At 45.8% G+C, this 70,921-nt stretch overlaps 2 protein-coding genes across 3 annotated transcripts in view; one reads left to right on the top strand and one right to left on the bottom strand.

The window, feature by feature from the left end:
• Positions 1-19,552, top strand: part of LOC122170695 (sodium- and chloride-dependent GABA transporter 1-like) — a 42,133-nt gene extending 22,581 nt beyond the window's left edge. Inside the window, exons 5-15 of one of the 2 annotated variants that reach the window (XM_042837810.1) lie at positions 788-897; positions 1,252-1,384; positions 2,581-2,715; positions 3,235-3,338; positions 3,648-3,772; positions 4,879-4,991; positions 9,035-9,166; positions 9,874-9,976; positions 10,389-10,489; positions 11,248-11,415; positions 19,407-19,552. In XM_042837810.1, coding sequence (XP_042693744.1) covers positions 788-897; positions 1,252-1,384; positions 2,581-2,715; positions 3,235-3,338; positions 3,648-3,772; positions 4,879-4,991; positions 9,035-9,166; positions 9,874-9,976; positions 10,389-10,489; positions 11,248-11,415; positions 19,407-19,418 — 1,236 coding nt within the window. In that variant the 3' untranslated portion in view covers positions 19,419-19,552. Of the gene's footprint in view, positions 1-787; positions 898-1,251; positions 1,385-2,580; positions 2,716-3,234; positions 3,339-3,647; positions 3,773-4,878; positions 4,992-9,034; positions 9,167-9,873; positions 9,977-10,388; positions 10,490-11,247; positions 11,416-13,551; positions 14,699-19,406 lie in introns of those variants that run through there. The other variant, XM_042837809.1, reaches the window with a different exon arrangement.
• A 6,085-nt stretch (positions 19,553-25,637) lies between these two features.
• IQSEC3 (IQ motif and Sec7 domain ArfGEF 3) lies at positions 25,638-60,804 on the bottom strand. The gene is made up of 13 exons (XM_042837891.1): positions 60,738-60,804; positions 53,265-54,358; positions 48,400-48,561; positions 36,404-36,526; positions 35,613-35,779; positions 33,496-33,635; positions 32,681-32,806; positions 31,461-31,560; positions 29,243-29,404; positions 28,368-28,471; positions 27,922-27,960; positions 27,759-27,838; positions 25,638-25,706 (listed from the first exon to the last, which is right to left on the bottom strand). The coding sequence occupies exons 2-12, from the start codon at positions 54,350-54,352 to the stop codon at positions 27,764-27,766; spliced, it is 2,286 nt and encodes a 761-aa protein (XP_042693825.1). The 5' UTR covers positions 54,353-54,358; positions 60,738-60,804; the 3' UTR covers positions 25,638-25,706; positions 27,759-27,763.
• Positions 60,805-70,921: the final 10,117 nt, after the last annotated feature.

Raw genomic sequence — 70,921 nt, 5'->3', positions numbered from 1 at the left:
CTGTGCTCAGGAAACAAGACTGCTGCGTGCAGGGATGTATCTGAACTGTTTATGCATGGCATGACGGGGCACGGGTGAGCTGCCTGTGTGCTCATACAGCCCATGATGCTGCAGCTTCATTGCTTGCAGCTCCAGAGCTGACAGTGTTCAATCTGCAGCAACGCACTACTACCATGCTGTTAGCCACTGCATCAAAATATCCAGGAACTCCTCTGTAATGCTTAAAATCGGGGGAGGAGATGACGTGAAATAGCTACTGTGCTTCATATTTACTCCCAAGCTTATGTTACAATAATTTGTTCATATAGACAGACTTTTAGCCTCCGATTTGCAATGCTACATTGCTTTTCATATGTTGGGGCTCGGTATGAATGGGAGATAAGGAATGAATCAGTGTTTGTTCTTTGTGTAGAAAACTCCAACCACTTGTTTTGTGAAACTAGCCAAAAGCCATATTGATTCTAAACACAATATCCCTTGGTAGCTATTTTAATTAGTAGCTATTAATTACCAACAGTTAATTGGAAATAGCTTACTATCCGGGGAATTGCTACATTTTATTAGAGCTATGACATTGCCCTAATCATGTTCTTGATATAATTTCCTGGAAAAGTCTGCTTCACACTTAACTATTATTTTGGAAAACTGTTTAATGCCTTTTGCTGCAAAGCTTCTGCCCATCCAGATGAGCTGCCCACCCCCTTTGCAAAAACAACCTGTGTCTGTAGTTTAAAGAAAGACAGGTTTCACTCCTTGCTGGAGATGCTAACAACAGCTGTGCCCCCAGGACCTGCCGTGGCAGAGCTGCGGGAATGCCTGGAACACCGACCGCTGCTTCTCCAACTACTCCCTGGATGACACCACCAACCTCACCAGTGCCGTCACCGAGTTCTGGGAGTACGTCACAGCCTGCCTACACCAGGTTTCTCCCCACTGCAACCATCCTACCTGTCTGCCAGGGCTGCTGCCCTCCCTGTCAACTCCAGACCTTGGAGAACTGGCTGCTAACAGGGGCAGGCACAGGGTGGGGAGCACTGTGCGGTTGCATGTCAGATGAATGGAGAGTAATGGCCTCACTGCATCTATCCTTCTTCTCTTAGCCCCTCACCATGTGCCGCAGGTCCCTCTAGGTCTTGTGGGCTCTCATGCATGTCTGCATCTGGCCCTTCGCTCTCCAGGCACCACTGAGATCTCCAATCGTCACACCCCCAAGGGTCAGAATTTCCCTTAACACAGCCTCTTCCACCCTAGGAGAAACATGCACCAGATGTCCGGCGGCTTGGGGGAGCCTGGATCCATCCGCTGGCCTCTGGCTGGCACACTGGCCCTGGCCTGGCTGCTGGTTTACTTCTCCATCTGGAAGGGTGTGGAGTGGACAGGCAAGGTATGGTGTGAGGAATGGGTGGTTCGGTGCTGTCAAAATGTCCTCCAGACTCAATTTAGTCTGAGCGTCTGTAACTAATGTTACGGTGCTTCAAGGCTGAATTGCAGTAGATGCTATTAAATTCTTGACATTTACCTTGCACGGCTGTAAAAATTGCTATGTTCATGGTAACTTTCAATCTAAGTGTAGAGAATGATTCTTCCCCACAAAGTCGCAGGTAAACGTTCTCAGTCTCTCTGAAGATTTGGGAAAGAGATTTTCAGAGATGACTACTGTTAACCCGCATCAGGACAGTTCTCCAAGATGATGATGTCTATTCTAGGTTCCACCCTACAATAATAGCGTCTCTTGAAATGCTGTGGACTGAAAAGCACTCACCATCTCTTTAGAAAATCTTTCTGCTGCCGTTTAGGTATTGGTGAGATACCTATGGATCAGAAGTATATGATTATTCACTGTGTAGCATTTCAGACCAGGACAGTTGAGAGGTAATTGCTTAGTTTATTGAAATGGGAATGCTGAGATACTGAGGTGTGTTATTTAGAGCACAGCATGATGTTAGAGGGACAGCATTGTGAAAGGGATAATCTACAGTGAAGATCAGAAAGAAGCACTTCAGAGGGAGGTCACCTCAACTGCTGACACCCCTAGGGGTTCTCAGATGGGGTTTTGCTACACAGTCACAGCAAAGGCCCAGTGACTGCCATTACCTGTTGAGTGATGGCATATGCTTGCAATTCTCTGAAGAGTTGGAGTCAAGAGAGCTAATGTTTCTTGATGCATTGGACTAGTGGAATGCTGGCTTTAGCTCTGCAAAATAAGGATGCGATGATTTAAAGGGATTACTTCTGTGGACTAAATTTATCCTTCTGCAATCCTCTTGTCTTTGGGCAATCCATCTAGAATTTCGCCTGCTACTTTTGCGATTAGTGCATCCTTGCTTGTCTTTGGCACAGAGAAACAGCCAGAAATGTTACTTGCCTAGGAGTGTGAGGTGGAAAATACCAGGAGGATATCAATCAATTTCTTCTCTTTGGGGGCTGTGCAGGCTGCTCTCTCCGTGATTACAGGCTCAGCCTTGAACAGCAGTGCTTGGGGACCTTATCCCCCTCAAAGATGGTGGGGGATACACAGTGATGCAGTGCCACCATGGACAGGAATTACTGACAGTATCTATCCCATGGTATCTCCTGTAGGTGGTGTATTTCTCAGCCACCTACCCCTACTTCATGCTGTTCATCCTCTTCTTCCGGGGAGTCACTCTGCCCGGGGCCAAGGAGGGCATCCTCTTCTACCTCACACCTGACTTCAGGAAGCTCTCCGACTCTGAGGTTGGTTGCCTGGCTGTAAATGTCTTGCTGGTAGTTCTAATGCCCAGCTATCTTCACATCAGTGTTTCCTTCAATATTTTAAGAGAGAACTAAAACTGAAAAGGAATATCTCCCTACTTGGGTAGTCATTACCCTCACAGTTTGAGACAAAATTCAGGTTGTTAATGGGTGGAATGCCATGCAGCATCTCTGTTGTAATCAGGTGATATTGTCCATGAGGGATGAGAAATTACCCCAGCAAAGGAACCTCCCCTCTGGATTGGGAATGCCTCATTGGGGGTTGGACTCAATGATCTCTGGAGGTCCTTTCCAACCCCTACAATTCTGTGATTCTGTGATTCTGTGATTTCCTGACTGGCCCAGTGCTGGATAGCCTGCAGCCCACACTAACCCTGTGTAGCAGGTCATCAGTCTCTGCAGGGAGAAAGAGATGGACCAGAGACTGGTTAACGGCGAGCAGAGTCCACCAAGTTGACTGCATGGTGGAGGACAGACACAAAGCTTGTTCCCTTTCTGCAGGTCTGGATGGATGCAGCCACACAGATCTTCTTCTCCTATGGCCTGGGGCTGGGGTCCCTGATTGCACTGGGGAGCTACAACACTTTTCACAACAACGTCTACAGGTCTGTTGGGTTTTCCTGGCTCTGTTGGGTTTTGGTGGTGGAAGCAGCAGAGAATCATGCATTGTGACCATCGTCAAATGGCCAGCAAAGCCCCCCTCTGCTACTGCTCTGAGTGCTTGCAGGGATAGAGGCATCACAGCAAGTCTGGGTGCCTGGCCTCTGCTGTCTCCCTCTGTCACTAAGCAGCTAAGGGGCACATTGCCTCCTCCCTAGTGGGGAAGGCTTAGTCTTCTCTTTGCCCACCCTTTGTTCCTCATCTATTCGGTAGGGACCTGAAAATGGCTTCTTTTCTTCCTTTCTCTTTTCCAGAGACTCCATTATTGTTTGCTGTATAAACTCCACCACGAGCGTATTTGCTGGATTTGTTATTTTCTCTATCGTTGGCTTCATGTCGCACATCACAAAGAAGTCAATTTCAGAACTGGCCTCCTCAGGTGAGCAAACGTGGCAGCAGTGCCAATAACACCCGGAATATCTTTTCCTTCCCTGACCCCCCAACATCACCTCTTAAGGTTTGTATCTCTCTGCATTGTTATTTAGGAGTTGTTCTTTAGTTAAAATGCAGGACTCAGATCTTAGTATTTTCCTGGGAAACCTTTATATGTTGTGCATGTGTAAAGGGCCAGATTCTCTGTCACTGGTATAATGATGGTTTGTGTATTGGTGTAGCCAATACCACTTCACACACTTGAAGATCCACCATGGAAAGTTTCCACAAGTCACCCAAAATAGCAAACCCAGGTACAAATGCAACAGCAGCATTTTTAGAGAAATTTGTCCATGCGTGTGGGATGCTCCCAGGTCTTTCTTCTCCATGACCAAGCACACAGCCATCTTTGTATGTTTTCTGCCCAAGACCAGTCTGAATCACCAGACATTCACTGCACACCAATTCCTGCTGCAGGGACCATTCCTGACTCCTTTTAATGTCCACCTGCTTTCAGTGGTGAGGTTTTGTGAGCTTTAGCTGCAGTGAAATATTTTGTCTGTTTGCTTTCTGAAACCTTTCTTGGAGAACATTTGCTTCCTCACATACTGCCTATGTTCTCAGTAGATGTGATCAAAGCTTGGTGTCCTTTTTCCATGCAAGATTTTGAAATCGTGATCTCTGAATAATTTTTTAAAAATGTAGATGAGACTGTGTCTTTTTGCCCAAAGATGTATTTTGAAATTGCTGTCTTTCCAGAAAAACCTTTTATCTCAAGTAACAGCATTATGTGATGGGGGGAAAAAAAAGACACCAGCTCCAAATTTCTTTTTTTTTTTTTTCTAGCAAAGTGCTCCAGCTCCATTTGGTAGCAGTGATTTGATGACTCTCACTGGCAGGAGGAGAAAAGGCAAAGCATCTCCCCAGTCACTGCTGCCTCCCATCCCACCCCTGTGCACCCAACGTGGTTGGTGTGTCATGGGTAACACCTCTTGTAGTAACTTCCCGCAGTTTCTGCCTGTCATCACTGTTTCTCTTCACTGTTGCTCATCACTATGACTTTCCATCAAACACTTTATAAATGTGAACTCATCTCTCATTTCACTTCTGCAGGCCCTGGACTGGCTTTCCTCGCCTATCCGCAGGTTGTCACCCAACTGCCCCTGTCCCCACTCTGGTCGATCCTCTTCTTCTCTATGCTGATGATGCTGGGCCTGGATAGTCAGGTGAGGCAGCCCAGAGACAAAATGGGGTAAAATACAAAGATATTTTTGGACCTCATGGTGGTTTTCCCTTCTGCACGTTGAGTCAGTGTTTTTTCACAGATTCTTTCACATGAAAAAAACTCTCTTTTGTGGTCATCACCCTTGCACTCTTCTCATATGCTGCAAGTGGGGTGGTATCGGAGCACCTTCACCAACCTGGATTTCCTGTGAGGCACAGTAAGAGAATGCCATTACTTTGGCTTACTGTTGCAGGCTGGAGTAGAAAGTCCCCAGCACATACCAGTCTCCCACTAGACCATATCTCTCTGCCATGGCATTGGCAGGTTGCACTGACAAAAGCAGAGATGCAGCATCTGAAGCAGTGGGAATAGTGGTTTGGTGCAGTGTTTTGGCACTGTTTTTAATAACTAGCATAGTCCTGAGCAGAGGTGAAGTGCTCTGCTTCTTGAGCTCCCAGGCTGGCTTCGTAACGAGCAGGTGGAAAGAAGCCATGCCTTGGGAAAATATTGCAAAACAAAATAGTATGGGCTCTGTATTTTTTTTTAACAAGTAATGATACGTTTTTAATCTGATAATTTTGCATAAATGTTGCTATCTGGTGAGGCACTCCCTCTGGAGGAGAGGGTGCAACCGAAGCCTTCAAAAGTGTGTGCCTGCCTGGGTCTGTCACATCCTTCCCTGTAACAGCATGGTCTTTCTTGCTGTGCAAAGCCTTGGAACAAAATGGACTCTCTCCTGGGTTGCACATAGCCTTCATAAAACCAAATCTAATTCCTGATCAGACTCCCTGACCTGTCATACTTTGTTTCCACGAAAAATACAATCAACCATACCTGCTTTTCAGTTACAGCACGCTTCCACAAAAACACATCCTGGAGCTCTCAGCTGCATTACCACAGACATTATTTGGCAAATAATTTCAAATAATGACTAAACGTTTCGAAAGAAGCTCCATTTACAGAAAAAAAAAACCAAAACCAAAAACCACCGCTCTCCATGGATTATTCACTCAGCTCCAGTAAATAGTTTCAGACATGACAATAAGCCCTCAAAGCACTGTGTGGAATTTATTTGCTGCATTTGCTTCTCAAATACCACTTGAAATTCTCCAGGTCCCTCCACCAGCCGGTCTTGGAGGGCGGTCGGTCTGTGAGGGGCTATCAGTGCCTGGAGGAGGAGCGGGGAAAGGAGGCACCAAATGGAAAACAAGTTTTTAAAGAAGGGCAGATAAATAGATGGGAAGGAGCTTTCTGCATGCATGGTGGCACTCTGAGTCAATCACACGATTTACAGAACGGCAGCTTAGCCGTATAAAACAACACAGGCTGCAATTACACATGCATTTTGAAGTATCCATTTCAAAAATGGCAGTTTTGATATGTGCTTGTTTTAAATAGTGTTTGTGGTACTTGCAGATGAGGAGCAGCTGCTTTCATTAGGGCACAGCAGGGACCCTCACCACCCTCCAGGCATGGGGCCAGAGGGGTATGGGAGCCTGGCCAGCAAGGGAAGGTCAGGCTGAGGTCTGTGTGATGCAGCGATGAGACCCATCCCCTCAGCAGTGCTGCAAGGTGGTTCACTTGTGTCCTTGAGGCTCAGCAAAGAGCTCAGCAGTGCAGCTCCATCTGCCTCTCTGCCATCATGCTCATCTCTTCCACAGTGCCTTGAATGCAAGCAGTGACCTACATTGATGTGTGCACCTCCCTCCTATGCCCCCACTTGCTGCTTGTGGTCCTTAATATTTGCTCTGCCTCTGATCCACTCCGGCTTTAGCTCTCTTGCGTCTAGACCCTCTTGCATAACATGCTAATGCTTTCTTTTAACCTACCAGTTTCCAGGTCAGGCGTTTTACTCCCCAAGGGAGCTGACAAGCCTTGTGACTGCAAGCCTGCATCTGCCCTTTGCGAGACCTGCCTCTTGCAGGTTATGCATGAGGATTTATGGCTGAGAATAGTAAAAGCCATGCTGCACATCTGGCAGCTGTGGTTAACCTTCTCACAGGTCCTGGTCCCAGTCCCGGTCCTGCTCAGGCCACAATTCTCCTTCTGGTTATTGCTGAAGAGAAATAGCACATCCTCAGCACTGTGAGGATGGGGGAGAGACTGCCAAGTCCAGGTCATTCAACCCAGCAGCTCGTGATGGTGATCATGCACCAAAATGGGAAAAAAGAGAGAAGTGACTGGAAATAAAACCTTGAGGTGAAAAATGTTATTGTGGCCCCCAAATCAGCAGGCTGTCCTCACTCTTGAAAGCAGCACGCTTTCCCCCAGCTGCCTGCTTATCCTGGGGATAAGGTTAGGTATGTGGGCTGGGAAAGTAAGACCCTAGGCCACACATGGGCCTGCAGTCCCAAGGCTGTAAGTAGAGTCCCTCCAGCTCCTGTAGCTCCCTGCAGTCTGAGACTGACAGAAGGTCATTTCCAATGAACGGTAAGAAGTTCTGTTTTAGGGCTAGAAAAACCAGCATGGCACTGCTTGGTTCCCCATTTTACCTATTACATGCTGGAATCCCTTCATGCCCACTCTCTCCCCCAGTCCCTCCCAGCCCTTGTCCATCCCTGCCTTGCCCAGTGCCAGATTCTGGCCATGCATCCATGCAGAAGGAATAGCTTTCGACAGGGTTGGTTTCGTCATGCTGATGCTTCACACTGTGGTACCAGCTCTGTCCTGACTCTTGTAGACAGTGAGCAGGTGGGACAGGGTGAAGAGCTCGCTGACAATGAGTATACAGACAGATTAACCCATGCTCTAATGGCAAGGGATACTTTAATGGACATTTAAAGGGATGCTTTATGTTGGACACAAGTCCTACATAAAAGGCTGAGCTCATTACAAATTCCAAACAAAGCAATTGAGCTTGGGCTCTCTGGGATGCAGCTTTCCGTACTGCAGCATGTGGAGATAAAACCCCAGGCAGGAATATTGCTCTTTGCCTCTCTCTGTGTCCCAGAAGCCAATGGGATGTCAGCTCCTCTACCATCCCTGCACAGCAGTAGGAGTTACTCAGATCTCTGGCTTTGCTTCCATAGATTTTTTCCAGTGTTCTGCTGCTCTTTTTGTCTGTGTATTTCTACCTCCATCTCTATTGATTGTCTTCTTTCTTGTCTCAAATCTGAACCTAAAAATGCCCCCACTTTCTACAGCACTCTCCTGGGGGACAGAGAAGTCTCTGATATCCATCTGTCACTGCCACTGCACTGGTTTGTATGTTCACTGAGGGTGACCGGGGAAACCAGGAGCTTGTTGCCCTCATCAACTTCCCAGTGGTTTTGCAATGGGCAAGATGTGCTCTCTGAGAGCTGTATGTTACCTGTGGTTCCTAGGAGCAAGACCTGAAAGTGAATCTCATAATTTAAGAGGAAATAGGAGAGAAGGATGTGCTTCACACATACACAACTTGCTATAGGGCAGATCATGGTACAGACAGCATTAACTCACTGTGTCTAGTACAGCACAGCTCTAGAAAGACCACATGCTGTGAGGATGGTCTTTGAATGTACTACATGCATTTTAATGCAGCGCTTGAAAAAAGGGAAATAAACTCAAGGAACAGGTAGTCAGAGATGTTGTTGTTAACACTTGCATGTGGGACTGGACAGTGGGTGATACAGCAACATGATGAGTGCTTTAGATCACTAAACAGCACAAGCACTGCTGCAATATGCTGAGAAGAGCACACCAGGGAAAAGACGAGCATATGTGCCAGCAGCAGAGCTGTTGCTGTGATGGAGAGGTGGCAGAGCTGTGGAGCAGGACAGCAGTGGGGTGGCCCTCGAGAGTTTGAGGGGAGGCAAAGGTGGAGATGCATCTCAGCTAATTTTAGGCATCTAAGCTCAGTGTTTTTAATTCCCTGTATAATCAGTGAAGAGAGAGGGGTACTTTCAGGACGTGATTCAGGGCAGCTCTGTGCAGAGCCTTCTTTTCTACTGTCTGCAGATGACACTTAAAGTAATGAGGCTGTCAACACTGGGGTTAAATGTAGGTGGGGGTGATGTCAGGCTAAGATACTTACAAATGTTTCCTTGGTGTTGTCTTTTGCTGCAGTTCTGCACTGTAGAGGGGTTCGTTACTGCCCTGATGGATGAATATCCTCATATCCTAAGAGCCAGGAAGAAGATCTTCATAGCAATAGTCTGTTTCATCTCTTATCTCGTTGGATTCTCCAATATCACCCAGGTACAGACAGCCATGCTTGTACGTCCATTCCTGGCACCTGCCCAGTCACCCACGGATTTCACAGGAGCACCAAAAGCTTTAGGAGAAGTGACAGCATCTGTAGGAGCCATCCCAATTCTGGACATATGGGCTTATCATTGCTGTCACATCTCAAGTGATGCCTCCATAATTGCTGCGGTCATCCTGTAGTCAGCCTAGTGTGTTCTCTTGCTATTTGCAATAAGGGCTCAGGCCAGCAAAGCCCATGCTGAAGGAACACTTGGTGCAGAGGGTTAAGATAACATAAAGACCAGTCTCTTGGAGCCCTGAAACCTCTGGGGCTGAAGCCAAGGTTTATGTGTGTGAATATAGGACTGAGTGGTCTGTAGATTTGTGAGGTGCAAAGCAACAAAACTCCTGGGAGGGGCAGAGTGAACTAATTAAGTGACTCCAACTAAAACAGGGATAAGTAAGAAAGCCTCACGAATCCCCATTTTTTCTACTTGCCGTTGGCCATACCTGAACAAGCTGGCTAATTGCCTTCAAGAGCACACCAGTTTTTCTGCTGGGAACCTGATTCCAGTGGAAACATTTCAGCGCCTACTCTCCTGTCTGGAGAAATTAACATTAAAGCCAGCAGATGTAGTTAGTAGCAATTGAAGCAGCTGGCTGATATTGTCAAACATAATCCATAACTAAACTCCTTGACCCTGGCTTTGTCTCCTCAGGGTGGCATTTATGTTTTCAAGCTGTTTGATTACTACTCAGCCAGTGGCATGTGTCTTCTCTTTCTTGTCTTCTTTGAGACCATCTCAATTTCTTGGTGTTATGGTAAGCAGAAAAAGACCTTGTTTCTTTCTTGTCTCTACGGGCAAAGGGTGATTTTTTTCAAAAGCATCCAACAGTGAAGGCAATAAAAGATTTGCAACTGAAAATAGTTGAGGCTGATAATGCCAGAAAATCAGGAGCAGGAGGCTATCATCTCTCTTCCACAGAACACCACAAAGACTTGTGCACTAACTGGCAGATGCCTATGGTCCTGCCTTCAGCTCCTCCTAAGACACCTGCAGTGTGCAAGATGACCCTGTGTTTGTGTCCCCATCCTTGGGCCCCACAGATAATGGCTCTTACACCACAGCGTTGTCACCTTCTTGCTGTGGCTGACCTTTGCTCTCTCATGAGAAGAGGTGAAGCCTATGGGGCACAGAGATGGGATGCTCTTCTCAACAGCCTTTTCTTTTAGGTGTGAACAGATTTTACAGGAACATTGAAGAAATGATCGGCTACAAACCTTGCATCTGGTGGAAAATCTGTTGGGCATTTTTCACTCCTCTTGTCTGCCTGGTAAGAACAGAAGGGTCATATCTGCAGGAGTGAATCCAGAAGGGCTCTTAGTTTGGAAGGGCTGTAGGGGATACACTACATTTTAATTCCACTAACGGTCTGTCCATAACTGCAAGGTACCTGGGATAGGCAAAGTACAGCTGGAAATAGCGAGTAAGAAAGTCTTCAGAGTTAATTACTTAATCTAAAAGATGCTCTCAGTTCTTCTATCTGAGACGTCAAGAGACAAGCAAATAATTTACTGTATTTAAAAGCTGTTATTGGTAGAAGAGAAGGTTCTCAGCCACTGCGGCTCCTGCACTGGTGCCTAATAGGCTTGTCAGAGCAAAAGACGCCAGCAAATACAGTACAGCTGATGGTGGAGCAATTTTGCTTTTGCTGGTTCTCACATTTCCAGCAGTGGTAGAACAAAGAATGGTGTGAGAAGGCCAATGATAGGAAGTTAAAGGCTCCTGAGGCCAGCTGTAAAGATGCTGTCAACTTGGTTAGGAACTGCTTGCAAGGGCACTGCTTATGTGAGCAGTCTGGTGAAGAAGGAAATCAGGGTTATTCTAGTTCTAGCTTTCAGCATAGGGTAGTCAGGGGGGAAATGATAGAAAATTAAGAGATGATGGGCTGAAAGCTTCTATAATAATTTAAGGAGCTGTTGGATTGCCGTAAGACTGTTTGGCACTAAGAGAGTGATGAAGGGAGAAATTAATGGATGTTTCTCTGATCTTGCACACCCTCACTTGCGATGGCTGGTGTTCTTTTCCCAGGGTGTGTTCTTATTCAGTGTGGTGGAAATGACCCCTCTGACGCTGGGCAAATACATCTATCCTGCATGGGGACAAGGTATTGGTTGGCTCATGGCGCTGTCCTCCATGGTACTGATCCCAGGATACATGCTGTACAGCTTCTTCACCTCAACAGGGACTCTCCGGCAGGTATGTATGACTTTGCCACTCCTTTTCTATGAAGAAGAAATCCTTAAGATTTTGTAACACAGAGAAATCCCATTCCCAGCGGTCCCTGGCTGTGAGCAGTTACCTGGCACTTTTCAGCAGAGACATCAGCATCCTCCAAGCATGAAGCTTGAGATAACTCAGGGCTAAGACCTGCTAGTGATGGAGACAGCTTTGCAAACAGCAGTCAGTGTATGAGGGGGATAAGAAGCAAGGCGGAAATCTGTACAGAACCCAAAATACCTGCAACTCTTTGATCTTGCTTAAAATATATTTTTTTAATTCTTGATTTGAGCGAGGTTATATGCAGCAGTGAATCACGAATCTCTGTATGTCATACATGGTAATTGCTGTTGAGATCTTATTTACAGTGTTGACGTTCAATCTTGAGAGCGCTGTGCATAAAGTCCCCGTCTCGATGCTGTCTGCTGTGAGCTACAGGTGCGAGCAGTCACTGCAGGGGTGCTGCTGATTTATGACTTTCCCAGCCTGCCTTCAACAGCCAGCTGGCGCCATCTAAGCCCCGCCAGTTTAGTTCGTGGATGTCATAGTTTGAGTAATGTTTAAGTCCACATGCTTTGGCTAGAGCTGCTGGGTTGAAATCAGCTTCAGGCCCTCTGCATCTGAGGTCAGGTTGCAGGTGGATTTGACTTTCCTTCCTCCCAGCTCTCTATTTAGATGAGATCTGCTACAGGATCTGCCTGGGTCTGATGTCTCAGATGAGCTTTCAGTTTCTGGTCTCTCATTTGAGTTCAGTTTCTGATTCTTACTGTTTGTATTGGGAGCAGCTTTGAGGTTCTGCAGCACTCAGACCTATGTAATGCCAAGCCAATAGGATGATGCTGGGTTGAGGGCCAGCTGCGGTTCCACTAGGAAAGTCTTACTCAGATTTCTAGAGGGCTTCTTAACCCCTCATAATAGGAGCTGGAAAAGGGGGAAAAGGGAATTCTGGCAAACAAACAGATATGTTTTCAATCCTGTTCCCATTAGGGATGTGACAACACATCTTGGCATCTGGGGGAGCCAAGCCAGCCTGTGGCTCTCCTGGAGTAGCTGCACTGCTGGCTGAGGGCTTCTGCTCCTGGTGCTCATAGATCCAAAGAGAATCAGCAGATGGCAGCAGGAGGGAGGCAGGTTTTTGTGTGTGTGTGTGCGTGTTCCAGAGAGATGGAGAGAATTTTTGGCCTCTTATATGCACAGATCCTGGATTAGTTTGTAATAGAGCTGAAGCTGTAGGGAAATTAGATGCCAATGCTGAATAAAGTGGTTTTGACAGACAGGGAAGATTACAAGTCATTTTGATCCTACTGAGCACGAATGTGAGGGGAAAAGAAAAGACCATGAATGGCAGAAGCAGCTCAGTGATCGTTTCAGGGAATTCACCCAGCAACAGCCACTTCAGCTGAGCTGGAGAGTTGGAGCTTGTTTCCCTTTGCTGCAAAGAGCTTCTTCCTGGCTTAGTGATGCCTATTCAGGTCGTGCTCTATTTTCCTCTGCCTTCTCTTTTGCTGCACCAGTCCCACTCTGGCAGACAAAGTGACTCATAAGCATTCATCACTCCCGATGCTCAGTCTGCACGCTTCCAGTAATGACTTGCCCCTCTGTATCTTCCTGGGTTCTGGCTTCATTTTATTGCTCTTTACAGTTTTCATTTGATCAGTTTATGGCGGTGGGAATCACTGCTGGTGCAAAGGTTTGTGCAGCTGGACTGGTCTGATCCACATTAGAGTCACAGACCGTGACCTGTCAGCATGCTGCAGTTGGTTAATGACATTTCACAGGAAACCCTAGCTGCAAAAACGGGGAAGCTTGGAAAATGGCTTTGCTCTGAAGTCTGTGCCATTACAGCTCTCCCTTGCTCCCATTAGCAGCAGGTACTGCCTGGTGGCTGTTTCCCCATGTTATAAAGGTGATCCTGCACTTCAAGTAGAAGTGCTCTGCACAGAACCAAAGCAGGGGGCTCACATGGCCTGGCAACAGAGATAGATAGAGTGGTGCTGCAAGGGCATCCCCTGCCACGTTACCATCCCCTCACGCTGGCAATAGGGCCACCCCGAGGTTGGGGGCTGGGGATCCCAGTCTTCAGCTGACACCCTCTCTCCCCTTGTTCCCGAGCAGCGTTTCCAGCAGATGACGCAGCCCCAGCCAGATGTGCAGGTGCAGAAGAATGGCCTCCAGCCGAAGACGTCTCTGAATGGCAGGGGATCAGACGCTGCCGTCTAGGAGGAGAGCCGGAGCTCCTCGCCCTGCCCCATAGCTGCCCACACCATGCCATCCCTCCAGTCCCTCTGGCACAGCCCGCTGCCCCCGGCTCTGCAATGGCTTTGCATGAGAGGACCCAGCAGAGGAACTCCAGCACCTCTGTTCCCTCAGCAGACCCCGTGTCACATCACTGACTGTCTCCATCGTGCAACACTCTGGCCCAGGCTCTCAGAGAGGAGCAGCCTGTAGCCTCTCGACCAGAGGTGGTATTTCTAGAGAGCTTAATACTGACGGTTCACTGTTTCTCCCTTCATTTTGCATTTCCATGTGATCCTACACAGCATGCCCCATAGTACGCAGCCTTGCTTCACCCCAGAGAGCCACGTGCCACCAGGTTCAAATCTCAGATGGTGATCAAATGATGTAGCATAAAACAGTGCTAGCAAATGCAACTCTGGAAGGGTTGTGGCAGATCAAGCAATTCCAGTGAGGAGCCCTGCATGTTGGTAGCAATAGGACATAGCTCAAACTGAAGAAAGGCATCGGGAGAGGATGCAATACTTTTAGGTACCATGTTTCAGCCCTGCACATCTCCAACCATTACCACCTACCCAGCAGGTTGGCCCATGAGCCACAGTCAGGTGCAGAAGACAGCCCCTCTCTTCTGGAGAGCCTTGCCCTTTGCAGCTCTGTACAGCAGCCACACCTTGACCTGAAGATCTGAATGTACAGGCTGGATCTTGTAAAGCTGAAAGCCAAACACTAAGAGCTGCAATCACAATTAATCTCAGCTAGTTACAGAAGTATCATTCTTCCTTATCCTGTAATTTTATGCACTATAGTGTATCTGAAAATTTGTATTCCACTTTCACCCATGTTTATAAACTGGGCAATAAAGGAGCCCACTCATATCCTTTGAGAGGACATCTCTGCTGAGGGCACTTAATAGAATCATAGAATCATTGCTGTTCGTCTTTGGTCTTTGCATGAATGACCTTTACTACAAATCCTGCTTTCACCTGTGATTCCCAGTCACATCACCTCCCTCCCCTTAAAGGCCAAGAACTTCAGAAGTGGGTAATGGGCAAAAAAGTCAGTGCTTGAATGAGGCCCTAAAACTGTGAAAGATCTTCATTTTCTAAGGGTATTGGGGCAACCCCAGCCTCAGGTAGAGGAAGCTGGAGTCAGCAGTCCTTTTGGAAACTCTTGGCCAAGAGCTCCCTTGCACATGCAGGGCTTCGCTCCTGGGGCAGCAACGGTGTTACCCTACGCTGGTGTTCTCAGGGTAACAATATTCAGTGAGAAATAGCCATCCACTCAGCTTCCTCCCCATCATTTTCTCTCTGTCTCTTTCTTTTGTCTTGCTTCCTTTCATTCTCTTGCCACGTTTCTTCCCAACTCCCATCCACCCAGTGGAAATGAACTGCTTCAATGAGCTTTGTCCTCCTTTTTTGCTGGTACTACCACAAATTGCAGCTCTCCCTTCTCTTCCTTCTATTTCTATCTGTGTTTCCAGCCTGATTTCTCTCCTCCTCTCACATCTCCTCCTACCACCCTTGTCACTTTTCCCTGCCTGTCTGTGGCTCAGCTGTGAGCTCACTCAGCCCTTTACCCCTGGCTGCCCAATCCCTAAAGTCCTACACCCATCCCAATATCACAGTTATAACCTGTTATAGCTGTCTTTTCCCTCCTTAGATCAGAGTGAGCTGTGCCAAGCAATATTATTGCTTGGCATTACAAAGAGAAGGCTCTCAAACCTCACTCCACCAGTTTCTGCAGAGTTGTGCCTGCTCTGAAAGACTTTGCAGCATTTCCTGATTTTGCACTATCCCACATCCACCACCAGATATTTGGATCTGCCAAGCCTGGTGTCTGTGGCTGTGCAGGGAGGATCTCGCCCTTTGTCAGCTCTGCCCTAGCGGCCAATTCCCTTCTTTAGCACTTCAGCTCTCTCACCTCCATTGCAGTCAGTCTTCCTGCTCAATGGTAATGCAGGGATGGGGCTGGATCCGTTAGCTCACCCCACGTCCCAGAATGCTACCCATGTGCAGACACGGTGAAGCAGCCACATGCACTTGGTGACTTCTTGGCTGTAGATTTTGGACACCAGCTGAAGAGCTTGTGACTCCCATAGCCTCAGGTCTCCTGTCCTCCTGCTTCCCCACGGCACCCAACACCTGCTGGTGCTTGGCATAATCCACCCGAAACCCCTTAATTCTAAGGAGCTATTTAGGGAGCTGTGCTCAAATCCCTTCAAAATCCTCTTTTTCCTGAGGGCTGCATAAAAAATGAATGTCTTTACCCCCATGCCCTGTGCAGCAGCAGCAGGAGCTGTGGGTGATGTAGAAGGCCTTAGGATGGCTTTGATGCTGCTCAAGCACCACAACCCTGGAGATGCAGGGTCGATCCTCCCCAGGACAGGGGAGTTCATCCTCCTGCCGCCCCAGTGTGCTCCAGCAGCTGGTCATGAATGTGTGAACGTGTGTGTAAGATGTGCAGTACCACACAGACACTGAGTGGCACCGCCACGTTTTGTCCAGGTGATCGCTGCTCGTAGTCTCTTCACTTTTCTATTAAATGATGCATTGGACGCTGCCATGAAAGTGATGCAAGGTCTGTTCCACTCCTAACACACCTTTCAGGCCTTTGGGAAAGGGAAGATGGGAGACTTTGATTGATGGCTGAAAAGTGAGGACTCCCATGGGGGCTAGCTGCCAGCACCCCTCTGCCTGCTTGGCCTGTGCAGCAGCCCCTGGGTCAGTCCCTGCCACTCCTTCCTGCCCTCTTTGCCCCTTCCTCTTCTCTGTTTGGCATCCTCTCAATCTCCTGTCTCACCTTCTCCCTTCAGGGAGAAGTATACGCATTTTAACAACTTTCCTCTTCTTTCTGCATCTCTAATGGCACATTCAAGTGATGCTCGTGGTCAGAGGTGCAGGCAGACTGTGACATTCACATTGTCACAGTGGCACAAGCATCACCACCCCTGGCTCCCACTCAGAGCAACTCTGGCACTGGTTTCAGTCCCTGCCATGCCCCTGGAGACTGCATCTCGGTAGGGATGGGACAAAAGAAGGAGAGGGATGAGTGCTCTTGGTGGGAGGTAGACACATCACCCTCCACCCCTGCCTGCCCTCCTGATGGCACCACCATACCCACAGCTGTGTCCCCTGCAGTACAAACACCTCAATGCATTTCGATCCCATAGGATGGAGAGAAAGAGAGCTGACATCTCTGTCCCGTCTGCACTTTTTGTCAATGAAGGGATTAGAAATTATAATCTCAGATTTGCATTTTAAAGTGGATTTTCAGCTCTGTGTGGAGCCTCAGCCCAACTTCACCAAGGACCTCAGTGGCACAGCCGCTGTCACAGCCCCAACAGCCACTGTCACAGCCAGGGGTGCATAGTTGCACTGTCCCTATGGCCACATCTGCAACACTTGCCCCCAGTCTATGGCCCTAGGCCTCAGAACAACTCCTGCTGCAGGGGCTTCTCCGCAGAGCAGAGCCCAGGATCATGTGGTGCCCGAGGGCCCCATGGCTGGAGCTGCTCCCAGGACACTGTCTGCTAAATCGTACTGGTCCCCATCAGCCCATAGCCCCTGGAGGCTCCCACTCCTTTCTGCAGCCCCACCCCTCTCTAAGCAGTACATGCTCCCTTCCCTGCGCTTTTCCCCAGGCTCCTTCCTTCACCATATTGGCTTCAGACCCATGTGAAATGTTAGCAAGCTGCTGTTTGCTTCTTTTCCTTGGCATCTCTACTGCCTTTCCTTCTGCTAATTGCTGCAGCAGTGCCACTTCTAGGGCAGGCTGACAGATGGCCAGGATTTATCTTTGAACAAGCCATTTAATAAGTGCTCCTGCTTTTCCCTTGCACATTTCTTTCCCAGCCACATGTCCTGGGCTGCTGCTCAGGCTGTCCTTTTCACTGGGGATGCCAGGAGATATGGCAGAGGCTTAGGGCTGACGTCAGATCCCAGGGGTCACCAGGCTGAAGAGCTGGGAGGCAGAGAGAGGCTGTGGTCCCCCACTGGCTCTTTGTGGCAATGTCCAAGAAAATTTGCTGATGATACTAAACTGGGAGGTTCTGCACCAGAGGGCTGAGGACACGGAACAGGCTACCCAGGGCAGTGAGCACAGCCCCAAGCTGCTGGAGTTCAAGAGGCTTTTGGACACTGTTCTCAGGCAGAGTGGGTTGGATTTTGGGTTGTACTGTCTGGAGCCAGGAGTTGAACTAGATGGTCCTTATGGGTCCCTTCCAATTCAGAAGGTTCTGTTGGGGATGAGTGGCAGCAGGATGGTGGACACAGGGAATGAACATGGCGATGCAAGAGGTGGGCGCAGAGCAGGGAGAAAGCCCTACATGGCAAGCAGGAGATGGGGCATTCATCCTTCCTGTGGCTGGCACTGTCTGAATCCCATCTGGTCAGCTCTGCAAGCACTCAGTCTGAGGTTGTGAGCATTTGAGATAGTGGAGAGCTGAAGCCTTCTGCAACGGGTGGGAGTAGAAATGTGTATGTCTACTATCAGGATAGACACATCTTAGAGAGACACTTGAAGTGTTTTTACCACTAGTTTCGTCCCTTGAGTCCTGTGGACAAAGAGCTTTTACACTCTCTTTCCACTCCCTTTTGTTGAAATGAAGTTGGTACTGGCTGGGAGGATCTTCCCTCAGGAGCAGAAGGGCTGAGAGAGACAGAAGGGCTGGAGCACAGCATCACACAGCTTAAGGCCCCACTCCACATGCTTGAGAAGAAGTCCAGCTCGTGGGGTGTATGGATTAAGGCAAAATCCACAGCTTTTAACCTCAGCTGCACTCATTAGTTGCAGGAAAGATGCTCCAAGATCACCCAAGTGTGATAGAGCTCCTGAACTGACAGAATCACACAGTCCTGATTGCCAAGTTGGCTTCATTCTTGAGGAAGCATCTTGTATCCAGCTGTCTTAGGTAGGGCAGCAGGGTGAGCACGGCTCTTGCTGCACTCAAGATCTCGCAGTGACTCTACAGAGCGACACCTCTCCCTTGGCAGCTGTGATGACAAGAAATCTGAACCTTCAGGGAACTGTGGAGATGACTGGAGGTGACCAGCTGTCCCCAGATTCCCTGAAACCCCAGCACAACTTTCCAGAGTGTCCCAGGCATTGTAGAAAGGGGCCTATCATGTCCTGTATGCAACAGTTGTACTACAGCCTCTGTCCCTGATAAGAGACTGTGATGTGGCAGTTTTGGACTTAGGGTAAGGCTCCTGCTGCATACTGATCCTGCAGGGCCCCAGAGTCTGTGTTGGCCTTGGGATGAGACTCTGATCCAGGGCAGGACACAGCAGGGCAATGCTGAGGTCAGTGGCACCTCTCCTAACACCTCACTTGACGCGGCAGGGTGGGACCTGCTTATAGGAAGCACGTGAGGGATGTGTTTAATTTAAAGTCCATCTTGAAAGGATCAGAGAAAAGCGCTTCTCTGAATCCTCTGTGGAAAAGAGTGGCATATACTGATGAGCTCTGAATGCACTAGGGCTTTGTTATTTGTCGACTATGTAGACAATATAACATATATTGCCTATATAGCTGTATAGATGCAGTAAGGCAGTTGTGGTGTATGCTTTTTGGGTTGTAAACTCTTTGTATTGGCACTGCCTATATGTGCCTACACACTATCCATGGCAAAGAGTCTGGCCATCTTCTTATTAACAATAGCTAGTATATGTGCAGCAGAGTAAGGCAGGAGTATAACACATATAGACAATCTGTTTTTATTGCTTTCATCTTTACAGCCAGGTGTGTGATCTAAACATCAGGCAGAAACTTCTACAGATAATTTCCTGTTTCAAAACATCTTAGAAAGTGGATGTGTTTGGGATAATACATCTGTGGCACACAAAAACAGAAATGGAAGCCTCTGAATCCCTGCGAATTCCTATCCGTGTCTCAGGCATTTCTGCCCTCTCAAGTGTTTCACCAAAGGCCTGTGGATCTGAGGGATTCTTTGAAGCCAGCAAAGAATGTGCAGCCTACAGACTGCTTCCTCAGCAGGTGCAGTCCAACCCCAGCTGCAAAAATGTGGGCTGCTGTCCTCCACCCGCTGCAGAAGAGAGCTTCTTCACGTGCACGTGTTTGTCTCTGATCATCTCTCATCCCTGTGCACAGCTTCACAGAGGTTGGTTTCATTAACCCCGGGGTGATGCTTTGTGTAAATATGCATGCATATCTGATTTGCATGGAAAATGTCATTTTCCCAACATGTCCCTCATCCAAATGTTAGTCGAGCCTGAGCCTCTGCAACTCACAAAGTGTGCTGTGATGGTAACTGGAGCCCACACAGCTGTCCTGCTCAGGCAGAGCATGGCTGCACACGTCTGACAAAATGTACGGCGTGTTCAGCCGCATGGGTAGCAGAGGTGTCTACACATGATCTGCCATATAGTCTTACATGTTGGCAGATGGTGTGTGCATTAACGCGCGGTGTGTGCTGATGTCTCTGGGTGAATGAGTTTCTCTGCAGCCAGCTGGCGTACCACACATGCACTGGCACACTCGGCGCGCTAAGTTGCTCTCCTTGCTGCAGCATGCACACACAGCAGCATGCGCTTGGCACGGCGTGCACTGTGGGCAGGGAGACTGGGACCAGCCCTGCTGCATGCCAGCAAGGTGCAAGGGAAGGAGCTGCAGTGTGTAGGGCTTGGCCTTTCACCGTCCTGCTTTCCTCTCTGCCTCACCACACGGGTGAACTGCACATTGGACAAGATTATTTCTCCCTGGTTTCTTCCTGATCTGGTCCTTTGGGGGCCCCAAGCATGGAGCTAACTGATGAAAACTCGGCAGTGGCCACACAGGGCTGTCCCCGAGGCCAGCAGGAAGCCTTGATGCTCAGCAGCCCTTGGGAGCACAGCCGTGGTGTGTCAGCCATGCACCTGCACACACCGACAAAGCCCGGGGACACGGGAGGGGGCCGAGGCAAAGAAGACATTGGCGCACAAGTGACAGATCTCAATATAATTTCTAAAACTCTATTATAATCGAACAGATAAAATACCTCTGATCTATTTCTGTTGGTTTGTTACAAAATAGCCATTTGGACTCTTAGCTAGGTGTGACCACACCACTTTCCCCAAAGGAAGCTTTTCTCAGTGATATTTACAGCAGAAAACACGTACAGACAGACAGGTGCTTTTCAACAGCCTACACACAGGAAACACGTCTGTTAACTTGTTTTTTTTTTAAAAGACACATTCAGATGGGGTGGTGATTAGTGCTGAAGAGCTGGGTGACTCTGAAGCTGGTGTCCCCAGCACGGCTGTGGGGAGCAGGCAGGACGCGGACAGCTTGAGCTCACAAACACAGTCCCGGAGCCCATGTGGGCACAGTGAGGCAGCGGTGAGGGGAGGCAAGACCTGCTCAGCAGCTCTCATTTCAAAGCAGAGACTCTCCCAAGCAGCAGCTTGCTGGATACAAGACTCAAATTTGTTTCAGAAACCTCACCAACACATGCAGGTAGTTACAGGTTAAGCCTTCTGAATACAACAAAACTCTTCCAGCTCAGAGGCCCTCGAACACTTCCAAATCTGGCAGTACTTTTTGTGAAGAATGAGTGTCGGTGAAAAGCTGCTTGTGGACCATGCTCACAACTTTCATCTACAGCAATGTGTGAAAACATAAGCAGTGCTTTGCAGGTCTTGCAGAAAACACTAACTCCTGCTACCACAGTGGCCCAGTCAATAGCATTAAAAGCACAACAGCAGCAGACAAACACTGCATTAAACCCAGATTGTTTGTGCTAAGCCTGATCCTACTGCCAGATTTTTCCCACCCCTTTGTTTGTGTTATAAACAAATCAATTTCACTGGACCTGCACCAGCATGAGCAAAAGAATCATGACAGTGATGGTTTGCATAACACAGCTGTCAGACCTCCCTAACACCTTGCTCTGTTCCACCTTCCAGCAGAGCCACCTTCCTGCCTGGCCACTGAGCACCAGACTCTTGCTGCAGAATGTTCTATATTGGCTTTCTCCCTTCTCCTCCCCTCTTTTTTTTTTTTTTTAATATAGAAGGATAAGAACCCAGCAGCAAAAAGCCATCATTCTTTAGGGTTGATCTAATCTCTGCAGCGGCTTCTTTCCTGATCCCATCACCTGAAGTGTTGTGCCAGCTTCACCATCAGGATCACTGCAGCCAACAGCTGGTGGCTTTTCTTTGGTGAGTAGCAGTGCACGTTTTGTCCTTCATGAAGCTGTCACTGACAGGCTCGTTCTTGCCTGTGCCCCATCAGCAGTTAGTTTGTGTGCAAGGGTGTCTACTCACAGCACTACAGCTACACTGCATTTGTGTCTTGCACTTGCACGTGGGAGGGCTGTGGAAGCAGACAACACAATAGATCAGATGAGGTGCTGACATGCTTTAAAGTGCTTGTCGTCCTTCTAGACCAACCTTCAAAGGAAAAACAATCTGTATTTTGAAGTGAAGTCCGAAGGGCTCAGCTACACAGTAGAACTTACAGCAACCTATTTTACCTGACCCTGAAATGAAGTGTTTTGGTATCTCTGTGGCCAATCCCAACAGAAGATGCGAGAAGACAGCAAAGGTTATCTCTGCTTCTCTGCCCAAAGCTGGAGGCCAGCAGTAGCCTTTGCAGAGTCAGGAAAGTGGATCCGTCTTGCCCTGAGAGACGGTTGTGCCACAGGTATTTTGGCACTTCAGTTAATTCACATCTGCCCTTCACCCAGCATTACGGAGGGAGTCTCATGGAAGCTTCCTTCCTTCTTTTTTTTTACATTCTTTTTGCTTTCCCAATCAATTATTAAAGCAGCAAATCTCTCTTGTAGGAACTTCATTGATGTGATAAATATTTTATCCCAAAAAATTATTTCATCAAGTACCTTACGGTTTTTGTTGTTGTCACTTCGTGTTAAATGTCAAGTAAAGCCTAATTTATTTAACACACACATGCACGCACACATACAGACCTGCAGTGGTTCATTGCACTCTGGGAAAAAAATGAACTGAGTGCTGCTATTCCTCTCAGGCAAGCAACTGCTGGGAGGACAGAGCAGAGCCGCTGCCTCTTGGATACCCCCTTGCACCTCAGCAGGAAGCAGAATACGGCAGCCACACACTGTGTTGGCCAGCCAGGGACAAATGCCACACATAATGACCTTAGTGGTCTTTCCCAGCATCTGTGATTCTATGATTTGGTGATTCTATAAGCTTTCCCATGAAGCTGCAGGTGGGTTGGGTGAGATCACAGGTGCCGTCTCATGGCGCAGTGCCATCTGGGATGCATCTAGCAGCAGACCAGGGCAGCCATGTCTCACAGCTGGATGGAATCTGAGGGATTGAGCCCTGCCTGGAGCCGTATGCCCATAAGGAGGGCAAAGACCTTAAAAGGGATTGGCTCAGAAAGGTGGAACATCTTTGTTGTCCCTGGAGGCTGGATAGGAGAAAGCTTCTCTGGTCTGAAGAGAGATTGAACTTCTACTCAGTGCCTTCTAACAAATCTTTCAGTCTTCTGCTTCCACGGGCCTCCCTGAGGCTATGCCTGTTTGTTCCCAATCAATACGTCTTCCACTGCATGTAAAAGCATCAGTCTGGTGCCCAGCTCCAGAGAGCTAAGAAAACAACCAAGACAGGTCTGTTGGCAGATCTGGGTGCAGGGGTCAGGCTCAGAAACTAGCAGACCTGGAGCTGAGCAGGCCCCTGCCCTGGAGGACTGGCAAGCACAGGGCAGCCTTCACCACAGCCCCTCCCTGTTTACTTAACCCCAGCTGGGTATATGGCAAAGTCACAGGAATGAATTCTTTCATCTGAGTGTTTCAGCAGAGGCAAGGGACATCCGAAGAGCACTGGTGGGGGGCAGGCCCTAACGCATTCTTTCACTGGTAATAAGCCCCAGAGATGAGAATCCTGGAGTATTGCTGCTGTGTGGATTTTAGCATACAGAGAAAAAAATATATTTCCTGCATGTCTCCACCATCCCTTTTCCCTGACATTTTGCACATCCACACTACTGCCAACACTCCTCATCTCTCTTTACCCCACCAACAGCCAACCAACAGCGCTCATTCCTCAACCTCATTCAGGAAAGAAGACCATTTCTTTCCTTCCCTCTTAAAATAAAAATAAGGGCCCTAAAAGGCGTACTGTCCTATTTTGAAATCCTAAAGTTGATCTTCTTAAGCCTCGAAGGAAGATAGAATGAATGAGTGAAACCAAAGCCTTTAAGCTAATTAATACCTTCCCCTCCCTACTGCTCAAAAAGATTTTTTTTCTTCTAAAAATACAGCCATAGCTCATTTTTAATGCTGTCTTCTTTCACATCAATGTCCTCAATAAAGAAGAGAAGCTGAGCTGTCATCTCTATCTCAAGATCTTCCCCTCCCCTCACTTTGAAGCTGGGATAGAGAGGAAGATTGGAGAAGAGGCCTTGGTGTGCAGCTTTCTTATGGGAAGGGCTGAGACAGGCAATGGCATAGCAAGGCAAGAGATGCAGATGGCAGCTCATGTGAGTGGGCTCCATAAAACCTTTTCCCCTTAACACTGGAGGAAGAGCCCAAGAGAAGGAACCATCCACCCCCAGGAGGTGAACATAATACTTAGCTTTCTTTCAGAATGTATAAAAGCAGATGGGAAGGAAACACAAAACCAGCTAGAATGAGAAAAGCAGAGGTGGGTCTGTTTCATGATAGAAAAGACAGTCGTGTGTATGTGTGTGTTTTGAGGTGGAAGTCCACCTCTTGGTGCCATCTCTTTGGAAAACTGCTCATCCATTCCAGGGGAGATCCCTGGGCTTAATCTCTCCCTTCTGCTCTCTCAGAACTGCTTAGTGTTTCCTTTAGTAAGCATGCGCCATACATACTCTACCATACAGGTGTATTTACACATGATGTGGTCTGCTAGGTCTCAGCAGAGGTCTCTGGTACAATGCTCCAACATAACAGAAACAAAAAGTTTTGGTGTTCAGAGTGAGGCCATCTTTGCGTGTACTGCAGCTTAGGGCAGTCTCTCCTCCTCTCAAGCTCTCTTCCATTCTTGCGCTCCCTCGTCTGGAACCAGCTGCTTCAAGGAGATAATATTTGAAGAGCGATGAGGAGAAAGCATGGCAAGTGGAACAGGCTCTCAGCTTCAGCTTAGCAGGCAGCAGCAGTGGTGGCAGGGAAAACTCCACCCCTGGGAGTGCCCCAGCATCTTTCCTTGGCACGGGTGAGTCAGTTTCTCTCTGAGGCTGGCGAAGTTTCAGGGTGGGTATAAACCTATGGCCACGTAAATGCAAGGCAGGGAAGAAGATCAAGGAGTAGCAAACGGAAGACACAGTGCCTAGAAAGCAGCAGGTCATCAAGCCTCTCAGGAACAGGGCAGCAAAGTGCTACGTGGGGATGGCATGAGCACAGGAGGCCTGCAGGGCCAGCAGGATGTAAGGGTATGTAAGCGTGTAGGTTGGCAGGTTCTATAGATGGCTCTTCGTGATTAGCATCATCTTGAGGGGAGATAGGGCAAGAGTTAGCTCTTTTTTTTTTTCTCTTTTCTTTTTCTTTTACTAAAAAATAAATCACAAACTAGATCTCTGTAGGCAGAAAGGGTCCCAGGGAGGCGGTGGGGCTGGGAAGCGGGGGAGTCTGTGCTGTTCTGGTGCTGGTGGTGTGGCTACACGAGGCTCCGCGAGCCACTGGAGTACCTGCGCCTCTGAAGCAGGGAGCTGGGGGGGCAATACTGGTGGGGGTGGTTGTAGGGAGGAGGTGGAGGTGGCAGGGGAGGCTGATGGACCAGCTTCATGGGGGTCCCGGGGAGCCCACTGCCCACACCGCGCCAGGGGGTGGAGGTGCAGGAATCAGAGGTGACGTAGCGTGTCAGAGTCTGGTTGAGGGCCGGCTCCATTCGAGCGAGGCACGGCTTGTCCAAGACAATGACTTTGACAATCTGCTGGCACTGTACAAGTGTCCCCGCCGAGGCGGGGTGCGAGGGCACCAGTGCTGTCTCCAGCCGCTCCCGTGGCATGTTAAGACGCATGCTGGGCTGCATTCCACTCTCGGGCCCCAGGGCGGAGTTGTGCTGGTACGTTTGAAGCCTGTTGTGAATTGACACCTATTTTAGAAACAGTCAAAGAAGCATTAAATGTTACAAGACTTTTCCCATCTGCTGCTACTGGCTGCCCTGAACCCCCGCCACCAGTCAGCCTCACATGCATCTAACCCTCCCCTCTTGAAAAAACAGAACAGGCACAAGCCCTAGCTGCATCCCTCTCTCCCAGCAGCCCCATCATCCTATCTAGGCCTCTGTGCCTCTGTCCTTTCCATTGCATCAAAGGCGGCAGGGCTGGTGTTCCCAAATGCAGTGCAACTTTGATTATCCAAACAGCATAGGGAACGCAAATCAACTCAATAAGTGGAGGCATCCATAAATTCTTGTAATAATGAATAGACCTCAGCGGTCATGCCTTTGCCCCCAGCAGCAAAACAAGGGGGCAAAAGGGACAACTGGGTAGCAAGGTTTCAGATAATCGAGGTTGTACATTTCTGCAAAAATGATGGTAGCTGAATCTGAGATAGAGAGAGAGACTCGAGCCTTTCCCAGCTCCCTGCCTTTCCGAGTATGAAGGTACACCACATGACTGGCTAATCTGTTTACAAAGGAAAAAAGCAGAAATCTGACATACTCTAGCAAAAGGCAGCTCCCTCTGATCCATTTGATGGTTTGTCAGTGAAAGGAAATGATTTTCAAAAAAGAAAAAAGAAAAAAAAAATGCCCGTCTAGCTCATACAATGATAAAAGAAATTCATGATGAAATGGCAGCAGATTAGATAATCTCAAAGAAATGGAAATGCTCCTCTGCTGGCAGAGTATTATGTGGGCAATGGGAAGGGGGGGTGGAAGGAGGAGGTCATCAGGGTCCCCACAGAGAGATGCTGACAATAGAGTCACTCGAAAAAGAGAGTTCACTGAGACCAGCTTAAAAAGGGAGCTGGTCTGGACTAGAGATCGTTGAGGGGGAAGCACAGCAGTAAAATGGTGCTTCCTGGATGGTGACTGAAGTCATAGTTCCTTCTGGCAAGGACATGGGCTGATGGAGTCACCAGAGCACAGCAAGGTTGCTGTTGAATGTCAGTCAAATGACAAATCCTGGGTAGGATACTACTGCTTGGTGGCTGGCACAGCACTTCCAGCAAGGCAGGGGTACAGATAGGCAGACTGGGCAATGGGGGTGCCCTGATGGTCTGTATGTTAGACAGCAGAGCAAGCAGCCATGGAGGAGGAGCTGTGGAATGACCAAGCTTCCCACCATGCTGGAACAAGGATGAACTGTTTGTCCCTACCCAAGCATGGAGGTTGTTCAGGCCCAGAATGCAGCAGGACTGTGTCAGTATTTATTCAGGCAGTGAAATATACCTTTGGAAAAATTTGTTGTTAGGCCATGAAGTGCTAGTGACATTAAAATACATGGAAGTCATTCTCCACAAGAAAACACAATGCCCAAAAGAAATTGGAAGTTGGCTGTGAGAGGCTCCTTATCCAGATAGTGTGTCTGCAGAGAAATGGGTGTTTTTCAAGGAACATCAGTGACACCCACTCCCCACAGAGAAGCTGAACTCCTCAAACACATACACTACGACAAGAAGGGAAAGAAGTGCCCTGGAAAAGGGCAAATTCAGGAAAATTGAGGTATTCCAGACATGGAAAATGTAGGAAGTAGTAAATAAGATTTTCAGAGTGAAGACAGCATTTTTCTGTTTTCTTACAGGCAGCGTGAGCATGGGTGTCTGTGAAGAAACAGGCAACCCATGGGTGCTAGACATCCCTGCAAAGATAGAAGCATAAGGACAGCCAAGCTCCCTATCTAGGAAGGTGAAGCTCTGGGAAAAGTCTCTGATATAAAAAGGCCATGCTTAATCCCCTCCAAGGGATGGAGAGACAGCTGCAGAGATTATGCAGGAAAGCTGGGCTGCAGGGGAATTTGCATGTGATGCTGCATGGAGTTAGCATGTCAGGGAAGTCTTTAGTGGGGTTCTCAGTCTCCCCATAAGCAGTGGGGTGGGTTAGTCTACAGCGTTCGGGAGCTTGGTCCATGAGGGATGTTACAGTTATAAAAACGGATTGAAAATGCTTTGAAGTTTAGTTTGGATTTGAAAGTTGTATTACCCGTCCTAGCAGTAACTTTTAATTGTATCTCTGGAAATTGGTAAAATTGTCAGTCTGGCTGGGGAGGCATTGATTAATACCTGAGAAAAGAAACAACAGAGAATGTGAGAAGAGCTGAAGTGAGAGAGAATTACTTACCTCAGCTGCTCCGCACTCTACTTACCTCCACTGTGCTGTCCGAGACCTTCTCCCCCAAATCCTTCTTGCCTTTAAAATAAAAGAAAACATCTCACTCATGAGGTCTGTTCCTCAAGTCAAGAGCTGGCCCATGTAGGGTGGACTGGAAAGCTCTAGGAAGAGGTCCCAATAGGACTCAAGATAAACTGAATTCCTCTTTCAATCCATCAGTTGCATGGTGGTATAGGGGAAACCCTTTTGGGGTCCTGTTAGTTCTCGATGTTGAAGTGAGTTGGTAGCCACCCATCAATGCACTTGTTTTTGGCTGGCACAAGACATAAAGCTTCTACAAAACTCAGAACACAAAGCTCCTACAAAGGAGCTGTCGTTGCAGAAGTGGCAGAAAAGACTCCAGAGGAAATATATAGTACCATTACTGTGCTGCATTAGTTTTAGAAGAAGAGAAGTGGGCCGTGCTCAAGAGAAGTTAGCTGACTCTTTACCTGTTGGTGAGCTCTGCTTGGACTGTGGTTCTATCTGGGCTCCATTGCTCCGTAGCGAGAGAGTCTTTGCCCCTTGCTGCTTCTCCAGCTCCCCTGCAAGACAGATGTGTGGCAGTGAGTGAGAAGAGGGATGAAGGGAAGAACCAGGGTATAGTGAAGGACTAAAGTGGGAAGTCAGCAAGAATTAATGTAAGAATATGACAAGAGTCTGTCAAGAAAGGAAGGAGAGAGGAACACCTAAGAGAGAAACAAAAACTGGAGAGGATTTGATATATGGAGGACCTTACATAAGGCCTCTGTGTATGACTTGCATTTATAAAGAATAGGTTACTGCTGCATAAAGGGGTACCACTGATGCTGAGCTACTTGGGCTTGTTAGTTTATACATGGCAACATCATTAAAGTCTACTTGGACCTTACTCTGTGTAAGACAGGCCCCAGAATGGCATGGTACAGACTGCTTTTCTCCCACATGTCCCTGGAGTGAGAAGACAATTCTGCTAAGACTATAATCTACCCTGTACTTCCCAGATATCTACAGATAGTATTTGCATACTCAGAGTGTATGAGATGGAGAAGTCTTCTGGGTCTGATAGTCTAAGCTTCTCTACTTCAGTCTACTGTCTCATACACTCTAATTGACAAGGACCATAAATAGTTCTTCCCTTTCTCCTGCTGCTGAGTGCTCACAAAACCTGGCTGCTTTTTGCTCTGTTAGTGAACAGAGGAACAGTCCTGGGAAGACTTCTACAACTCATCCTCTTTGTCACTCTTCCTGAAGAATCCACTGCTTTTACATTTTCTCCCTTGCATACACATGGAGTATGATGGCATCAGACTCTGAATTGCGTTAGAGGTCCTTACATTCAATACGTATCTGCTCCAGCTCTGTCACTTCTGCTATTGACTCTTTCAGATCTTCCACAAATTTCTGCATTTCCTCGGCTCCCAGAGCACAGAAGTGCAGTACCTGTTTCTTTTCTGAGCCCGAAACTGGAGTCACCAGTGTGATGCCATGGGGGTAATCTGTGAATAAGATGTGTCAAAATAATAGAGAGGCATTAGGGTTTCTTGCTGGAGAAGTCTGCTTTCCTGTTTTCCCAGGACAGACAATTTCAGTCCAGAGGAACTTAAGAGTTTGTCACACTGCAAATTGTGAGGATCTGCAGCATTGCAGCACTCCAAGGAAACAGAACGGCCAAGGTCCAGCAGCAAGGCAAGTTACCACCACTACCATAGTGGTGCCATAGTCAAAAACCTCTAGATCTTCATTACAGTTAATGTAATGTCAACGCTAAGAACCTGAGCACAGAGATGAGACTATAAAGCCCTCCTGAATCTGCAGAGGAGTTAACAGTATATATGATGCCAACGATACTTTTTCTCCTTTGGGAGTTGCAGCCTGAGAAGTTGGCTCCTGGACTCAGAGTCATTAATATCCTCAGATACAGGACTTCTCTCCAGTCTCTACTTCCACCAGCAGGGAACATAGCTGCAGTGTCAGCACAGCATGAGTAGGGAGCTCATCATGCTATGCAGAGAGTGCGGTAAAGATAAGGGTGTGGGTTTGCAGGTCTCCACTTAGTAGTCCCCAAAAGGCAAAACACTGTCAGAAATGAAAATGAAAAGAAATGCCCCGAGAGTGAAAAGAGCACAACAGAAGGCTTTATGATTTAAAGATCAGGATGTGTGCATGGAGGAGGCGGCTGCAGATTCAGCCAACGTAAGCTGGAGAACAAAGGTATGCAGAGAACTTCTTAAGCTTGTGACTGGACTTTCTCTGTCTTTTGGTCATTGAAAAGTGGTTTCTGTCTCTTTTCTCCTTCCCCTTCTCCTTTGTCTACATTTAGTTTCTTTCTTCACCTGTCATGCTTTCTCTTCTCTACTGTTCCTGTATGCCTGCCTTCTCCACGCTCTTCATTAGCAATCTTTACCAACAAAGTCAAAGACCAACCCACTGTTTCCTATCAGCCCTTAGCTCGCTCTGTTTGTGTTCTAGTTCCCTTTCCCCACCCCGTGTCTTGTCTCATTTGTTAAGATCACAAGTTCTTTCAGGCATCTGCTTTTCTGTCTCTGTGGAGTATACATAAAAGGACGCCTTTGCCAACACTCCAGGATAATCATCATACCCCTGAAAGCAGATCCCAGCTCCAACAATGTGTCCTGGGAATGCCGAGCTATAAATGGCTTTTTTGTACATTCAGAAACGTGAAAAGCACTGTGTGCTGTGGAGGGTAGGAAATTGAGATGATGACCCACGCTGTCCATAGGGAAGAGCATGGATGTAAGGAACTCAGTGTAGCCTCAGTACTGCTACAGTGTTCCTTCATAGAATCATATTCTGCTGGTGCTCACAAAATCCTCAGTAGACATAAACCACACTTGCCTGAGACCACTGTGCATCCCCTTTGCCTTTGCCAGCAGGAAGCCTGCCTGTTTCTGGAATTCCTCCACCACACAACCAGCTTCAATCATGACACATCATGGCTCTATTCCCAGACCATCGAGGTCAGGCTGACTAGGGCTGGCCTCTCGCCATGCTTTGGTGGGTGCTGTTCCAAGGGTTCTGCTTCAATCTCAGGAATCTCAGCACATCACATCATACTGCAGGAAGACGGCAGCAGCAGCACCTGGGTTTTTATCAGTGTCAAAGGTAGAGGTGGGTGTTGTGATTTTGGATGCAAGTGGAGAGGGGATAAAAGCAACAGCAGCAGTTTTGTCAATGAGGTTCCCCTACTGTTGGCTCCTGAGAGCTAAGCGACGTGCACCTTAGGATCAGTTACCTCATTCCTCCAGATGAGTGCCCTCCCTGTCACCTTGACAAGTCAACTCACTTCAGTGAACTTAAGGTCAGCCTTTCTGCCCATGTTTAGACCAAGAGAGAGATCAGAAGCCTCTGCTCATCACACTGTACTTGCACAGTAATGTCCTCAGTACCAGGTCTGTTTTTTTCTCCCATCTCATTTTAACCCTGATAGAATCCCTACTCTGATGAAAGATCTCACTGGGCTATGCAGCCTCCTCCTTTCTTCTCCTTTTCCATGCCAAACCCCTTCAGGCAACCACGGAGAATCAGACTTACATTCATTCTCAAAGAGATGGAACTGCATGCCCAGCAGGCCAACAGACTTGCAAAATGTGTAGGTCGAGGAGCTTTTCTTCTTGGGGCAAAGCTTGAGGATCTGTTAGAGGAACAGACACATCACTGGGTAGGTTGCTGGTGAACAGGGAAGCAAGAACAATACAAACTACTCAAAGCACAAAAGAAAAAGATTTTTACAAGCTGTGTTAATTGTACATGGGATGAAAACTTGGTGACTGACAGACTCTTAGCCCAGAAAACTGCCTGGCACGCTGTACTTGCAGCACTTTGAAATTCTGTATGTGTAGCCATGGACCCCCTCAGGTTCTGTTCCCCAGGAATACTAGGGATGATTTTTGGATGCTCATATTTCTGACTTCTCATGGGTAATTCTTTCCACTAAATATCCTAGGTCTGGGAACCAGAGTACGTGTGCATGCTGTGCTGCCCTTGCTCCCTCAGTAATAATCTTCATAGATCTGATTTATCACAAGGAATGGAGGGCTAGGAAGGAATAGACCTCCGCAGGTTCACAAATGGTTGCAGAGGAATAGGAAAGGAAAGTTCTCTTCTCTGGGACAAAATGCCTTGGCTTTGGCCTTACTTTTGCAATATCCACAGTTTCCTTTTGCCATTAAACTCAGGCATTTTTCGCCTAAAGCAGAATATCCTTCTTGGCCACATCCTCCTTTTCTCAGCAAACCTGTGTTCACCCTTGTAACTGCATGAACTCAGCTGCAAGATCCCTTGAGCAGGACACTTTTTAAAGTATTGTATGCACTTTAGGCTCCAGTAGGTAGCACCTACTTTTCTGTAGCCTCTGCAATAGTAAAAGGTAGTGGTTTTATGTACCTGGCAGGAAAGTTTTAAAGTACATGGGAGTGCTCTGCCTACTATAATACAAACAGCCAAATAAATGTACTTCACTCTCACAAAATGAACCTCCCTGGTAGCAAAGGAATGAGAGATAGCAATGACATTACTTGGCTGTGAGATATGACTTTTGTCTTTGTTTGTCTTTTGAGGGGTCAGAGGAATTTTAGGTTTGGTATGTTGTTAACAGGGAAGGATCCAAAGCTGTGTCTTGCATGTTGATGGATCAGGAGGATGGTCTGTCCCTAGGATGGGGGAAATCGATGTTGTGGACTGCTTTTATATTTCTTTACAGATTCTCAGACTAGTTTTATCACTGCAGTGCCTAAATCCCAAAGCACACTCACCACTAGCAGGTCATTGAAGAGAAAAACTTCCCTCTGGTGAGCTGCCTGCTTCTGCACCTTGTTCACATCAGTCACTTCATACAAGCGGCTGCAGCAGACCAATCGGCGATGGGGCACAGAGAGAACCTGCAGAAGATCCACAAGAGTGTGTGGGGGTTATGAGAAGGTGCCAGGAAGGTTCACCAGCACTCTTAACTTACACAACCCTGCCAGGTGACAGTGGCACAAGATGGTTCTGCCCATTCTGCCTACTCTATTTATTTCCTCACAACCACTCCTCACCATCAATCATCCTGCTGGTGCCATAACAGAGAGAGCCTTCATGACTTGGATAGATCAGGGGAGTAGAACAGTCTGTAGGCAAGCCACTTGTTCACATCTGATCTCATATACCTCTGTCTACAAGTCACTGAGTAACTTCTCAGCCCACTGGACTGCCCTGGGCAGTGTCTGCATTTGAGGGTCTTGTAACTTTCCCTATGACTTTTTCTTTTCACATCCTACAACCTCAAAAGGCCTAAAAATTCAGAGCTGCAGAGCTATCACTGAAGTATTGGCAGGCAGGATCTGCATTGGCAAGCAGAACCTCCAATGAGAGGTACTATTGCACTGGATAAAGCAAATTCTGGCCAAGTAAATTCCAAAGAATTAAGAAACAAAGAGATAGCAAGTGAGAAGTTGTTTGGAGAAAAATGCAAGCAAGGGAAGCATTATGAAAGAAGAGGATTAGAGAGGAAAATGGCAAAAAAGGGGGACAGTGATGGAGATGGATGTGAAAAGGGTGAGTAGGTGCCAGCAGGGTTATGGGTGCTCACCGTTTTCATTCCAACTATGGACTTCTCCACCTTGGTGACGTATGTCACATGGTCCTCATTGGATTTTAGTTCTTTCTGCTGGATCCTCTCGTAGATCCCTACCACCAGCTCCCGTGGGATGTCAGCACCATCATCCACCCCTGCGAAACACAGAAAATGTTGAGCAGACTAGGCAGAGAAAAAAGGAAAGAACTGTCATCCCTGACAGGCAGCTACTACCTCAGTGCAATGTTGAGAAGACAGAAAGGAAATAGATTTTTTTTGTTGTTTTAGAGTGTTTTTTTTCTTGGTCTAGCACATAGAATGCACCAGCAGCAGAGATACAGTCGCATCTAAGACCAATGCTGAAGATTTCATTATTCCATTGCTCTGCATGGTGGCTTCTTTCCATATGTTCCCTAAGGTTTTATAGCCACAATTTCACATTCATATTCCTTGGGCCATTCAGTAGCAACCCCTGCATTGATCTCATATTATTAGAAGTGCTAGGCGTAGTGAATATCTGCAATGCGATCCAGCTGCTTCTCCTGCCAATGCAAGCCTCAGATCTCCTATTTACTTGGTAACCTTCAACATTTTCTTCTGTGATGTCTCCTATGCATAATACTTCCTTGCTATTTTATCTGTGATTTCTCTGTCTGGGGTCTGTCCCCTTCCTCGTTTGTATTTGCTTAGCTAATTTTCCAAATTTTGCTATTTGACTCTTGAAGAGCCTGGCAGAAAAGTTCTCCTTCCCCCTCCCCTCACCCAAACACCACAGATCAAATTGCCAGCCCTTCCTCCTACACTGAATTCCTTCAATCATGTTACATTGGTTTTCTCTGCTTCCCTCCAGCTCTCTGGTCTGAGGCTAACTATGCTGCTGCTGGGGAATTGCCTAGGAACGGAGAGGCATTGTCCTCTTCTGGCTCCCTTCTTCATGACCTTGCAAACATTGCCTGAATACTCTGTGTCTTTTTTTAAACACAGGCCAGCGAAGCTCTTGGCCCGCATGTTGGGCTGAAGGTGAGTCTGAAATGAACTCTCTCCCCTCGTCTGCAGCTTGGTCCTCATGCTGGCTAAATTCATCGTGATGTGAATTGATGGTGAAAATTAACATTAATAAATAAAAAGGAAAGAAAGAAAACCTTTTGAGTTAGTTCAATCTGCCACGATACTGAAGGGGTTGATGGCAGAAAATAACTTGAAAGAGGGTCTCGCTGTCACATTATTGCACTCTGAAGTGGATGGGGAAGGTGTAAGAGGCTGGGACAACACTGTCTGAGCAGTCATAAGGACAAGAATACAAGTTATAGCAGTCCACAGCAGTTCAAAGATTTACACTGGGAAAACTCTGAAAGAACTTAACCTGAATTGCAGATGTGCAGTAAGAAACACTCGGAAAATGACTGACCTAGGAGTGAGCATGGCTGGGAAACTGGACTTTGTCTAGACATCGTGTCAAAAAGGCAAAACAATACTAAGCTGCATTAGCACACCTGAAAATGAGGAGGAGGCGGTGATTCTCCATAGGAGTATGTTGTGACCACATCTGAAGAAATGCTTTTAACAACCTATTACTGAGATAAGGAAGGACCTTGAAAAGTAGAAGAAAATTGATTTGGGGAACTGATGTATTAGAAATTGCTAAGAGGTAATACATGCATGAACTCTGTCAGGCTTACAATTACTGCAAGCAATTGCAAGCAATTAAAAAAAAGAAGATGTAGACTGAGTAAAAGAAAAATTTGCTTGTATATTTAAAGCAACAAGGAGGGAAAGGGCTTGTTAAACATAACCGAACAGGGTTTAGGAAGGATGGAGATGAACAACAGAAAAATGTAATATGATGGACTACCAAACAGTGAAAACCATTAAAAGATGAAACCATCTCTCAAGGAAAATGGTTAGTTTGTGAAGAGGCTGGGCAGCTTTCTGCAGAGAACAAAGCAGAGATCTTCCCCTTTCCCAGCAAAGTAGAGGACATTTCAAAGAACTCTCCTCCAAATCTGGCTTACAGAGAGTAACAGAAGTCCTGGAGAAAGGCAGCTTTGCTAGATTTTTGCTGCCTTCACCTGGGCAGGATTTAGAGAAGCAGGAGGGCAAAAGAAAAAAAAAAAGCAAAGTGGGATGCTCACCTCTCAGATTGCGAATGAAGTCCTCTAGCATCATCTTCCTGTCAGGCTTGATGTTGGGGCTGTACATGTCCGTGTTGAGGAGGATGATTGCAAAGGCCAAGATGAAGATGGTGTCTGGGTTGTGAAACTGCTGGACCACATCTGGATTACACATGCAGTACCTCTGGCTGCAGCAGGAGGGATGCACATACTTAACATAGAATATTGGAGTCCTCTGCTCAAGTGTAGCAATGACTTCCTCATGCATGGATCAAATTTCTCCTTCCACTCCAGCTCTCACACAAAAGAGAAGGAACTGCTAGAACTCTGAAGGCCAATTTACCCACCAACAGCTGAAACTGGCCACTAAAACTTCAGCTTTCTTGTCTTCAGAAGCCAAAAGAGCAAATGACAGTAGACAGACTAACCAATCTGGAGTCACTATGCAGTGGTAATATTGGTATCTACTCCAGTCAGGAATGCTAAAGATTCCTCTGGATGCAACGAGGGAACAACCCAGAACCCTTGCAAGCCCCAGTGCTGCTTTTCCTGCCAGTCACCAGTGAACAAGGAGTCCCTTGCTGGCAAATATGGCTGGACTCACTCTGACCCTTCGTGCCCTTCATGCCACTGAACATCCATCAAAGATGTGGCTCTGTGGTGGCAGTGGAACAGAGGACTTCCACAACCAGCTTTTTTAGAAGGAGGGCCCCTGATCAGTCATTCCATTCCTGCTGCATGTTTTCTGCCTTGGGTGTGCTCTCTGCTTCCAGCTGGTTGCAGAAGTGTGGCCACAGGGCTCTCTTTCTTACCTGAAAGCCTCAATTAGCCGCTCGACCTTCTGTGCCTCCCCCTGCACACGGATGTGAGCCTGGAATTTCCGCAGCGCTTCATCCAGCTCCATGCCTGAGAAGTCCATCTCGTCCACCACGCAGCTGTGGGAAGTGGACACAGCCTTTGTCAGCACCTCCTCCTGGGCAGGATGCCAGGTTGGCTCCTTCAATGTGGTGCCCAGGCTGAGTTTCCAAGGGAGATACCATGGAACAGGCCAATAACTCTGTGTTCTTGTTGATATTTTCTGTATCTGTACAGTTATATAGACAACTATAGTGATATAGATATTTAAGCTCCTATATACCAATATGAATACAGATATAAATCCATCTATTTTGGCCTCTTTTATCATCTGGCAATAATACTTCACACACTGTCCATTCCTAACTGCCTCCCAGAATGTGCACTTGTTCACCACCCATTTATCCATCCTTCTCTTACCTGCATTCACTGTACTCATCCTCTCCTCACCTTCCATTCAGTCAAGCACATATCCACATTTGCAACCCAGACTTTCTTCTCCACTCTTCACTCCTACCCAAATGCTGCAGCAAAAGTATTCACTACATTTGTAAAGACCAGAGGCCACTCAAAGAAAATGTGACATGGAAGTTCTTGTACAGAATGGGGTCACTACCCTCTTGCTTCTCATTTGTATTCTCATCTTACAGAAGTCCTACTGCTAATCTCAGAAGTCTACTATAGTAATTCTTTCTGTCTTCATAGTTAAATCCTCAAGTTCTTATTGTTACTGAATGATATTTTGATCTTCATTTGCAACAACAGTACCTTCTCTGTGTGGTTTCAGCACATTTTGTTAGCAGACTCCTACCATCTGTGTCCAGGCCTCTGCTGCAAACATTCACCAGAAGGCTAGGCTCAGGAAACTCCTCATAACCTCCTTTAAGTCCATCTTCCTATTTCAGTAGAGCATGTAGGCAGTAATGTCTGCATCAGCCAATTCTCTTCCCCATTTATGATTCCTTTATTAATATCTTTCTCTTCTACACTCAACTAACCATTTCTCATGTCAAATACTTTGCTGAAGTTTAGAATTATCTTCTGTATGTTCCTTGTCTAGAAAACCAATTATTTATCAAAGAAAGACAGAATTAATCTATTCTCCACTGGTGCTAGTACGTACCATTTACCTTCTTGTCTGCTATTATTTTTTCCCATAAATGAATTCTCAAATCTGACATCGTATCTGAAAGATGAAGAAATTCACAGGTGCCAAAATTCCATTTTCTTTAAAGTCTTCCTTAAATGCAAAATTACTAGCTTGCTAATATTCAGTAAAATTGCACCACCTGGACATCACAAATGTATTAAAATCCAGTGACTTCACATTTTCTGCTTCCATTCCCTTTGAGTGCTTATTCTATCTTTCATCCTGTTTATCTCATCTTCTGTATAATATTTGGTTTGGCTTTCTCTTGTAAAGGGTAAATTGATCCCAAATTTAGGGCTGGGAAGAAATTTTTCAAAAGACAGGTCATCTGAGAATGCACGAGAAATATAGAGAATGAGGGATGAGGCAAGTGAATTAAAGGGAGAGGGGATTAGCTTCCTTCTGGATTCTTCCAATTTCTAGAATCATCTGGAAATTTCACCAAACATGCTTTTGCTAATAAAAACGTATGCTGTAATCAGATTCTTCTGCTTTCTTTCTGTGATGTCCTACATATTTTGCTATTACTCTTTTCTATAGTTCTGCAGTTTGCTGTAGGCTGTTGGGCAGTATTTTGTGAACTAGGCTGTTGAATGTCACAACAGCAGCCTTGCTAGAACAAAAAATTATTGTGTGAATGTCTCAGATGTAAGATTCAAATGCTCAGATAGCTCTTTTCCTTCTTGCATTCCCCTGTCGATTCAAGAGCTGAGATATCATTGCTTAACTGGAATGACACCCACAGAACACCTTACCAAAAGCTCTGTCTGAACTTGGGGTGTTCAGAGTGCTCGCTATCTTCTATGGAGCAGCTATAATCTCAAACCAGAAACATGGACTCCTTACTCACACAAGTTCCAGAATCAAAGTGTAGAAACAACTAGTCAAGAGCAAGGGCAGAGAATCAATGGGGCCACTCTCACAGGAAATCTTACACAAAAACTTCATTTTCCTCTCCAAGAGGTGAACTGCAGAAACACTTGCAAATTGATTCTGGCAGCAGTGAAAACTCTTTCTACTGCCCCTTTCCTTTGTTATTCTTATTTTTCTCATACTTGCATTCACTTGTCCCTTGGGTTGACATCAAGGCATTCTGCTTCTTGGAATTTGTCTTTGATAGTAAGAAAAATTTTTCTCTGGTTAGTCATTATTGTGTTCACAGCTGCAAACATTTCTGTAGTTGGACTTCTGTTATTATTTTTTAATCTTTTCTGATACATGATGTTTCTCAGCATTGACTCCGATGATTTTGCTACTACTATCTGCTTCCAGACAAAGTGAAAGCAAGAGTCCTTGCACATACCTTAAAGACCTGCTGAAGTCATGCTAGTAGACCAATCCACCATAATTAAATTGTATCTTTTCCTTCCTCCCTTACTGATAAATCCTTCCCCTTTCACACAGTATGGTCCAACACATCTTTTCTTTCAAGTCTGAATCACAAATAATAAAGTCAATGCTCTTGTCTCATAGGACAAGTAGAGCAAGTCACTTGTTTATAGTTATTTTCAAATTCAAGCAGGTAGAATCATTTCCACACCTTTGCTTCATTCACTTTAATGTCAACATCATCTTTTCAGACCACCCTTCTGCTGCCATCTGTCACACAGCAACAAAGTGTAACGGAATACTGGGGGAAGGTTCAACCTCTACTGCCACACCAGCAACATCTGCCTCTGGCATCATGGGCCAACAGAATAAAATCGGAGGCACTAGTTTCAAGCAGCCCTCATATTGTTGATGTTGCCCATTCAGCTAACCAGAAAAGATTCCTAACATCTGCCATACAGTCTACACCCCCTTGCTGGAAAAAGGACATAGTAAGTAATGCATCAAGCTAATACAGGCTCTGATATTATTCTTAGGTTGTACTAAAGGACAGAGCAAGATGAAAATTCTCAGGTTAGATTCTGTAACGTTTTTGGGAAGGCAATACCAGGAACTGCATAGGACTAGTTGAAGAACAGCCTATTTATAAAAGAACATATGACCAGTAGCACAACACAAGCTCAAAAACAGAGTAGCAGCTTGGAAATATACCTAAAACCGTAGGTCATTTCTGAGGCTTATTCCTGACCTGGATAGGCAAAGCTGAAATGAACAGCAGGGTTCATCACTTCTACATTTTATATGTCATGGGCCATCCCATGCTCTCAGGGCAGAGGAGGGATAAAGGATGCATGGCATCCCAGGGCAGCGTCAGGAACAACCTTTGGTTAGCTCTAAGAAGGCTCAGGGAGAATTTGATTGTTGACTACAGCTGCCTACTGGGAGCACGGGACATGAAGCCTGGCTTTTCATACAGGTGCTCAGTGGTAGAAGGATGAGAAGCATCAGACTCATGCTGGAAACATGGACAACTGCCAGTTAGGCAAAAGGAAAAGACTGCCACCAAGGGTGCTCAGACATGGAACTAGTGCCAAGAAAGGCTGGAGGTCTCCATCCTCCCCAGGGTATTCAAATTTAAATAAGCTTGATTGAATGAATCAAATTCACAGAACCAACAATCAATTCTTTAAATGTGTCATCTGCACTGTAGGCCTTCTCAAAATGGTATCAGCCAAAGGAAATCCATGAATTAGATGAGAGGTTACACCTGCCCCCATTAGTCCACTGAACAGCTTAAAGCTTAACAGTTGGTTCTACCTCCTGCATCTATACAAGACATGAAAGCAAAAAACTGGAAACAACGAGGAAAAAGGGACACAGTGGGATCACCTGGTACAATGTCAGCATAGGTACAGAAAGCCATCAACGGAAATATGAGTACAACTGGCTTAGCTCTTTGTTCAACAACAGTCTGTACATTTTCTTGGCACATCGTTTGTAGTTTAATCACTGTACAGGAAACAAGCATCTCTCTTTCCTATTCACCTAATGTTACAATATGAACACTTTCATGTTGCTAGAGGTGCATAGGGGTTAATTGATGGGGGACAGCCACCTACATAGCTCTGCCTCTGTACCTAAGCCCTCTTTTCAAGATCTCTATTTCAGAGATTGCAGAGATGGAGTTTGCCCAAACTACTTATGAAGAGGCACAATTGATATCCATGGAGGACCTGGCTTCACCTTCAACTCCCCATTCTGTGGTAAGGGAGAAAACAGACTGAGGATAGCAAACCCCACCCAGAGGAGGACATCAGGTTCTCTCCTCCCCACTCTTGTCCTTTGGGGATCAGGGCAGAAGAGATGCCACCTCCTGGGAAAGGACAGCTGGACACAACTCTTGAAACTCAACGGTTTTAATAATTGCATCCTCTTTAGCTGTCTGTGGAGTGTCAGTATGCTTTGTCCCCTCTCTGCTACTCTCAGGCACCTGGATGGCTCCACTCCAGGCATCTGCAGGGTAGTTGAGAATCCCCCTTACTCAAACCTCTTGGTACATTCCTGCAACTATCTCACAGAAAGTGCCATGTGTCCCAGTGCCCAACTATCATGTTTTGGTCACCACGGGAAACTCAGAATCCCATAGCCATGGTCACCTTCTTTTCCAAGCCCTGTAAATACGAGGACCTTGCATCCAGAATACCAGTCACTGAGCCAACACTGCCAGTGGTGTTCTTTCTCCGTGTGAGATACACAAGAAGTTTTCCTTTGAGGACAGAGGATGAAACATCTGCCTTTCAAGAAGAGGCAGCTGGTGGAAAGAGGCAGTGACATTGAGCCCATGGAGGTGGATCCATCTCCAGAGGACATCTTGATGGAAGTGTGTCTACCTCTACTTGGGCAGACCGCTCACCACACCATCATGAAGAGATCATGAAGAGATAGATTACACAGAGATGGCTCCCTGTGTCCAAGGAATAAAACTGCAACTTATGTGTATATGCTAAATCTAGTACAAACAGCAGCATGCCTGTGAGATGCCTATTCCTAGACAACTAGGAGGTCCAAAGGACAACAAAGCAGGAGTGGAGTAATTGCCTTACAAAATCTCCTCCTCTTAGGAGGACTTTGGACCTTTGCTTCATGTTGCTGAAGTGAGCAGGAAAGGTACTGACACCTTGCTCGTGAACCAGGTGGGGCTCCTCTATTCATGAAGAGCTTGGTCTGCCTCAATACATAAAGCAGCCAGGCACCTTATAACTGCAGAGAATTGCATTCGTGGTGTCAGGTGATGGGATCAAAGAGTGAGATCCTCTTCGTGTCGTTTTGCCCCATTGATACATCCATGGTACTGTGCTGCCTCCTAGGCTACAAGACATGATTCCCTCCCAAAAGTTGGTGGACACAGAGACATCAGGGCTGTGAGGATTTAGCACAGGGCTAAGCATGACAAAAAAGCCTCGTGGCAAAAAGATTCAGAGAAGGCAGGAAGCAGCTGTATCGTGTGGGGCTGGAATCTGCTCACCCATGCGTAATGACCTATTTTCCAGCTTTTCCACTCAGGTGACAACGTAGCATGAGCTGGGCTGCAACTAAAAGCATCTGTAATGAACCTGCAGCCCATGCTCAGGGATGGGACACAGAGGGAGGCAGCCAGGTGGAAAGTTTTAGACAAGGCACAGAAATACTAATAGAAAACATGCCTTTTCTCAGCATCCCTGTGCTCTTTCTGAAGACAAACCAGGCTTAGGGTGTACTGCAGAGGAAGAGATCAGCTCCCTTGGAGGACGCTGCCCCTGCAGGTGTTTGCTAAGGCCCACAGTAAGAAAAACAAGCAGGGCTCTTTGCTTCCTTGCACAAGCAGGCAAGGGCTTGTGTCCCAGTCCTGCCCTCCACACAGCACCTCTTCCTGCCATCCTCATGTTAGAGTTGTCTCTACAATGGAGATCATGGCCTGCAACAGCTGCACCCCCTTTCTAGGTGGTACAACATTACGTGTATTGCCTGTTCTTCTCTGGGGTAGCCATGCCTACTTGCCCTGCCAGGACTGTTGGTACTTACTTGTGCATAGTGAAAAAGTGCTGCCATGCCTTGTGACATAACTGTATTCCAAAGTGGAAAGTTGTTTCCTCTCTGGACACTTTGGCCATGCAGGACAAGACACTGCCTAGACTTCTTCACCCTCCAGGAGACATTAAGAGCCTTAATACAAGGGCAAACCATTTCCCTAGGCATCCAAGTAAGTTCAAGCTTTACTTTTAGCCCTTGCAGCTTGTCATGGGAAAGTCACTCTTGTTCACAATTCTGATCTGTGCCACAGCTCTGCTTGCAGCAGGAGGTCAGAACTGACTAACATGTTCTCCTCTCTGTTCTCTGTTTCCACTGCATCATTATCTACTGCTCCTCAGCACAAGCAGCAGCACTGTGCTGCTCAAATCCTCCCGTAATACAAGTCCCCTATTGATCCTCTCTAATGTCCTCAGTGAGAAGGGGAAGGTAGGCTAGTTTGGGGCTAACCTGTCAAGTTCACTCTGCCAGTCAAAGGAAGCTAACACTTCTTTAAAAGACAGCCTCTTAGCTGGGTTTCCATCTCTGCTTTTATACTCCTAAGAGCAGTTTTTCTTTCTCTCTGACTTCCCATGAGAGAAAGAGAAGACACTACTGCCTTGACAGACAGGAGAGCTGCTCACCAACAAGGAGAGTGTGTCTAACAGTAACTTACAGTCTAACAGGAACAAGCCCCCAGTTCAGCACACTGTCCCCTCTTCTTCAATCCCTGCACCTGTCTTTTCTGACAGGAAATGCACCAGGATAGTCACTTCTGCACATCCAGGTCCCATGACCTGAGTATAAACCATCTAACACCAGCAGCATAGCTGACTCAATTCATGACACGCACATTATCTTGCTCATGAATGAACTATAAATGGAAGCTGTTCCTGAGTCAGAAACAGGTGGAGGAGAACAATGAACTAAAGAGAAGGGAAGGATGAATGAAAGAGAACAAAAGCAACAAATAAACACAGGGTTAAGGGTGCACACAAACAAATAAACAATGCATCTGAGTATGCAATACAAAAGAAAGGATTAAAGAAAAGATGTAAGAATGATGCTGTACCTCATTAGAAATGTATGCACTGGCCCTGACTTTTTCAAAGTAACAATATGATTTTTCTGTCACATTTGACAAATAGATTTGATGAAAACTGTCCAATACCAGAACAGAGTTCGAATGGACCACGCTCCATCTACACAGCTGTATTTCCTGGACTGACAGGTGCTGAAACCCTCAAACAGGTCCCAGCTTGCTGCAGGCAGGTTGTGGAAGCAGATTCTCCTGAGAAGCAGCTGGATCTTACTGTAGAGTGCTGGATCTTTCTGTCAGATGCTTAAAATTGGCTACAGATGGGATTTAACCCTGTAACATAAAATGTTTAAAGGCTAGATGTCCAGGCAAAACAGGCATAAAGAGAAAAATGGCACTCTTGAGGAATCTGTGACTCTCCATTGACTAAAGGGATTCATAAATTGATAGATGACACTAAACTTGGTGGTGGTTAACAATAGGGGAGATAAATCCTGCTCTTAAAGATTGAAGCCTTGTTTGCAAGAGAAAATGACATATTTCACCTCTCTAACAAAAGAGGAGTGAGCAGTTCAGTGTTATCAAAGGATGAGTGCCAATTACAGTTAGATACTCTCAAAAATCCCCTACTCTCTCCCTCATTCCTCTGGTTAGTGTGTATAATTACCTGTGAGTTATCCAGATATATTTTCTGGGTTCCAAGAAAAACAGTTAAAGGTTGAAAGAAGAAATAGGAGGATGGAAGGAAGAATATAATTTAAAGACTTCTAGTAGTTGGATATGCAGATGTGAGAAGGCAAAATAGCAAACCAAAGGGCTTAAGTCTCATACTAAGTTTATCCTCATTCACCCTTCACCATGCATAGGAGGCTTTGCAACCAGTATGATGCATTTTTGGAGTTTTGGATTTGGATAGGCAGTAAAGAGGGATCCTCTTCACAGCACCAAGCTCAACTGTACACTTCTGAATTCTTCTACCTGACTCTAAGAACAGGCAGTGGTTGACTTGTGTGCCATATAGCTTAGCTCAAATAGCCATGGAAGCCAAGAGAAGTTTGCAGAGTATTGACTTATGGCTGGACTTAATGAGTCTGGAATGTATAACCTGGGCAGCTCTACCCAGTATCCAAATGCACAATGGAGCTGGAGACTTTTGCAGATGTTTTAAAAGCTGCTTCATTGTTTATTTATGCACTTGGGTTAATTCAACCTGCAACTGAAACAATGCTTACAGTACACATTTCTAACACAAGTTTTCACATTGAGTGGAAGCTAAACTAACACAGCAAATGACATCAATAATTGAAATTGCTCTGGGGAAGGACAGAACGGTCCAGGAAGGCTCCAAGGCCACGTCTGGGATGTGAAGGAGCAGAATTGACTCACCCTGCACACAGGTTCATTCAATGCAGGTGGTCAGTGCCTACCAATGGCCATTTTAACCAGGCATTGGAGCTTGTCAGGACCAAGAATGCCAAGGAACTGAAGGGTCAGTTGGGCCACAGAAATGGGAGTGGAACTGGGCAAACCATACAAAAGCTGTGTAAAGGCTATCCTGATTGCCATGTGCTCTCCAGGGAATACCATGTCTCCTAATACTGGCTTGTTAAGCATGGGGACTGCAAGACAAACCTGTCCCAATCTGTGCAGTGTTCCTGAGCTAACTTGATGGGAGCTGTTCCTTAGTCACACCAGTGGAACAAGGAACCAGACGAGCTCTTAGCCAGTCCTAAAATGCTAGAATGTCTTTGAGTTGCCTCATGCTCACATGCAAACAGCTCAGAAGTTGTGACCAGCTCATCAGAACTGGAAAATGCCATCATACTCTCATACCCTGCCAGCCCTCTTCATCCTCATGCACAGACAGGAAAAATATCCAGGATGATAATCCTGTGTGAGATTTTGTTCCAGCAACACCTTGTTTCCATGCATGCCACACTGTTGTGTGTGCAGCTACTGACCAGACAGCTTTCACAAGAGCTGACAAAATTTTGCTTGCAAAACCCCCCAGCCACTGCTATCTAGAAGCTCAAAATTGATACACGAGCAAACAGCACAGCTGCAACTAGCTGAATTATTTGGCAATCTTTCTTTCTTTTCTGTTGCAGAACATTTTGTGTATATTTTATGTCTGCTTTTACATTTGTCTTTAAGGAATATGAGTCAGCAATTTATCAGTTGTTTGAAGCAATCAGGTACAGCTCTGAACTCCAAATTTAGATTCAGCTGCTTAAAGATATGTACAACCTTAACAGCTCACTTCCCACTTCTGAGCTTTGCTTCCTCCATCTGTAAGTAGGACAGTAGGGACACTCCTTCATAATGTGGTTGGAGTGCTACATTGAGAGGTACAGTGGAAACAGAGAGTAATGACAGAGTATGGCCACATGCTTTAATAGCTCTCCTGCAACATTCAGAGACAATACAAGCAACTATATGACAGCAGTTCCTGGACATTGAGACTGGGAGACTGACATCAAGCTTTTTAATACAGACTGTTACCAGGTGCTGCTGACACAACCTATAGTTGCACATGAACTGGAAGAACGTGGTCATTTGCAGGAATTGAATGTAGGACTACAAAGAAATGCTTGCCTATTGCTACTGCAGAGGCTGCCTGTGCAGAAGCAGGCTTTGGACTTCAGCAGTGTATCTGTCAGGGGAAGCAGCCCACACATTGCTGGAGAAAAAGAGGCAATTACTTTTAATTGTAGCTCTCGGCATGAAGAAACTGGAGACAATACGTGTTTCATTGCTGTTCTAATCAATGCCCATGCAGCATATTAAAAATAGGGCTGGATCAAAGGTCAGGAATGGGCAGCAACAGGCAGCAGCAGTTGCATCAGGAATGGAGTTTTAAATTTGGGCCCAGATTTGCATGCTGAACTGGTATACTCTCCACCTGCAGTACTGCATTCAGCTCTGGAGTCCTCAGCATAAGAGAATGGACCTGCTGGAGTGATTCCAGAGAAGGCCATGACGATGGACAGAGGACTGGAGCACCTCTCATATTAAGACAGGCTGAGAGCTGGAGTTATTTAGTCTGGAAAAGGGAAGGTGCCAGGGAGATGTCATTGTGATCTCCTAGTATTTAAAGTGGTCCTACAGGAAAGATGGAGAGGGACTCTTTACCAGGGATTGTAGTGATAGGACAAAAGGTAATGGCTTTAAACAGAAAGAGGTTAGCTTGATATTAGATATTAGAAAGAAATTATTTACCATGAGTTTGGTGAGGCACTGGAACAGCTTGGGCAGAGAAGCTGTGGATGCACCATCCCTGGAGGTGTTCAAGGCCCATCTGGATGGGGCCTGGGCAGACTGATCTACTGGATAGCAGCCTTGTATCCATGAGGGGAGTTGGAACTTGATGAACCTTAATGTGCATTCAACTGAAATTATTCTATGATTCTATGATGATTCAATTATTTTTTTCCAGGAGTAGGAATGGTGTGTGTGTTGGATTTAAGTTTTCTCTTTGGCTTGCTTCAAGATAAGCCACTGTGAAACGAGTCATCATTTTGGAGACTGGGAAAATATTACAATGGATGCAATGCAAAGGACCGTGCCTTGCAGAAAGGCAGCTCTCACTAAGAACTGTGCTATTGCCTAATGAAAGAAAGACCCAGTTGAGTGCTGATCATCTCTGGAAACAGGTCTTTGAACAAGCTTGTTGCGCCATGACTACACATGTCACATTACCATGCATGGCAGCACTTGCATTTACACTCTGGTGAAAACTCCCCCTCTGTCTTTACTGCATTGACTCTCAGGGTGGCAGAAGCATTATGCCACTACTTTATACCACGCAGAGCTGTGCTTTCTCCTTCTCCCTCATCTGTATGGCAAGAAGTAGATCACAGCCACACAGGAAATTAAGGTCCATCTCAGTTCCCCAAGATCATCTTTGCAGAGAGCCTGTCATCTTGGACAACGTTCAGAAAAACGGGTAATATGCTTTTCTGCCAAACATTTCTACTCTGCTCCTGTGATGCTCACAGTAGGGGGATAACAAGTTAGTAATATTTAGCAACATGAAAGGCGAGGCAATAGGCAGACACTGAGGTAGCATACATAGGTCTTAGGTGTTCCAAGGATTTTGTAGCCCAAATGGCAAGGCTTGAAAAAGAAGAGAGATGTAGGCTGAGAGATGCCTCCTTGTGTGAACAGGAGGAAACCACAGTGAGTGAACTGAAGGGAGTAATCCAGCAAAAGCAGCTACTGAAAAGAAGAGGGTAGGAAACTCAAGATCTTGTCTTGAAAAGACAGCTCGGTCCACCAGAGTTTTTGGAGTGAGGATATTCCTCAATGCTCTGTGACTACAGAGTAAACTAATTAGTAGCAGGTTTCTACGTGTAGGCTTCTTCATTACCACCCACAGGACCAGATGCCCTCTTATTTTCCTATCGAGCAGCTGGAATACTTGAAAAGCCCACCCATTACAGACCTGGACAGCAAAAGAGCCATGTGCATAGACAGCATTTGCTGTTTCCTGCTGGTTTCACAGCGAGGAGCAAATGGTTTTTCTCCTCTGCTTCTCTCAGCACTTCCTAGAAAGCATCAGGAGCGCTTTGTTTAGATGGGGTGAGACATGAGTCACAGAGTTCTTCAGACACAAAATCTCCTGGCGTCACTAGTCTTACCCCCTGTGGTGCTGAACTCCAGCTGGATGATGGCAGGCCCTTTGGGAAGGAGAAACTGAAATGATACAGAGAGGCAAACACATTGCTGGGAAATGCAATGAGAGGCACCAAAATGGAAGTGGAAATGGTGAAGGTCCCACAGGAATGGAGAGGCACGGAGGACAGGTTGCTTGCTGGTGCAAGCAGGGCAGAGTGGGCTGGTAACTCTGTAAAAGGGCAGGAAGGAGAGGGAGAGTTCTCCATACTTACTCCAGGACATCCCTGTTGAACTGTTTTTTGCTGTTGCCCAGGAACTCCCCAATCATCTGGCGGCTGAGGCCCTTCCGCTGGAGCAGGAAGTGTGCCACCCCAATAGGGGTGTCTGGGATGAAGCCCCGGGAGATCAGGAACTGGATCCCTTTGTCTGGGTTTCTGAAAAGGAAGGACAAAAATATGCTGAGTTGGCATGAACTCTCTGGGACATCAATACCCCTGGCTCATCATCTGTTGTGCCAGTAACGCTGCCCTCAGTAGGCACATGGGCTCCTATGAGTTCATGTATGTGACAGGGATGGGACTGGTGCAAGCAGGGAATAGACTTGGGAGAGTTCTCCTGAGCTGCTGATGAGTGCATACAGATGTCATGGGAGCCACTGTGTCACCTGCAGCCCGTGCTGTTGTCTGGAGGAGATGTAAGTGCCTCTTGCCACAAAGGATCTTGCTGCTCACCAGTGACTCTCTTCTGCCATCCCTCTCCTTCAGGATCAAAATCTGTTGCACTGTACCTACTCCAGCTTAGCTTGTTTAGGGTGCCTAAATATGACCCTTTGTTACCATCTCAGAAAGCTGGGGTTACACCTCGTGTAGAACAGACAATTGCAAAGGGAAAAAGGTGACTGTGAAGAAAGTTAGGAGGCACTGCTTCCCTGGCCTATGGGCAAATGAGGCTCAAGACATAGAGGGGGCTAACCAAAGATGGGGAACTTTTTTTCTGTAATTAAAAATTCATTTCCTTTTTTCATGCATTTTTACTGCTTGGTGTTGAGTGACACTTCTGCCTTCCTCACTTGAGTCTGCTGCTGGCTGCCTGAATAGAAATTCCATTCTCATATTTGCATTATCCCTTCCTCCACTTCCCCCACCAGTAGCTGTGTTGTTCCTCCCTTCTCTATTGATTTCCCCCCTCAGGCACAAATCTGCGAGTGTGGGTGGATGAGAGCATGCACCTGGAGAATGCCTTGTCAGAGCTGGGAGAAAGCTGTATGCAGCTCCAAGACAGAGCACAGAGGGTTTTTTTCCCCCTCTGACTGTGAGCCCCCTCTGAGATCAGGCTGGGTGTGAGTGAGCCCAGCTGCCTGTCTGTGGGAGTGCTGTTCTACACAGTGGTGTGCCAGCATCTGTGCACACATCTTGGGGGGTACTGTGTGCCTCTACAAGTACACGTGTTCATGTGTGCGTATATCCCCTGTGTATGCAGATTTCTCCTGCATCATACATTTTCCTAGGAGACCATCATGTCCACACATTTTGCCTTTCTCCTTACGTACCCTGTAAGCATACAAGCTTCTATGAAACCTGGCAGCAGCTTTGAGTCTATGGGGGTGCCTGTCCCACAGTACACACTGGAATGAGTGCATGTGTGTGCATCGTGTAGCAGAGTTTCTTCCTGTACCTCAGACTGTGCCACTGAAGGGCCTCAGTCATGATGCACTTTTGCTGAGGGGAACTCATGTAATGTGGAGGATTTCCATGTTCCTTTCATTCTCTGAGCTGGTGAACAGGGAGAGGTAGCATCCTCATGAAGGATAGGAAAGGAAAACATACTTCCACCATTAACCCAAATTCAGGGATCTTTGTCATGGATAAAGGGCCAGGTTTGCTCAGGCTATTTTCTGGGGTGAAGAAAGGACAGGATGAGATCTCTGAGCATGTGAATGCATGCTATGACAGGCACAGAGTGTGACACTATCAGGTGGTGAAGGATGTGGGTGAGCAACATATGTCTAGCTATAAGGGGATCAGCATTCAGGAGAATGGCCTGCACCATACAGAGGCCTCATGGTTATATTAACAGAAGTTGGGTTGAAGATATTTCTGCTTACTCTGTCATGTCACAAAGAAAACATCCTGGACAGAGTAGCATTGTCAAGAAGAGTGTCTGGGAGAACAAGTCAGCCCATTAAATTTACAAATAGGAGAGATGCAAGATCTAACATTGAAAACCTAGGATTTGCTAAAGGAAAAACAGAATACCTTCTATATCATCATATAGATCTCCAGCTTCACCTTTGAAGAGCACAGGCAAAGTTCTCAGCTAAATGCAATGGTTAAATGGCCATGGGTGAAGTCAAGGTAAGTAGCAGAGATTCAAAAAAATCATACCTCCATGTGCATATTTTAGTCCTAGAGCCAATGTAATGTTCAAGGCAAGACCTCAGTCACTGATGTGACTCCAAAGACATTGGGCTGACTGTGGATTAGTTCCAGAGGAGATGGGAGCTGGATGTGGCCAGGAAACAGTTCTAATACAGACTGGCATAGACATGCAGATTTCACAAGGAATGGAACACACAAAGCAAGAGGATGTAGAATAAAACAGTCCAGCTCTGACAGCTCTCCTTCACTGCATAGACTAAAGCTCAAATATAAATGTGACCATTAACCAACAGCAGCCTTACATCAGCTTTTCGCTGGATTCGAGTTGTTCCCCACAGAATCCTGGTAATGAGCAGCATCTCTGCCACTGAACACCTGTATGTGTATCCCATATACTGCAGCATATGACTTTTACCAGATGTGCAGCAAGCAGCTCCATTTCTTTCTCTCCTGAGCTCAGTCCTTGCTATTTTCCTCAATATTTCAGGGGTGTTAAGCACGGCCAGCAAATGCTGTGGGATTCCTCACGTCCTGCTGGCTTTCCCTCTGCCCACACAGCCAGCTGCCCACACACACTCAGTTATTACAGAAGTGCTGCATAATGAAGCACTCTCCGTTCCAGGGATTCCACCCCCTCACTGTGGAGGGGCGGAAGGAGAAAGTGCCACAACAGCGCAGGATCGGTCTGCTCCCAGGGGCCTGCTCCAAGCCAGAGCACTGCTTACAGAAAAGCAGTGTCAGGCCAGACAGACTATGGCAGATGGTGCTAGCAATTGGAGGCTGTCAGCTCTTGGTCCAGCAGAGCAGCCAGCAAAAATATGTGCATGCACATACTCATAGCCTCAGCTCCACGCACTATGGGTTGGTGACCGTATCACACACTCTGTGATGGCAAACCATCTCCTTGGCAGGGACCAACAATCAAACAATTGCACTATGCTGAATGCCTATAAAACCCCCTTGCCACCCCTTGGGTTGTGGTACATTACAATGTTACAAGAGAAGCTATACGTCCCTTAGTTCCTGCTCATAGAATTAAAAAAAAAAAAAAAGCTTTGCTTGCCAGAGCTAAGTCTGTTCCCTTTCTCCCTACCCTCCAATGTTTTGTCTAGAAAATTGAGCCTCACAGATTACTGGCACATTGTTTCAGCAATTAGTTTCAAGGCAGCAGGGAAGTTGTGTTACAGGAAGTTGTGTTTCAAAGCACCATGATTTCAAAGCACTCAGTTTTCGATCCCACAGAGACCTGCAAGATGCAGGAAACTCAGGTCACTACAAGAAGAATGGCAATGCTGCCCCAGAAGACCTAGTGTTGTTAATCTGATGTATGAATGTGTGCCAGGCAGACTGGGGGAGGCAGACGGGCTGGGAAAAAACACTTTCACTCCTGCTTTATGATCGCATCAGTACTTGTGTCAACTCTGCATGAACCAAAGGAAAACACACTGGGTATAGGAACTCCTGCCAAACATGACTGAAAATACTGAAACACTTGGTTTGCAGAGATGTGAACCCCGTGTCCTCCTCCAGAAAAACACCAATCCCAACACAAGTACCACAGCATCTCTGTGGAGCTGGAACTATGTCATAATCAGCTCCCATCTGTTCCTGGTGCCTACCTTCTCTTATTCCAGCCTGCTCGCATCCATTGGGCAAATGTGTGCTGCCAGAGCCTGACTTTGATATATACATGTGAACCCACCTGTTCACAATTTACTGAACAGAATTAGTAAAATGCCCTCCTCAATATCTTCCTTGGTTCTCTATGAGTCCCAAGTCTGTCTGCTCTTATAGAATTTCAATTCTGGATGTGCTCTGGAGCCAGCACTAACAATCTTTCAACCACATTCCTGCCTTCTGGGGTCTACAGTCTCTGTACTACACATATTTAATCCCTGTCTGTGCAAAACTTCTGCCCATAACTACATAAACTTCAGTCCTTGCTAAGACCAAAAGGCCCACACTAATGCATGGCAAAACATTCTGCTTGTATGAGTGCGTTATGTTCCCAGCACCTTCATCTGGGGATTCAAATGGAAACCAAGACAGCATGAGATAAAATCCCACTATTTCTCATGGGTTGTTTTGATGAGAAATGTCTCATCGAAAGACAACAAGCAAATCTAAAGCTTCTTATAAGAGCTCAGCTGCTTTCTGCCAATCTAAAATAGACTGCATATGACCCCTTGAGCTCACCCCTTCTGACTGTACTTTCTGAGCCATTCTGCTTTACTTTCACATCTAAAGCCTTTTCATAGGATATCAGACTCAGATGTATGAGAAACTAAGATGACTAAACCTGTTCTATTAAGATGAAAACAATCTACCCAAAGAAACAGAAGGAAAACAAAAGCCAGAGCACTCATACCGGGTTAGCCAGGCTCAGCTCTACTTTTCTCTCTCCTTCTCCTTGGAAATGCTCCAAGTGAAGTATTTGAGACTGTTTTTACGTCCTCAGATATGCTTCTGCCTTTTCAACAGAATGTGGCACGATCTCAAATGGACTGAAATTGGAATTTAAGGTTTAGAATTCAGGACGGCATTGTTCCTCTACTGGGCAGATCAGAACAGCACTTGGGAAAATTTAGGGAAAAAGTCATTGGGCAGACAACCCATGGTCTAAATCTGATACTGAGAGGGTCACACCCTTGAATATGAAGAACTTTCCTAGAGACAGATCTAGACCAAGAGTTTGTCTTTACCTATTCTTGCGAGGCATTAAGCAGTCTAGGAAACACAAAAGATGAAGAGTCACTTACATATTAAAGAGATTCAGCCCAATGCGGTAGAGGCGTTTCCTCATGGTGTCTGTGGAAAGCGTGGGGGACTTGCAGCTAGCTGGGTTCTCACAATGGTACCGTGGGAGGCTGAGGATCATGGCTTGCAGTGCTTCTTTTGAGGACACCTCAGAGGCTGACTTTGCTGAAGTGGAGGTGCTGCTGCTGCTCAGCTGCTCTGAGTTGTCTGCGTTCTCAGATTCAGAGCCTTTGCTTTGCCCCGTCTCATTGTTAGCATCAAACTGGAGCTTCTGCACTGCCATCTGCACAGGCTCCTCATTGCTGTCCCCCATGCCATTAGTGCTAATGTTCACTTCAGTGAAAGTGTGGCTGTTCTGGAGAGCTTCTGTCTCAGGTAAGCACTCTGGGGCAGCCTGTGGTTCACTGTCTTCTTCCTCCCCTTCTCCTGGGCTTTCCTCAGACTTGGAGGCTTGAGAGAGCCCAGCCTGGGCATTGCTGCTCAGGCAGTTTGCCATGGACACCGAGGTAGACGATGAGACAGAGATATTCTTGTTGTCAATCTGGACTGTAACATCTCGAAAAGCCATCATAAGAGTGCTGCTGCTCTTAGGTAGGGTATCTGGCAGAAGCCCTTCCTCCTTCTCCTTGTCCTGCAGCTCAGCTTCTAAGTCTTGGTTTGGTTGCATTGAACTGGCACTGAAGGTCTCTCTTATCTGGTATGAGCCCCCGTCCTGCAGTGAGCACATAGTCTTCAAGCTCCAGGTGCTCAGAGCATCATCAATAGACTTGGCCAGGGACTGAACTTGTTCCGTGAAGGAGTCCTCCAGCTCAGTCAGTGCTCCACTGATTGTGGCTGGCAAAGATGGGGACCTCACCAACGGGATGCCCACAAAGTTGTACCCCTCCACTAGGGCTTTCTCAGCAGAGAAGCTCTCGGAGTTCTGGACCCGGACTTTCCTCAGAGAGATGCGGCGTGGCATGCGGCTCTCCAGCAGTGAGTTGCGGATCTTCTCAAAGTTCTTGCTGAGCTGATATTGTCGGAAAGCAGTTTGGATGGTGCAGGCTGCCCTGCGAGATACCAGGTGACCTCCGTATTTGTGCTCTAGCATTTCAATCTGAAAGACATACAAATAAGAGGTTATTTTTGCTTAATTGACTTCTGATGGCTTTACGTGACTCCAATTGCTATACTGATTAGACTATAATGACTGTCAAAAGTACTTTTAACATGGAATTAATCTTCTCCTGCATTGCTGTGCCCTCAGTATCAACAGAAGGCTTTCCTTTAGGCACGACTGGTCAAAACATCAGCATTGTGAGCTTCCTTACATCTGTATCATGCCTCCACCTACAGTGGAACCATACAAGCTGGAACCTGGAGGCACCCCTCCTTTGCGTTTCCATTTCTGACAGCATGATTAAACAGACAATTCCAGAAATGTGTCTTCTTGCTCTGCAATGCTTTGATAGCATTACAGAATGGCTAATGTTAGAAGGTACCTTAAAGATCATCTAGTTCTAACCTCCTGCCATAGGCAGGGTTGCCACCCAGAGGATCAGGCTGCCCAGGGCCCCATCCAACCTGGCCCTGAGTGCCTCAAGGGATGGGGCACCACAGCTTGGTCTCCCTCCTTTTTATAAGCTCCCTTTCAGTACTGGAAGCCTGCAATGAGGTCTGCCCAGAGCCTTCTCTTCTCCAGGGTGAACAAGTCCAGCTCCCTTAGCCTTTCGTGGTAGGAGAGGTGCTCCAGTCCTCTGATCATCTCTGTGGTCTTCCTCTGGACCTGCTCCAACAGTACCACATCTTTCTTGCACTGGGAGCCCCAGGCCTGGACACAGTACAAAGAACATTGATTTAGCAATGTCGAGGATTTTCCCTTTGTTCAGGGAGCTTCCAAACTCTTCCCATCCTTATTCACCTTAGGAAATACTGGCAGAAGCAAGAAGAAACCATTCAGAATAAAGAAAGAAAAGTTGACTTCTAAATGCAGAAAATGCTGTTTTGGTCATAGGAACTAGCAGGATGTATCCATTTCCACAGAAGTCAGTAGAAGATGTTTGTTCTGTGTCTTTTAGCAAGCTCTCTGAATCCCAAAGTGTCTCCTTTCTGGTCTCTCAGTTTTTCAGGCATTAACCAGAAGTGAAATGAAAATAGCTCAAGAAGAGAAGAATAAGGTTTGAAAAGCAAGAAATTCTGATGTTAGACATTGAGACATGACATTAAGAAGAAGTGGAAGCAGGATTTTCTCCTTCCTGAACTGGTAATAACACACACACATGTGAATACACACAGACACAGCTAAGTGGAATTCCAACAGGCTTCAAAAAAACAAGTATGTATGGTCTTCTCCATAGTCTTGTATATGTACTTCCTAGTATTGCCCTCTCTCTTGTTCTGCTGCTTCACTAACACGCTGCAGGAAAATGTTTGCTTTGTTGGTTCCAGGGAGTAACTGAGAGCTGACAAGTGGGACGGTGTGAAGATGATGGTGAATGATGGAACTGGAGAAAAAAGGATGAACTCAAATTACTTTCACTGAGGTCTTGTTTGAATGATTAACTGAACTCTACATTGTCTACACTTCATAGTGCAGAACACAGGTGTAGACTGTAGTATATACATACGTGTGCACATGTGGAAAAGCCCACCAAAGGTTAAGTGCTGGGCTGGGAGCTCTGGTAAATTCAGACTTGAATTAACAGAGGATTGGCTACATAATTCATGTGGTATCCTTACACCCAGATACACACTGCTGCCCCTCAAGGTATGCCTCGCTGGCTCATTATTCACAGGGTGAAGGAATGAGCTGCCAGAAAACCTAAGGTTAAGTGCAAAGACAGAGTGAGACATGAGCCCTAGCTCCCAGAGACATGTCATGTAAACTGATTCCTTCTTTTCCATTTTTTTAAAGCACTATGTAAGTTGTGGATAAAACCATCAGTGAGTGAACTGGATACAAGTGAAGGACTGGAATGATAGCTGTGAGAAGTGCAAATCACTCTAGGCATCTTTCCAATATTAACTCCCCTGGTTGCAGGGGATGATTATAAGATTTTGGGAGATGACAGGAAGAGACAAATAGTGTAAGTCCAATCATTCTGCTCCTGCACTGGTATCCTGGCTGCTGGAGTATGAATTGAAGGCCTTGCCCTCCCATTGCCACCCCATCACTCCAGGCAGCAATAAGTCTAGGTACCCTGCTGCAATAGATGAAAGGCTGCCATTTCTTGGAGAGAGCAGAGAGATAATGCCCTTTCATGTTCTCCTCCATGAAAATGAAGAAGGGCTCCTCTGCCTTGAGCTTGTTTTTTGTTTGTCTTGCTACTGAATTCACATCTGCCCAAAGCAAGTATCAAAGCTCAGCACTAGCAAATTCTAACAATTTACTTAGCAATAGGGTCAGTAGGGGCAGCTGGCTGAGAGCTCTGCTTATCCCTAATTTAAAAAATGTTGGCCTATTATTTGCCTGCCTGCCCTTCCAGAACAGATCTATAGAACTGGTGCTAAGAATCAACTACACAAAGATCATGGATTCAGGTTCATTTGCTATAAGATTTATCAGTAATTTTTTGGATAGGAGTTCATTTAATGTGACAAGAAAGAGGAATACAGGGACAAGAAGATATTCTTGGTAGTCAGTAGAAGGGTTTTGCTATGTTCTCTGACTTTATTTCCTAAGTGACCATCTTAAATCCCACCATCAACTCAGCACTCCTGCCACATCTCTTCAAAGCTTGGTTCTTTGTCTCCAGGAGGAAGCCTCATGTAGATAAATGCAAATCAAACCCATAACCTGCACACACCCAATCCAGACAGTTACTGCTGAGAGCTGACCATGAGCACTTCATATAACCATCTGGTTAATCAAAATGTATAGCTAATTGTGTTGAGAGGGAAAGGGGAACAAATGGGAGAGACAGACACAGCTATCTGAGGAACAGAATAATAGTAAGATACAAAATAAAGCAGAAGCAAGAGCCTTTAATTACCTGAGGTTTCCAGGGAGGTGACAGCCATTCTGAAAATGTGAAATTCATATGCTCTGATCTTATTAGAGGCTAGGACAAGATGTCACAGCTGATCTGAAGTAAAAGGCCAATTTCTGTCATGCAAGGACAGTTCCCAAAAAGGCAGACTTTAATAACTATTAAGGAGAGAGATCCTACTAAAAATCCGAAGGAATGATGCAAACTGTCAGTACCTTGACAAAGCAATCATAAGATTTTTGCAGTCCATAATCTCAGCCCTCTCAAAGGACTAAGGCATGACAGAGCAGAACAACATGTACAGTGAGAGGAGTCCCAACATAGTCTGCTCTCCAGTTGTACTAGGAGCTCAAGGGCAGGTTCAAGTGGTCATACAGTCCTTACCAGCAAGGGGCATCTATCTTACAGTGTTCTGCAGCTGGCATAATAAGGGCCCAGAGACGTGAGATGACTAAGCATGTCTAAAAGATATTTGAGATGGCAGGCAAAACCAGAACCAGCATAAAGCAGTGCCCTGCCCTTCCCACTGGAGTGGGTCTTGGTCTCTCTCCCTTTGATGCAGCCCAACCATTTATGGTTTACTGATGTCTGAGACATTCATATTTGCTACCAAGGCAAGCAAACTGACATTCCAGAGGAATTAAGGATTTCACACAGCTCTTGGTCTGTCTTCTTCCTCTCAAAAAGGAAGAAAGGGCATCCATTAGCACACCCCAGCAGTCACAGGTAATGGAGATGTATGTCTGGCTTGCTGAAGGAACTTTCCCTGCCCATTTGAGAGGCCAGCCATGATTGGCCACCTCTCACTCCTAATAAACCCTATGAATCACAAGTAATTGCCTACTTAAAGATATTCTTCTCTGGGGAATTATCTGACAGCCAGAGCCAAAGAAGGGAAAAGCAAGAGAAGGGTAAGGGGGATTTCAAAGTATAATTAGCTTAATACATTTCTGGGCCTCGATATGAAAACTCAGTTTGAGCAATTTAGGCCTTGTGGCTGAATTACAAATGGTTGGGAAATATCCATGGCCATGAGAGATTGCACATGAAGGGAGCTTTAATAAGGTCAGCCTAAGGCGAGCTGAAGTGTCAGGACTGGATATGGCAGAAGAGTTGAGGTATATACCCCATGCTCTTGTTTTCCAGAGACATAAAAGCAGAAGTCTGCCAGGATACTCTCAGTTGTCACTAGTTTTTTAACCAGGTAGCCACTGAGAATGGCTACATGCCACCATGTTAGCAAGAAGAGAATCAGTCTTAGAGACAGAATCTGAGTAGCTCGAGTAAAAGTATGCATTGTGAGTAACAACAGTAATACAGAACACATACGTTCTCTATCATCCCTTCTTAACACCTCTTCCTCCCACCAAACTCTCACAATGAAATGACATTGCTACAAAGGCCATGTGTTAATGGGATGTTTTCTTTCTTACACAAGACATCTGCCAGAACTTCTGCACAGAAAGTTCTCTGTGATCTTCATTTTCCCTACTGTCCTGCAGAGCATAAACTTAGGGGAACTTACCAACCCTCTAGCTTAATGCTGAGGGGCAATGACTGGTAGATGACCTGTACTTCCAAGCCATACAGAGGAAGCTTTATGCTGCCCTCCTTCTTCAGCAGCACTCAGTCCCCTCTCCAAAGCAAAATGTGAGTTCAACTGCACTGTGAGTCTAAAAATACATTCTTCCACTTGTTTGTAATACATATTAGCAGAACTTACACTAAGAAAATTTGTGCTATCACTAGGGAACTACTGGAAAAGTGCTGTGACAGGTAATGTACTCTTCGTTCCCATTCAAGAGAATAACTGAACAAGTAGGTTGATGGGAAACTTATGAAACTATTTACTACAGAGTGTCAGAGTGTAAGACTGTAAGATTCCTCTCCATGGAAATCTCCCCTTCCAGAGCAAGAAGTAGTTCACTGAAGACATCCATCAGGCCTGGAGAAGCACACATATTTTAATCCCCCTCTGCTGTGAGAAAAATGGTTCTACCTATGAGACAGGCAAGGTTCCTGCAAGGTCAGTACTGCAAGGCACCAGAATTTAATGAACAAGCAGCTAACATGTTTCTCTGTCTCACATGCATCCAGGGCAGGTCTGGCCTCTGCTGCAACGACAGTGATGGGACAAAATGGCCTTAAAGCTAAAATAACACAGGACAGACACTCCCCAGAACAAAAGCAGAGCAACTCTAGGACATACAGGAGGCTAAGCCCATATATAGCAGCCAAGATCTGGCCCACCCTGAGGATATGTCACATCATTTTGTAAAGCCAATTAATTAGTGTCTTGTTTCTTTTCCTGATGTGAAGCAAGAATTCTGGACATTCAGTATTTGAGAAAGAAAAAGAAAAAGGCTTCTTTTCTGCTCAGGAATTTAGTGGGCCATTGATCTGAAATGCCTGTTTGGGACAGCAGCAATGCCTTGAGGGAAGTGGCAGAGAGATGTACCAGAAACAGCTATTTCTTCTATGGGAACCTCATTAGCTGAGACCCTTCATCTGCAATAACAGAGCTCCCACTGAATTCTCCCCTTGAATGCAACATGGACAGTATCACTAGCCCCTGTTTGTCCTGTCCATCTCACATCCTGCAGGGTCTGTGTATTAGACAGCCTCCGGTTGAGCTGCCAATCCAGGGAAAAGTCAGAAACGATTCTTTAGGTTTTCGCTTTGCACAACAGCACTCCTGGGCTGTAAACTGCAGAGACACAGGGTGGTGAGGGCACATTCCATCTCATTGCCTTTGAGTGAAGAGGCCAGCTGCTATTAGCCCCTGTCCCACTACCGCTGTTTGAGAGCCCCATTGGGAAACGCAAATAAAGACGGGTAGACTGCGCTCTGGAGCAAGTCTGTAGTCTCAGGCACAGGAGGAAAGGCTTGAAACTTCCAGAACTGAATCACTGTCTCAGTCTAGTAAACCTGCCTGCCTCTTCAGCATGCTGAAGGCAACGATGGCAACAATATGCTAACACAGTGGTAGACACTGTGCAGGACACCTCCTGAATAAACCTCACCGACCCTGTGAGCTCATTCTGTGAAGAGACTAACATGAAAGTGCACATGGGGCCTGTCCAGGTTGACCCAAGAAGGCAAGATGGCTCTTGGAGACCTCTCCCACGAGGGAGGCTTTTTGTGACAATCATTTGCAGGGAAGCCTACAGGGACTCTGTGCTTTTGTGCAGGCAGTGTCTCTGGATGCCTCACTCCTCGGCTGCCTAAAATCCATCTCTAAACCTACAGTCGCACCTGAGTGCCATTTCGGAACACAGAACACAGGCAATGAAGAGTAGAGCAGGCTTGGGTGAAAGACCATTGCAGTCAGAGGTGGGGAAGTTACTTCCTCCATCAGCCCCACGCAGCCAAAGTGCCAGGCTGGGTGAAAGCTCTAAGCAAACAGAAGGCTGAAGTATTTGCAGAAACACGGGCACACCACAGTGTGAACGCAGCCCCTCCCACCCCATCCCCTTCTCCCACAGCCTGAGGAGGAAGCCTCTGTACCTGTTTATTCTTTAGGTCAAGGGAGAGCTCATAATCGGAGGCAGCTGCATGGGAACACGAGGCCGTCCCTTTGCTGCGCTGCACTCTCACTGGGGAGCCCGTGTGGTGGAGGCTCGCCTTCTGCACCAGAGGGGAACACCCCGCTGCCTGCTCTTCTTGGAGCTCCTCATGCTGGGCTTTTAGCGTCTGGGTGTCGGACCTGCCTTCCTGGCCACTCTGTCTGCCGGCCTCCTTCGGATCCTCCGTTTCACACCCGGCTTTCTTGCTTGTGGAACCGCTGGGATCATCACTGTGAACAAAACGCAACGTTTCTCTTTTTTATTTGTTTTTATTATTATTATTGTTATTATTTGTATTGTTTATGATTACGCTTGCTATTGTTCGCTATGCTCTTTCACTGACCTGCATTTTAAATGTTGAGGGAGCACGGGCTGTAAAGGCTGTCGCTGGGGATGGAGCATCCCACAGTCTCACCTGCTTCAGAGCCTGGTTCCCAAGGATCCAAACTTTCCCCTGGTTTTTATATGAGCATGTGGGAAATGATGTAAGGACAGATGAATGCTGCAGATTTTCCAAAGAAACAGCGTAAGAGTATGGAGTGCTGAGACTATAAAGATACAGCAGAGCCAGCCAGCCAGACCTGAGGTTCCTGACTCTTTAAAGCAACTCTGCAACACACCCACAGCAGGCTACAGGACTTCCATAAAATAAGTCATTTCTTTCTGACCCACAGGACAGTGCTGTGCCACTGAGGGCTTGAAGAGAAAGCAAAACACTCTTCTCCTGTCAGCCACAGCAGTGATTGTATGAAACCAGGGCTCGACAACTGTGAACTCTAAGGGAGTTGACGTGTTGCATTGAACAGGGTGGGATTCACGTACATCTAATCCATTGAAGTGCTGAGGAAGTCTGCTGTTAACCTCCCTTGCCAAATGTTTTCTGAAATCATCCAATTTCAAACAAGACTTTGAGGGGCTGCTTGAACTACGGGAGTGTTTGCTGCCACATCCTTCCAGATGAATAACTTATGATTTCCCAGAGAGTCCACTGAGTCCAGTCTGCATGGACTCAGCTCTGCTGCGTAGTTTACACCGGATTCAGCTCCACTCCTTTCCAAGGGATGAGTATTTAGCTGATGGCAGCATCGAGTTTGGAAATAACTGCCACAGAACCAGTGCATTTAATTCAATTGAAGTCAAAGTTGTGTACCGTCTCCCACATTTAAACACCATTACATTCTTTAATTCACTTCTAAACAGTATTTCTTTTTCTTGGAATTGCTCCATACATGATCAGTTCTGCTGTTATCTAGACATCCAATTATTTTATGACTGGTTTTGATGTCAGAACAAAATCAGGGAATTAGTTGCAAATACGATTTTCTGTAGCGCCCAAACTACTTCCAAGCATTTTAGACTCATTTTCAGAAGTGCTGAGCACTCTTAAGAGCTCAGGTATTCTAAGTAGACCTGGGTTCTCCATCTGCTGAGCACAGGATGACTTTTAAATACTTTCTAGTACTTTGAAATGAAATTTGTTATCTCCAAAAGCATTTTAACAATTAAATTTAGACATATTTCTATAGTTTCTGAATGGACTCTAAATGATGAGTCAAGCACAATGCCACAACTTCAGAACTAAGAAAGTAGAGTTTAAAGGTAGAAAGCTTCTACTTTCATTCACATGTATGTAGTCAGCAGATTTTAAAAATAAATTTAAAGAAATTAATGTCTTGCATTAATTCTGTATAACCAACCAACTTTATTAAAAAAACATTAAAATGACATAGTTTGCATTCATCAATCAGGAAATACCTTCATTTAAATGAGGCATAGAACTACATGTAAACTAAATCCCAGTTTTTAACTCTTTCTGTTTTATGTCTCTCCACATTCCAGGAAAGATTAACAGACTTTTCCTTTATGGCTTTCACTGTGACACTTTCACTGGAATCCTCTGTTCTGCCCTTTCTCATTTTAACCAGTGGCATAGATCTGTTTTTATCCTCAGCTAAAGGGATGACCAGGTAAACACAGATTTGATCATGTTTTCTTTGCAGTGCATGACAAAAAACTCACTGCTATTTCAGTGGGAACTGGACTGTGTCCTACAAAGCAATTTCGGCTAGAGTCACAAGCTCTGATTCAGTGAGCCATATATCCCAAATTGCTTTGCTGAGTCAAGGCCACAATGCAGAATGCGCTGCCCTTAGGGCAAGTCAAAGCCTGAGGCAGTGAGCTAAACAGCTAGCAGAATTATCTGGGAGCATGAATGGACTATAAATGCCAGCAAACACTCAGTGACATGATGATTCTCTAGACACTCACATATTTAGATATTAGGAGGCAGTTTTTCACACAGAGGGTGGTGATGCACTGGAACAGGTTGCCCAAGGAGGCTGTGGATGCCCCATCCCTGGAGGCATTCAAGGCCAGGCAGGATGTGGCTCTGGGCAGCCTGGTCTGGTGGTTGGCAACCCTGCACATAGTGGGGGGTTGAAACTGGATGATCAGTGTGGTCCTTCTTAACCCAGGCCATTGGTTGATTCTATGATTTGCTTAACCATATTTTTTGAGTGCCTCCACTGACTACCGTAAAATGGCTCATGGCTCAAAATGTGAAGTGTGTGCATAAGATTTCGCAGCATTCAGGCCCATTGCTGTGTGAAACTGTACGTCACCTCTAGTGTAATTGCTTTGTGAGGCTTTTTCTCACCTTTAGTGCATGCTACCCACTTGGTTTGCTGTCGCACACAGTTTAGAGTGTGAGTAACATGCATAGAAACTGGATATCCTGTGTGCATAGCTAACACAGAAGGAAAAAAAGAAACAATAGGCTTTATAGAGTCAGAATAATCTGGGCTGGAAGAGAAGTTGGGAAGTCTCTGCTCCACTGTCTGCTCAAAGCAGAGCCATTTTCAAAGACAGGTGTGATCAGAAGACCTTTTGACCCTCGTTAGACTTCCCAGGTATTCTTCATGACAGTGAAGGGCCCTAAGATTGCAACCACTAAGTGCACACATTCAGTTACAAGTGCGTGAGAAGCACTACCAACCTCAGTGTTCCCACTTACAGCACATAACTGAAGCCCCTAAAGACACTTTGCTAGGATGAGAGTATAAACTAACCACACGTACACATATAACCTTGTCTTCCTCTTCCGTGCATGCTCTAGTGAATACACTCATACAGAATGTACTACACTTATGCGTGGAATTTTCTGAGGGTCAAAACTCGGTCAAACCAAAATCAGATTCCACTGAAGCACTCAAAGGCATTTTTCAGCTAGATATTTTTGAGCTAAATATAAACTTTTTAACCCCCTGCTGGTTTGTCTGTTGCACTGTTCAGAAAGCAACAGCAAACACTCGTGCTGAATTGGGAATAGTGTCTGCATATTTTTTTGTGGGGAAAAAAAAAATGGCTCAACTGTTTTTATTTAGTGGGAAAAAAATATAAAATACCAAAATATCAGACAATTCTACATTACCTTCAGACAAGAGACTATTTCATCCTGATCTGAGAAAAATCAGTGACGTATAAGCAATAGTTTGTTTAGTCACCTGAATGCCAGCACTGTAGCCCTATGGATCCTCTTACTGCCCTTTATTCTTCCCGGTTTACACCCACCTTTAGTCTGTTTCTGCAGAAATGCCCTGGGAAGCGTATTCACTGTTGTCCCCTAGCAGCAATAGATGAAGTTTCCACACTGCTAAAGATCCAGACTAATATTGCAGTGAAATACAAGCTAAAATGATCTTATATTTTCCCACTGTCCTGCATGACACAGTTGATTTGCATTGGCAGAGCAGTTTTGTTAATAAGTGAAGGCTCATGGGCTATTATCATAGTAACAAGAAGAAAAAGAAGAAACAAAACAAAAAAAAAAAGAAGAGAAAAATAAAGTAGAGAAGGACACTACGGTAGGTCTCTGGAAAAAAGTGCTATTCATAAATTACCAGGATCTCTTGCCCAGTGAGAAATCAAACACTTTGGCTGTGATGAAGGGGAGGAACAGAGCTATTGCACATTGTTTCTCAGATTAGAAAACTTTTCTAACCACTTGTAAAAATTAAAAGTTCCCCACAGAGTCTAAGGTGTGAATCCCAATGCCCTGGCCAAACTCCAACTATGTTAATTTAGTTCTGTATCCACCATCACTCCTGCAGGTTCAATTGTAATTGGTATTCTTTACTTGGTGTTTTAAAGTATCACATACTGTTGTCTTTCACATTTTTTGCAATTACTCTTTTATGATAGATGAAACAATTTTCTGCTCACAATGCAGTCAGGTAGGCAAGGTTGTAATGCCTTTGGATTGTTTGATCTGAAGTGCTCATATTACTGTAAATCACTTGCAATCACATAAAAGTGGAAGACTAAAAAAACAGCTTTCTGTTCTTTCTAGATGTTCCTGTACGACTTTTCTGACCCATACCAACTAGCTTAGTTATTATTGCAAATAGATTTCACTGACAAGAAATCTTCCCTCCTTTTGCACTGCAGACTTGTCTAGTGCTGCTGCAATTAGAAACCAGTTTGTTGACAAAGATGGCGACTACGGACAATCCAATTCAGGTCTTAAATGAAATGCAGTAGCTAGTCTAGCATAAGGCATATATCAAGACAAGGGTATCGGGGTTCTGGGCTCATTCTTAGTGTTTGTTTCAAGAAAGCAGGATGGTGAAAAAGCTCTGAGACAGTTCAACTGTCTTCAACTGACAGCTCAATATTTTCATCAACGTCTAGAGCATGTAAATGAGATTTCTGGGATTTAACTTCTACGTACAAACTTCTAAGGAAGGTTTTCCACAAGAAATACACTGTGGGAAGAATGTAGAAAGATACTAGATGTAAAATCAGTGATACCAGCCCGAATCAATGATAACAGACTATTTAAGCCAGAGGGGTCCACCAGCCCATTTCTAGTTGTATCAGCTCCCCATGTCTGTATAGAGCTTTGTATTGTTCTCTGTCCTGGGAGAGATCTGTCTGCTTTTCAGTTCTCAGAGATTGGGAAAGCACAAAGATACACTTCCTTGCATTCTCCTCACCATCTCCTTGCTGTGAGAAACATTTCCAGCTTGGTAAGGATCTGCACATAGATTGGGAGCTGAATTATGGTCATTCACTGGGTCCTGTCTGTCAAATTTAAACATTCCCGTACTTTAGAAAGAATATGCAACCTGTTGTCCCCATATGTTTCAAGACAATTTTAAGCTAGGCGCGCAAGCAGGAACACAGAAGCTGGATCATTCAAATGTTACATTCCATTGCCCTTGCTGACAAGTACAAGAATCAGTTCACAGTAATTTACAGAGCTCTCAGAAAGGTGTTCACAGGCTAGCTGAGTGACGGAACGTGACTGTGGGGCCAGGAGAACTACTCTTCTCAAGGACAGCAAGGTTACACCTGTAAGAAACTAAATCTGAACTTTTTCCCTAACCGCTCCACAGCTCCACAGCTCCCCTGTGGTGAAGGCACAAAAGGCATCTCTTTGCTCCTGCTGTCCTACAAGAAGAAGAAACATTGCAGATACATAAAAGCAATAACAGAATAACAAAAATAGCAGCATCTCTCCTGAACTTGCATAGAGACATACGAAACCAGTCACCCAAGAAATGGATACTCAGGTGCCCTGTTAGCAGGTACAGCAGTGATGAACAAACATCCAGTTAATTGGATAGGAGGAAGTTATGGCTGTGAGGTTTTAGGAAAGTACTACAGAAGCTGATCTCACCTCTCTGTGTCTCTCTGGGAGAAGACCACATTTTGGTTTCATATATATCACTTACCAAACACCTTCATCATGGTAGCCAAGGTTGTTGCACAGGATTGTACCCTTTAACTGAGGCAAAGACTACATAGACTACTTGCAAAGGACTGCAAAAATTTATGAATCTGTGCCACAGAGATTTTAACAATGGTCAGTTGGTTATTGCATATATGCTGCTCTAAAGTGCTGCAAGTCATTAGTATTATCATGACCTGAGAGCTATAAGAGACTTCAAACTTTCGGAGATGTCAGAATAAAAACCCTTAGATAGTACCATATGGAGAATTAGAAAAAGAGGTCACTAGCAAATGCCAAGAAAGTAGAGTCCAGACCTCAAGTCAGCAAGAATATTTCCTCACTTTGTCTTAAGACATACCAGTGTCTTCCCTGTCCTCTTTCCTCTCCCTGCTCAGGAGAAAAAAAAAAAATAAAATAAAAAATCAACTGCTGAGTTAGCGGGGTCCAAAGTGCCTTTTCAGTTTATTTCGTTTCAGTGTTCCCTGAGGATACCCGTAACATATGGTGAATGGGTTGATCAGAATTCAATGAAAAATGGCTGAGACAGGCTTGATAATATATTACAGGATCTTTTCAAGGTTCAGAGATTTCTGACATGCTGGGTGCCTGAGTGCAGAAGAATTGCTTCTGATTTGCTTTTAAGTTCAGGTTTTAGGGTGACTTGGAGGCAATGCTCTTAGGGAGCATGCTGAAAATGATGGAAGGCAGAAGTGTCTCCTGCCAGAGAGGCAGGGAACTTGGAACTTGATCTTGGCAAATCATCCACTGCCAGCCGAGCTGCAGCTTTCTCAGTCTCCCCCAGCAGAGGCCAAAATAGGAACAAGATTCCGATTTTGTCTACATTCACATAACACCTTGCAAAGCAGTGGCAACAAGCCATCTTCTCACACTAGTCTTGCCCAAGAGGAATTAATAATAATTAACCAAGCTCATTACCCATCCCAGAATATATTACTTCTTTAATAAAAAGTCTGGCACACACACCTACAAAAGGGATTTTGCAGTACCTTACAGTTAATATACTGGAAGTGAATTAACTTCAACATTCTTTTGCACAGGCTGAAAAAGACAAAGTATTTTTAACACTGTTTAAAGTGGTTTTAGTGAGATGTATATTAAGCAGATGGAAAATGTAATAATACTAAAAAATATCTCCAAATCCCACAAGGTCCAATGTGCCAAAATCAGAGCTTCCATTTCAGATTCGGTAATTAAAAATGATACCTATGTACTGTGTAGGTCTCACATTATTATGCTGTTTTGTCTGTTGCTGCCGAACAGTACTGTAGCAGCTAAACTTTTCTGATGCATTTCCTGTTGTGCAAACATGGTTTTGCAGGTATCCATCTGAGCTGGCTGCCTGTCTGAGGGCCAGGATCTCAATAGCTAATTTCAGCAACTTGAAGTCTGGCATCTCTGTTTTTTTCATGGAGGCAGACAGGTTCCTGCAGAGGATGACTTGGAACAGCAAAGGTTGCTAACAACTGAATGAGAAGTGTATGGTGCAAGACTGGCCATGCTTTTCACTCAGTTTTTGCTTCTAGCTCCTTTGCCTGTCTGACTGACACCTCAAAATGACACTTGGTCCACTTCTACTCCCTTCCCAGACATGCCTCCTATTTCACCAGCCACCAGAATACTCAGCCAGCAAAGCACAGCTCCTTTTTCTCAGCTGCCCTCTAGACCCTGGGCCATGGTTGCAGAGCTGTCTCTGCAGGTTGGACTGGGAGGAGGAACTGCAGCCTGCCACTGCAGAGGGATTACTTGTCTCTGCCTCAAACAGGGCACCTGTGCTTATCACTGAGGTGTGAAAAGCACAAGTGGACAGTGAAGCACAGGAGCCCCCTGTCCTGCATGGTTTAATTACTTTTACTTTAACCTTAGACCTCTCTTTCCTCTGCAATGTTTAGTAAACACGACCTTTTAGAGGAGGAAAAAACAGATGGCATCCCGCATTAGTGTAACTGCCCGCTCAGCACCCCGGGAAAGAGAAACTTGGCTTCTCAGCAGCAGTCTTTCTGCCACTTCGACTCAGATCTCTTGGCTCCTCATCCCTAAGGCAGGTTTAAACATCACTGAATTCGCTGACAAAAGCCTGCCGGTGCAATCATGCAGAAGATAGAACTTTACTGCTAAAACGAGATGAATTCAGGGTTGGGAGACAGCAGAGCCTCTACAAGGGAGGCAACCTGGCATATCCCCTCAGCCCATTGCTCTCCTATTTCAGCTACCTGAGATCTGGGTCAGGGACATAATTCTTGGGATTTATAGACCTGGGCAAGGGCTTCTGTGGTCTTGTTTTTCCACTTGTTGTTGCAGATAGTGGGTTGGAATGAATCTCTGGGTTCTTTTCTAAGGGAATGGAGACATTGATTGTTGAAGGCAGGAGGAAGCTACTTCGCAAGAAGACTTTTGTGTAACTCAGGCACGTTTTGCAAGTGTTCTCAAATACATCAGCTATTTTTTTCTCTTGTGGTCACTGCTGCAATAGAAGGCTGTTGTTTGTGTGAGACCAAAGAGGAGGAAGCCCAGACTTCCTCAACATAGAGAGTAACAGACTCAGATCACCATCCTAAATACAATCAAAACACCATTCATTGGCTTTAAGAAAGCAGATTTGATCCAGTGTGTTAACTCCCCCAGTAAGTTCAGATCTAGGGTTTTGGGTTGGCCTATGTCTGAAGACCAAGATAGAAAAAGCATGGTTAGCATTCCTCCCTCCCTTCTCCCATCCAGTGGCTACCACCACAGCCTTGTGCAGTAGGCCCAAAACTCCACTTTTCCAAATTCTAACCTTCTTTCTCACCGCTCCCTTCACATCCTGATCCACTCCATGCAACTTCTCTTTCTTGAGGCCTTATTCCCCTTCCTATCTTTTTGCATTTGGAAAACAGTATCTTAGCAACTTGCTCATTCGGTCATACAAGTTCAGGTTCCTTCAGGGCCACTTCAGGTTTTCCTCCTTTTGAGGAATGAAAATGTTTCCCAACCCTATACTTTATACTCAGACATGAATCTTTTTGGACAAGATGACTAAGAAAAACAGGACTTTGTCTTGCTACATCCAGTGCTATTGTGTTGTTGAGCAGAACTGTGGCTGGTATTGAATTCCATTGCATCAATGAACTCAGACCCTTCATAAGTTAATGGAGGATCTACCTTTAAAAATACAATATATTTTTAAGATAGCTCATAACAATCTTATTAGATCCAGATGTGCTATAACAGCACAGCAGTAGTTTACACAGTTCAACTCTGCACCATTCATTTTTTTTGCACCTTGATCTACCACCCTCACATTAGTGTATTGTGAGAAAATACAGGCATCTGTTATATTCTGCAGTCACACTCGAAGAGATGTGCAGAAGAGTAAATGTTCAGAAACGTGTACATAAAGAAACCTACTCCCATCTTCCCTCTTTTCCCAAAAACTGAGATAAGAGAGATGGCAGTCTACCCAGACAGACAGGCAATAATAACATCAGCACAACCTGTTTACGTGAAAGCTGCAACATACCAGTTTGTGATATAAGAAGCTTACACATAGTTCTTGTCACTAGGCACATGGAGTTCCCTTAGTATGATGACACAAAATATATATGGAGAGAACTAAATTACTGAGAAAAGAGCATTAGAAATTGCTAGAGCACACTTCCAATCTGTGTGTCCAGAATTAAGTTCCTCAGTCTAGAATTTACAGTCTAATTTACAGTCATGCAAAATGGCCTTTAATTTACACCTCACCTCAGTGACAGCTCTAAAGACCACGACCACTGGTATGGACTAAATAACCCATATGTCATCTTAGTGATGTCTTCAAGTACCTGGGAGATAAGGTTGTAGTTTCACACGAAGTGGGACTTAAATCTATAAAATTAAGCCAGTATTAAATAGCACTTCTACTTCGTCTTAAATTTGTATTGGCAGTTCCTAAGAAAGGGCAAAATCTTGCTGTCTTACACTCTAATGTTGTCATCCTCATTACCCCCATTAGACATCTTAGGAACTTTCCTCTAAACATGAGTAATAGAATCATAGAATGGCTTAACTTGGAAGGGATCTCCTCTCTGCCTCTCTCCTCATTTTCCCATCTGCACTAACTTTGCATTTAGCCAGTACAATGGCAGGTTACCTGCAAAACAGTGAAAAGAGTTGTGTGGAAGGCTTTAGGAAATGGGCTAAGCATTTTCATTACTAGAATATCTATGGGTGAGAATCAGCAAGTTCCTCTCTACCCACAGTTCCGCTACTTGCCACTTTTATCCCATCCTCTGCTCTTTTGACCTCACTAGCATCATTCAATAGCACTGCATTTCATGTTTTAGATCCAATTCAGCTTCTACATCCACAAGCTCAAAATGGAGATGGGGGGATTTTGGCACCCAAAGGTC

This window comes from Centrocercus urophasianus, unplaced genomic scaffold (genome assembly GCF_019232065.1).
Source record: "Centrocercus urophasianus isolate 14NV4802_14NV808 unplaced genomic scaffold, USGS_Curo_1.0 seq_73, whole genome shotgun sequence".
Lineage (NCBI taxonomy): Eukaryota > Metazoa > Chordata > Aves > Galliformes > Phasianidae > Centrocercus > Centrocercus urophasianus.
The sequence above is the reverse complement of the archived record's forward strand: the minus strand, read 5'-3'. Positions and strand labels throughout refer to the sequence as shown.

What these genes read in the sequence shown, in the direction of transcription:
- IQSEC3 (XM_042837891.1), bottom strand. Translation starts at nt 54,352, where the DNA reads ATGCTAGAGCACAAATACGGAGGTCACCTGGTATCTCGCAGGGCAGCC. An exon ending in CCATCTCTTTGAGAATGAAT is followed by an intron (nt 29,405 to 31,460) that starts GTAAGTCTGATT and finishes TCTTATTCACAG; the next exon opens with ATTACCCCCATGGCATCACA. An exon ending in GGAGCAGATACGTATTGAAT is followed by an intron (nt 28,472 to 29,242) that starts GTAAGGACCTCT and finishes TCTGTCTTGCAG; the next exon opens with GGGAGCTGGAGAAGCAGCAA.